The sequence below is a fragment of the Erythrolamprus reginae genome, chromosome 5 (assembly GCF_031021105.1).
Source record: "Erythrolamprus reginae isolate rEryReg1 chromosome 5, rEryReg1.hap1, whole genome shotgun sequence".
Lineage (NCBI taxonomy): Eukaryota > Metazoa > Chordata > Lepidosauria > Squamata > Dipsadidae > Erythrolamprus > Erythrolamprus reginae.
Window position 1 is genome coordinate 53,166,859 of NC_091954.1, and position 72,089 is coordinate 53,238,947.

General features: G+C 37.3%; 1 protein-coding gene across 6 annotated transcripts; it reads left to right on the top strand.

Annotated features, from left to right (window-relative positions):
* Nucleotides 1–9,448: 9,448 nt before the first annotated feature.
* FAM204A (family with sequence similarity 204 member A) lies at nt 9,449–57,000 on the top strand. 6 transcript variants are annotated; one of them, XM_070752624.1, is made up of 9 exons: nt 9,449–9,525; nt 16,384–16,629; nt 17,688–17,781; nt 18,959–18,992; nt 19,402–19,501; nt 20,631–20,720; nt 34,914–35,020; nt 35,317–35,414; nt 56,490–57,000. In XM_070752624.1, the coding sequence occupies exons 2-8, from the start codon at nt 16,384–16,386 to the stop codon at nt 35,366–35,368; spliced, it is 723 nt and encodes a 240-aa protein (XP_070608725.1). In that variant the 5' UTR covers nt 9,449–9,525; the 3' UTR covers nt 35,369–35,414; nt 56,490–57,000. The 6 variants fall into 6 exon arrangements, with proteins under 6 accessions (XP_070608725.1, XP_070608724.1, XP_070608726.1 ...); XM_070752623.1 differs by lacking the exon at nt 56,490–57,000 and adding an exon at nt 37,225–37,951; XM_070752625.1 differs by lacking the exon at nt 56,490–57,000 and adding an exon at nt 36,749–37,208 and having other exon boundaries at nt 9,472–9,525.
* Nucleotides 57,001–72,089: the final 15,089 nt, after the last annotated feature.

The following is a 72,089-nucleotide window of genomic DNA, read 5'->3' on the forward strand; positions in this document are numbered from 1 at the left end:
TGAAATGTCTGAAAATTCTGAAGGTAAACAGTCCCTCCCAAGAGATTCTTCAGAGGCGACCCATGCTTCTGCAACTATGTGCATCTCTAGTCAATTGGTTTGTTTTCAGAAAGTTCTAATGTTTGGCTTTTTAATATTTTAATAATATATATTTTAAATATCATATATCTTAAAGTAACCTAAAGTTGTTTAGGAAGAAAAATATGTTAAATTACTAATATTCTAAGCATGGTTTCATGCTACAAGCAATTTGATTATGATAAGGCAAGTTGACGTTTAGTATCGGTCCTTATCCAATCCCTGCATGCTTATCAAACTAATTTCCAGCCCCCTTTTTTAGGATTACAGGAAATAATAAGCAAAATGTTTCTATTTTGATAATAGTCTCCCTTTTCCTAAAATGGGTGGACAACGCATGTAACTTGGGGAGTAGTCAATCTAATATAATTATTATACCCTCTTAAAAATGAGATAAGCTTTAAACAGTTAGCTAACCCATTTTGTTCTAATATTCAGCAAACTCCAAGAAAATCTCTTCTTACACAATCTTTTGGATATGTCATTTGCCATTTATATTTCATGGCCCTAAGGGGAAAAAAGTTATAAAAAGGTATTAATGCAAGTAGATAATAAAGCTGCATTCTATAAATCTATAGCAGCTTAGAGTAATCATTACAGCATGCAAAACTCTTTCATCTATTCAAAAAATATGCAGAGCTCAGAAAGCCTACTAAGGTGCATGACAAGTCAGAGTTAAATATATATTAATAAATGAATTAGCTTCATAAATAATAGTCATAATGACATTTTAGGAGACAATAAGTCTGAGGATTGTCAGAAAATGGTTGATGCATGGGCTTCACGTCTCAGTGATTCTTCAAAATGAATAGGCTTTGTGGAGATAGTTCAGACCCACAACCAGCCTATTTCTTTGAATAATTTACTTGTTGTCAATTTGTACAGCCACATTACACATGCAAATTGTGTTGCCTATGCAAACACCACTTTGAGATGATAAAAACAAATTTACGAAGGCTATAGAGGAAGGATTTATTTCACTTTCTCGCCCAGGTCAAGCAATACATGTATCTGACGATTGTGTGTACCCAATTTTGTTGTAATTATATCAGCAAATTATTCTTTATAATCTTATTATTTTTAGCAGTCTCCTTGTGCTTGGGATAATTAGCTTTCTTCACTCAGTGTAAAAACAATTCAACTTGCCAGTGAGGCAGGGCACAGCTCCATTATCTGTTTGGGGTTTAAATTTATTCCCTATATTCTTGGACACTTTGTGTAAATTAAAAATTTCATAGTCCCTAATACTGTACACGCTGTTCATTCAGTGATGAATTAAGGTCCCTAAACCTTACGTTTGCTATTCGATATCTCACCCACTTTATATGTTAATCTGTGCTAATGAATTCCACAACCCCTAGCTACAGTGAGATGACTAAAATTATTACCACTTACAGAGATATGCCTTTTTCATTTAAAGTTCAATTCAAATTGCTCCCATAAACAGCCTGCCTCACAAAGATACCTTCTTTAAAGAAGAGTTACTTACCTGTAAGTAGAGTCTTCTAAAGGTAGTATTATCTTCGGATACACATTCCAAAATCATGTGACCTCCAGTTTTAGTGCATAGGAAAAGTGAGCTTGGTAAAAACACTGCCAACTTATGAAAATCCCCAAAGACATTTCCGCTTCTGTCTAACCTTATGCTTTCCTTTCCCTGATCTTAATACTTGACTCTTAATGAAGGATCATCTATTTTAATATTTGTATTAATTTTGATAACACTGAAATAGCTATGCTTGAAAATAGAAAAGTAGATTTAATAAGATGTTTTAGTTCCCCCCCCCCCCCCTTCCACATTCTGAGTTGGGCAACTCTTGTCAGTGGTTTTATTTCTAAGTCATTAATCACTATCAGAATTACAGTGTTTATTTTTTTAAAAAAAACTTTCGGCTATATTCAGTACTAAGTCTGTAAAGAAAAACACCTTGCTTAAATGATGTTTTGAAAAATAAATTAGAATTGGGTTGAATTTTTTAAATTATTTTTTGTTTAGCAGAGTCTTGATTTGCTTTACAGATTGTAGCCAAAATATCATTGATTTCTGGCACATGATGGGAATGCTCCATATAGCTCTGCATGCACTTTTAATGGCTGGAATATTTTCCCACTGGGATATATATCCAGTTAAAATTCAGAGCAAAGGAGGTCATCCTTTTTCCAGGCCCATCCAAATTAATTTGAAAGATGAAGATAAATACAAAACTTGATAAATAAGGATGCAAAATAGATGTATATTCATTATAAAACAAATAATAAATCTAAAAGAAAATGTGGTAAGAATGCATTTTTGATAAGGTAATTGGAGGTAATAACAGCAATTGTGAACATTAGCCCCAGAGATTACAAATGGGAACATTTTACTGCCATTTTGTACTTTAAAAAACTAGAATTTTTATTTTGTTGAAAGATAATGGTTTAACACTGTACTTATGCCAGAGTCATTTTATCCTCTAAAATATAAGCTTCTTTGCCTATTGTTCTACTGGAATTCAGGCCATTTTCTGCTAAAGGCCTAGTACTATACTTGTCTTATCCTGGTACTTGGGCCATGATCTGCGTCAAATGCCAAATTATGGACTAGATTCCAGATATTAAATAAATGGAAGTAAAAACCTTTAGTTATTTATTTTTGCAAAATTAGATGAGTAAAAAAAACATTTAGTAGTTTGATATAATAGCTGATGCAACACTCTGACCCTTTCCCTGATGGCACCACTGCTGTACAAAGCAATGATACATTTAGTACATTTATATATCAATTTTCCTTAAATATTTCCAAGCAGTTTATTTATTTATTTGACTTTAATGCCGCCCAATCCCACAACAGCAAAAACAGTACAGTAGAAAGTCAAATTTGAGCACTAATAATCATTTAAAACTTCTTAAAATAACTCCTTTATAAACATTAACCGTTAATAATAAACAATAAAAACCACCAATCCAATCAATACTATCATACCATCACACTCTCATCACACATATACTCTCCAACACAACAGTTGATCTCAAACCTTGAATGAATCCTAGTCTGCCTACTCCAATTTAGTTAATGCTACAAAATTTTATTATTTGGTTGCAATTTGCCTTAAGATTCCACCTACATGATTAAAAGATGTTAGAATCCTATTAAAATGTATCTCAAAATACAGAGCCCCAAACAGCATTAAACCTTTTTAAAACTATCTTGAACATTATTATTTCAAAAGATTAATACAAAATAAAACCTGAAAATTTAGATGCTATTTTGGTCTTTGTACATCTCTTTCTAAAATCATTAGCATTCCTTTTCAGCAGGGGGTGTTTTATTAAAACACAATCATTCTGTAGAATTTCCCATTATGTTCACAAAAATGAATATGGCATAGATACTATCGTAACACAATGACTGTAATCTACTAATACAATAAATTCTTCAAAGTATGTTTAAACAAGAACTTCCATTCTTGATTATTTCAGCTTATTTCCAAAACACTATCCAAAATGAAGAAAATTAATATTTTCCTTATATTTGCGAAAGAAAATAACTTCAGATTCATTTCTTGTCAGCCACTGTCAAGAACATACAGTGATATGTGATTGTTTAGTTTATCTTAAATATACATTTTAGCATTAGGATTATATAATTTGCTTTCTTTTGTGCAAACATATGCAATGTAAATTTTAAAGAACCATTATTTCTAATAGTAATGTTTCCAAGCCAATATCCAACCAAATGTTTAAATAAGACTTCAGTTATTCAGTGTGAACCAAAGTTTCAAAAATCCAGAATAAATCTAAGATTCAGTTCATTCATTTTATCAGTTTCTAGAATCTTTTACACTGAAATTTTTAAAAAAATCCTGTCAGCTAAAGGGATTTACTTTAGATGTTGCTTGATATTCTGTTTATCTAAATCAAGAACATTTGCAAAGTATTTTATGTTTTTGTACCAGTTTAACTTCTGCTATGGCCAGTATAACTTGCAGTAGCGATCTCAGGGTGGAGATGTTGTAATTAAAAAAAAAGAGTGTTTGTCAAAATTCAAATATATTTTATATATTTGAATATATAGAATATGTTCTATTCTATATGCAATAGAATGATATGGATCAATACTGATGTTCCAAATACACACTGATTGATCTGGCACTATACTAGACAATATAGCCTTTGTATATGAAAACCAGAATTTGTGCATTTATTTAATTTATTTTTATTTATTCATTTGTCCAATACATTTGTCCAATACACAATACATATGGAAGAGAATAGACATGAAGTAATATATATAAAGATAATATGTAAAAATAGAGGAGAAGATATATGAAAGGAAGAAAATATATATGATATATGAGATAAAGGAAAGACAATTGGACAGGGGACGAAAGGCCCCTTACTGACCTCTTAGGAACCTGGAGAGGTCAATTGTGGATAGTCTAAGGGAGAAATGTTGGGGGTTAGGGGTTGACACTATTGAGTCCGGTAATGAGTTCCACGCTTCGACAACTCGGTTGCTAAAGTCATATTTTTTACAGTCAAGTTTGGAGCGGTTAATATTAAATTTGAATCTGTTGCGTGCTCTTGTGTATTTGCGGTTGAAGCTGAAGTAATCATTGACCGGTAGGACGTTGCAGCATATGATATGATTGTGCATGTCAAACTCATGATGCAGTGGTATATAACCTGAGAGTAAACCTCAGGAAATGTAATGTGTCTTAGTTGTGATATGTATCTGAATTATGAAATAGAAGAATAAACATAAAATAATAATCCTGGGCTACATATTTGCCAGCCACCACTAACTAATTTTATTATTTAATAACATTGCTTTATATGTTAAAATATGAACTAATCTCCTAAACCTAAATTAAACAAAACTAAATCATGGCTTAATCAGTATGTTAGCCCTGTCCTTCTTAGTTTTGCCTGGGGAAATCAAGAGTTGAATCTGTGATATTTTGCAATCAATGCATCAGCAACAGGACTATACTATAGCTATGTTATGAAGCACAAAAGTGATGTATCTCCATTCAATATATTACATGTCTTTTTATCACTGGATATTTACTGGGGAAAAACTATGTGATCTTGAAACAATATCTGACATATAGATGCTTTATTTCAAATTCTGCTTGTTTCTTATGATTTTTCTGCAGGGAATTTGGGTAAGACAGGTTTACAAGACGTATAGCTCACAAGCCACCTCTAGCCCATCCTCTTGTAGCCCAGAATGTCTCCACAAGGAACTAGGCAAAAATTAGTCTATTTTCATTTGGATGAGAGTGCAAACGAGAAATATCCTCATTCAGTATTTTAACTCTTTAGACCAGTGAACATTACTTAATACCTGCTGTAGCTCTTTGTATGCTTATGTGGTCTTTCAGATTTCAGAACCCTGAAATAATATAAGCCCTTATTGATTTGTCCTGGGTACACTGTGGCATAGCAATGAGTGATAGCTCAGTGGTTCAAGATGCTGAGCTTGTCAGCAGGAAAACCTGAGTTCAAGACCCAAGCACTGTGCGAAGGCGTGAACCCGCTTTCTTGTCCCAGTTCTTGCCAATTTAGTTGTTCAAAAGCATACAAATGCAAGTAGATAAATAGGTGTCACTTTGGTGGAAAAGTAACAGTGTTCTATGCTCCTTGGGGTAAAGTCATGCTGGCCACATGACCAATATTAATTTAAATTGGAACTGGATGGGTGGGCATTGGATTTGGTATTGTGTACTGTACTGTTTTTTATTATTGTTGTGAGCCGCCCCGAGTTTGCGGAGAGGGGCGGCATATAAATCCAATAAACCTAACCTAACCTAACCTAACCCAACCTAACCTAACCCAAGAAGCGTCTTTGGACAATGCTGGCTCTACGGAGGTGAGCACTACCCCACTAGAGTTGGACACAACTGAATAGGACAGATATTGACTTTTCCTTATGGCCTTACAGGTGACATAATACTGAAATAAAATATATATCCACTTACTGTGTGCAATGTGAAAAAGCATACGCTTTTTGGTGTTTGCAGTAGCAAATCCTGTCATATTTAGAGATATTTGACTATAACCACTATAACTAACACCGACACAGATACATGATATACAGAACACCTTTATTTCATTATTTATTACCTTAATTTTTCAAGCAATAGCAACAATGATTCTATAGCCTACAGTGTAGGCTGATCCTTTTAGTTATTTTACATTCTGACACATCTCATTTATATGAATAACTGTTTGGAAAAATTCCAAAATAGTAATTTGAGTAAAAAAAAGTTACTTCCACTAACTTGAAAAAATAAATCAAATGTTTGACAAAGAAGAACTAGATTGCTGATATGAGAAACACATACACATACCGAAAGTGAGACAGATTAATCGCAATGTAAAACTGGCCAACATTTGATAAAAACTTCATTAAAGCATTAGCAATAGCATTTATACTTATATACCACTTCATAGTGCTTTTACAGTCTTCTCTAAGCAGCTTACAGAATCAGCATATTGCCCCCACAATCTGGGTCCTCATTTTATCCACCTTGGAAGGATGGAAGGCTGAGTCAACCTTGAGACGGTGTTGAGATTTGAACTTCTGAACTACAGCTACGAGTTAGCTGAAGTAGCCTGAGCCACCACGACTCATAAGACATTACCTTAAGTACAAGGAAGTTCACTGAGCAAACATTCATTTTAGTTCCTAAGGCACTTGTGGGCAGTCAATAAGATAGGAATTGCTTGTAAAATCAAAGACATGATAAAAATATTTTTTCCAAAAAAGGAAAAATTATACATTGTGTAATATAGACTCACACATTTTATTTTAGAATGTTTATCTCCAGGCACCTACAGAAAGTTAGGAAGGTGTAAGCCAACCTCACCTCAGGGAGAAATAAGTTCCAAAATTTCAAGGTCATGGCAGAGGTTTTTCTCCTGGATCCTGCTGCCAAAATTCTTTGACTGACAGCATCTGCAGCATGCCTCCTTTGTTGGCATGAATAGGGTAGACCTATGGGGTGTTCCATATGATAGTTTGTCAGGTAATCTGGATACATGCCATGCAGGGCTTTTAAAGGAAATAAGTGATATCTTGAATTGCACCGGAAGCAAACCAGTGCAGTTCCCAGAACAGTGGTGTAAGGACTGCCCATACTGCTGCACTCTGCACCAGCTGAAGCTTCCAAATTCTCTTTAAGGGTAGTCTCATGAAGAGTGCATTGCAATTAGTCCAAACATGGGATAAAATAATATAAAAAATAATAATTTATATAGATACTCCAGCTATTCATTTATTTCGACAGCTAAAGGAATTTTCTAATCAGAAAACAAGGAAGTGAAAACTTTTCTATTAGTTTAGGCCTAGAAAAAGCCCCAAACTTTTCTTTTCTTCCTAACATTTTTTTCTGTGATAGTAAGGTCTACCTTTCTTTTTGTGAATCAACTAATTGTTGATTCATTGGTTGCATTAGGATTTGACTGACTAACTTGTTGTCTGTCATGTGCTGAGAATGACTGGTACAAAGTCACCCAGCGAGCTTTCATACCCACTGGAACTCACCCTCCCCTGCTTTCTAGCCTGATGCCATAACCACTAGTCCAAGCTGACTTACAAGGAAAAATTCCAAACCAATATACATTTAATGCTTATAGTATTATTCAATTTAATAGTTAAGTACAAAATTTCTCCCTTGGGAGTTAGTTCTTGGCAGAAATAACTTCCTGTCTGTTTGTTTTTGTCTTAGCTAATGATTTAAATCAAATGAAATCAGTAGACAGCCATTTTTTCTCTCAGAATGTTTTATTCTACCACATGCCTATATATTCCCTTTACATTTGTGAAAGGGTTACCTTTTAAGTATCTGACATAGCTCTCTTAGTTACGCAAACTTAAATATTTTTAAGGTTATGTTTAATACAAGGGAATAGAGTCCATAGATGGTGATTGCTAGGTAGAGCTGCCATGAAGGCAGTGAAGGGCTGCAAAAAATGTTATTACCACACTGTGGGTATGGCTTATTTTGTGGGTGTGGCTTGCTGGCCACATGGTCAGGTGGGAGTGGCTTGACAATCATGTGACGGGGGGTGGCTTAAAGGTTATGTGACTGGCTTAAAGGTGGCCAACTTGATGTCACTCATGTCAAGGGTTTGGGTTAGGGCTCCTGGCCTCTCCTCTCCTCATCTCCTGTATATATGCCATATGTGTTCATACACATTACACACAGGCACACAAAAATATACATTATCTACTATATAAAATGTATGTACATAAACACACATGCGCAACTCTTCTAAAATTATACACATTTAACCTCATTTATTGTGATAGGAAAAACATACTCAGAGCCCAGAAGGGGGGGGGGGGATCAATCTTTTTTCTATCGGTTCTGCGTACCTGACCAAAATTTTTCTACCGATTCTGCATACATCACCATACCTGTAGGAGCCCATCACTGCATGAAAGGCAGCATAGGTTTTTTTTCCTTTTTTTTAATGCTGGGATGTGTCTATGTCTATAAAGATCAGAATCATGCAAGCTTTGGTATTCCATGTGATACTCGACAAAAGTAAAAGTTGAACTTTGAAGAAACAGGCTAAGAACAGTATTGACATCTTTGAAGTTTGGTGTTGAAGATGACTTCTAAAAATACCTTAGACATCCAAAAAAACAAACCAAAGGATCATTCAACAAATAAACACAGAATTCTCACTCAAGGCACAAACAACCAAGCTCAAATTATCCTACTTTGGACACATTATGCAAAGACCCAGCTCTTTGGAAAGACCCTAAGAGTTGGAAGAACACAAGAAAAGCGAAGAGAATTGTGGGTAGACCCAAATAGAGCGGCAATGGATGCAATGTTGGAAGACCAGGTTATAGACAAATCTAAGTTACCTCCAGCAGGACAAAACAATTTGATGGCACATAATTAAAAGAAATTCAGAATTTCTTTAATTAAGGCAACGCCTAAATTTGTGGGCATTCTCAAAATGCTATTTTAATGTAATGTATGGTGTGTGAGTGTGTGTGTTAATGATACCGAGACCATTTTTAAAATTTATTTATTTAGTCAGTCAGTCAGTCAGTCAGTCAAGTACGAATTGGTTGTATACAAAGATATAACAATGTTTATATGCATGATACTAGTAAGAGAGAAACATTAGGACAGGGGACCGAAGGCACGCTGGTGCACTTATGCACGTTTTCATTATATTTTCAAAACAATTCAGCCAAAAAAGGTTTCAACCTTCTTAGCCTCTCCGAATTTCCCTCTCAACTTTGTTACCGCGAAACTCGGAAATTTTCAATAGGAGCCTTTCGCCTGGGAAAAAAATCCCGAAGAACGCCCCGTTGCTATAGAGACGCCCGCGCCTAAAGGCTGGCCAATACGGGTCGACAGAGAGGCGGAGCTTGTGCCGTCAAGGCTGGCTGTGGGGGAAGTTCCAAGATGGCGGCAATGTAAACAAGAGCCGGCGGTAAGTCAGGCTGAGAATTTGAGCGGTTTGGGGGAGGGGGGGGGGAGACAACTCTATGGTTTTAGGGAGCCCGGAGAATAAACTGTCTGGACGGTTTGGTTAAGGCAAGCGGCGGCTTTGCACAGATTTTTTGGATCCAAGCCGTTAGGGTGGCAGATGCGGGTGTGTAGTAAGGGAAAACAGGAGCCTGGGCGACGCCGACTTGTTCTGAAAGAAGCTTCTTAGAGGTTGATAGGCGTTCCTTTCCCAAGCCTGAAACGTGCTTTGTGACGAGATTCCTCGAGTTACGTCCTCCCCGCTTTACTTTCACCCTGGTTTTCCGTTGCTTTTATTGATTGGTCGGTGTATTAGGGGCCATTCAAAGGCCATCGGTGAGGATGCGAGCAAAAGCCGCCAACGTTAGTCTGGGGGCGGGGGCGAGAGAAGGGGAATTGCGTTTAGTTGCGGCTACGGTTCTGTTGCTGCTTTTGTGTAAAAGTAAACTACATAGGATGGGTGAGGCATCATCTCCCACTCCCTCTGATTACAGAACATTTTGCGTAGTTAACTTTATTTATTTGTCAAGTACATGTTGGTGGTATACAAAGATATAATAATATTCATATACATCATACTACGGTAGTAAAAAAGAAACAGCGCACGGAAGGCACGCTGGTGCACTTACCTACGCCCCTTAACTGACCTCTTAAGAATCGGAAGAGGTCAACAGTGGAGTAAAGATTTGGGGGTGAGGTGATAATACTACAAAGTCAGGTAGTTAATTCTAGGCATCAACTACTCGGTTACTAAGGTCTTATTTCCTGAAGTCGAGTTTAAAGTGGTTTACATTATGTTTATATCTATTGTGTGCTCATGTGTTGTGGTTGAAGCTGAAGTAGTCGTTTACAGGAAGGACGTTGTAACATGATTTTAGGGGCTATGCTTAGGTAAGTCTCACTGCATTGGATATTCTGTTGAGAGTAGAGGAGTGGAGGGCTCTTCTGGTGAAATTGGTGAGGGATTTTAAAAAGTGGGATAACCATAAACTGCATTGGTTAAATCTAAAAGGAGGTGTAATCCAGGTAGCTGAATCATTTCACACCATAAGGCTTGCTGCAATATACCAAATGAGTCTGTGTGTGTTGTGTAATTTATTTTATTTTATTTATTTATTTGTTAAACAATTATAGGGTGATAATTTGTACATATAAAACATTAGATAAGTAATGATAAAATGTAGACAATAGGACAGGGACGGTAGGCACAAAGGTGCGCTTATGCACGCCCCCTACAGACCTCTTAGAAAGGAGGATAGATCAATTGTACCGTAGATAGTCTAAGGTTAAAGGTTTTGGGGTTAGGAGTAGAAACCACAGAATCAGGTAGTGCATTCCAGGCGTGGATTACTCTGTTGCTGAAGTCGTATTTTTTGCAGTCAAGTTTGGAGCGGTTGACATTTAGTTTAAATCGATTTAGTGCTCGTGTGTTGTTGCGGTTGAAGGTGAAGTAGTCGTTAACAGGTAGGACATTTTGCTATATGATTTTATGAACTATAATTAAGTCAGAACGGAGACGACGGAGTTGTAAGTTGTCTAAACCAGGAATTTCAAGTCTGGTGGAGTAAGGTATTTTGTTGCGGGAAGAGGAGTGAAGGACTCTTCTTGTGAAATATTTCTGGACTCTCTCAATTGTGTTGATGTCAGATATGCAATGTGTGTTCCATACAGGTGAGCTGTATTCTAGGATTGGTCTGACAAATGTTTTCTAAGCTCTTGTTAGCAGTTCAAAATTACCAGAGAAGAAGCTGCGAAGGATTAGGTTAAAAACTCTTAAAGCCTTTTTGGCAATGTTGTTGCAGTGGGCTCTGGGACTTAGGTCATTGGATATGAGTACAGTACTCCAATCATATATATGTGTGTGTGCGTGCATGTGTATCTTTCTCTGTGCCTATTATATATGTGTGTATGTGTATGTAAGAATGGTCACTAGTAGAAATAACTTATAAACAAAATGTGTAATGGAAGAATGGATAATAGCTATTGTATAATTTTGGCTCAAGACCTGTTGCAGTGAATGACAGAGTGGTCTAGGAATAAAAGAGGCATGCTGATAAACATGTTTACTTTTCTGCTTTGAAAACATTAAGGTGTTTTCCTCCCTCTCTTGCTGATTACTTCCCTCAGATGGGCTTATAATATTGTAATACCATGAAATTAATGCTGCAGATTGATTGATTAATGGGGGAAAAGAGGTTTTAGCTATACTTACCCCATATGAGCATGTTTGCTCCAAAGACAGGATCCTACACATGCTCTGTACCTAAGTGTAATAATGCTGGATTTATACCTCTGGGTAGGTTCGCCCTTATAATGAGATTTGAGAAAAAAAGATAACCCTGAGTGAAGGATGATAGGCATCTTTATATTCAGGTGTTGCTTTGCTGCTGAAATCTTCATAGAATAATGTCTTGTATCACCTATTGTAATCCGTAGATATCCTTTTTCATTCTGTGTATTTATAGGATTAGAAAACATCTTGAAATTGTGTACCTATCAGAGTTGTATACTCTTAACAATAATACAAATAAGTGGTGGATAGTAAAACAAAAAGGACAAATTTGTATATTAAAAAATTGTTTTGTATTGTTTCATTTTTCTAAGTATACTCAGAGATAGGGACTATCAAGGTTCAACGATGCATAATTTTATTTACATTTATCAAGTTTAATAGAAATCAGTTGTGTTTAAGTTTATTCTTAGTAATGCTACACATGTGAGAAACGCTAACATTCAGAAGTAGTAAACATCAAGAATAAAATTAATATGTTGTTTCATATTCTGGAAAAAATAGGAAATGATTTTAGAGCTCATCTAGTACTACAGCCTGTTCAATTCAGGATCCACTAAAATATTCCTGACAGGTGACTATCAAGCCTCTTATCTGGAGATTTCTAGTCTACCTACCAGCTATCTAAACTGTACAATAATCTTGTGTTATTAAATATTACCAGAATTTGAGTTTTCTAAAATAAAATATGTAACAAATGGAGATAAATGTTTATAATGTTGCTGTTTGATCCTGTTATAAGTAACAAATATTGAGTTGAACTTCTCTTTTTGAAAGAGTAATAAGAAAACCAAAATGTAAAAATAAGAGAACAGAAAAACACTGTAAAAATAAGTTGTAGATTCAAAGGAAAAGGAGAATGGGATATGGTATTTGTTTATTTGTTGAATTTACATTGCACCAATTTGAACAGCTCATTTAACAAAATAGGGCAATAAAAATATAACTTATAATTCACCTACAAAAAATCATTTAAAACAATATAATGCCCCATCTCTAAGCACCATCAACATAGGGTAATCTTAAATATTCAATTCCATATAGAAAGAATTAGTCTTTGTTAATTTTACAATTTGGGTTAAAATCTGTGCCAGTGTAGTCTGAAAAAGAGATGCTATTTTATAAGTGAGTTCCATAACTGAAAAGTACTCCCTTCAATTTCAACAGATAACAGATGAATAGTGGATAGCATGGTTTTTCCTGGAGAAAATGGTCCTGATGGAACTCAGGTACCAAGCCAAGTTGAGCTTTAATGGCCTCAATCCTGGCCAGAATTTATTGAATCCTGCAAACCAGCAGTAACCAATGCAATTTCTGCAGTATTGGTATAACACGAGCGAGGTGGTCATCTTTTATCAGTATTTTGCACCAGTTTTTAAGTAGTTTTCAAAGGTTTTGCTATATTGTGCCCTTTGAAATAGTCTAACTTGGTGGTGGTGAGGCATGGCTACTGTCACTGGGCTCTCAATCAAGATACGGAAACTGCTTTGGTCGCGTTGATGGATGATCTCTGGCGGGCCCGGGACAGGGGTTTATCCTCTGTCCTGGTGCTTCTTGACCTCTCAGCGGCTTTCGATACCATCGACCATGGTATCCTTCTGCACCGGCTGGAGGGGTTGGGGGTAGGAGGCACTGTTCTCCAGTGGTTCTCCTCCTACCTCTCCGGTCGGTCGCAGTCGGTGTTAGTGGGGGGCCAGAGGTCGACTCCGAGGTCTCCCTTGTGGGGTGCCTCAGGGGTCGGTCCTCTCCCCCCTGCTATTTAATATCTACATGAAACCGCTGGGTGAGATCATCCAAGGGCATGGGGTGAGGTATCACCAGTATGCTGATGATACCCAGCTTTACATCTCCACCCCATGTCCAGTCAACAAAGCAGTGGAAGTGATGTGCCGGTGTCTGGAGGCTGTTGGGGCCTGGATGGGTGTCAACAGACTCAAACTCAACCCGGATAAGACGGAGTGGCTGTGGGTTTTGCCTCCCAAGGACAATTCCATCTGTCCTTCCATTACCCTGGGGGGGGAATTATTGACCCCCTCGGAGAGGGTCCGCAACTTGGGCATCCTCCTCGATCCACAGCTCACATTAGAGAACCATCTTTCAGCTGTGGCGAGGGGGGTGTTTGCCCAGGTTTGCCTGGTGCACCAGTTGCGACCCTATTTGGGCCGGGACTCACTACTCACAGTCACTCATGCCCTCATCACCTCGAGGTTCGACTACTGTAATGCTCTCTACATGGGGCTACCTTTGAAAAGTGTTCGGAAACTCCAGATCGTGCAGAATGCAGCTGCGAGAGCAGTCATGGGCTTACCTAGGTATGCCCATGTTTCACCAACACTCCGCAGTCTGCATTGGTTGCCGATCAATTTCCGGTCACAATTCAAATTGTTGGTTATGACCTTTAAAGCCCTTCATGGCATTGGACCAGAATATCTCCGAGACCGCCTTCTGCCGCACGAATCCCAGCGACCGATTAGGTCCCACAGAGTGGGCCTTCTCCAGGTCCCGTCAACTAAACAATGTCGGTTGGCGGGCCCCAGGGGAAGAGCCTTCTCTGTGGCGGCCCCGGCCCTCTGGAACCAACTCCCCCCGGAGATTAGAACTGCCCCTACTCTCCTTGCCTTCCGAAAGCTCCTTAAAACCCACCTTTGTCGTCAGGCATGGGGGAACTGAGACATCTCCCCCAGGCATATACAATTTATGAATGGTATGTTTGTATGTATGCTTGTTTAGCAAATGGGGTTTTTAAATATTTTAAACTACAATTTAGATTTGTGATGAATTGTTTTATTTTGCTGTGAGCCGCCCCGAGCCTGCGGAGAGGGGCGGCATACAAATCTAAATAATAATAATAATAATAATAATAATAACAACAACAACAACAACAACTGGAACATCTGCTGAAGCTTGATAGAGGCCTACCTGGCTATATTCTGTGCATGTGAATTAGAGCTTTGGACAAGGATAGACATAGATATTTTTCAGGCTGCAATACCATTCAGAATTATAACTGAAACAGACTGAGTCTTAAATAGCTTTCTATGTTCATGGAACAGTACAAGGTATTGAGATGACATTTTCCGTTCTGTATTTTTTGTCATCTTCCATATTTTTTGTACCGCACATGTACACATAAATTGAAGAGGAACATCTAGAGCAGCTACAGTATATGTTTTGTTTGAAAAATTGGTCAATCATAAATCCATTTAGGGAAAATATGCAATTTCCAACTTTATAAATGTAAAGACAATAGCTAAACTTAAAACTTATTTATGTATACAACATTTCTGTAGTATGCCAAGTGTTTTACAGTACATTTTGGAAACAAAATAACATTTCATTTTTCATAACTTAAGAATTTTCTCCTTTTGGAAATAGGTGATAGGCTTCATGAATTCTACTTTATTAATAGTACAGTAGTCCCTAGCTATACCGCGCTTCACCTACTGCGGCTTCACTTCATCGCGGGTTTCTGAGGAAGTCGATCGGCAGATTTAAACAGCCCGCCGAACTCGATTGGCAGGTTTTAAAAAAAAAAAAATCTAAAATTGTAAATACTGTATTTAAATACTGTATCTAAAATAAATACTGTGTGGGAAGGATTTATAAACACTTAAAACAATGAAAACTTACCAAACAATTACAATATAAATACTTAAATAAGTACTATCAGTCGATAAATTCCCCATCGCGGATTTCACCTATCGCGGCCAAGTCTGAAACGTAACACCAGCGATAGGTGAGGGACTACTGTAGTGCTATTGAATTGGATATTAGTCATCTTCCATGGAACTGTTAAAGACTTCTGAAAATATCAGCCAATATTTAGCATTTAATTAATTTCTCTTCTCAGTTACTTTTTATTTTAAATATATAAGCCATGTTGCCTTTTCTTATTTCTTACTTTTATTATATATATATATATATATATATATATATATATATATATATATATATATATATATATATATATTAATTGTAGTGTAATAATTAATTCATAAGGTTGAGCTTGGATAAATTTTGTATTGCACTGTATGATTATTTAACAAGATTATTTAATAGACAATATGCTGTACATAAATGATTTAAAATGCATATGAGTTTGCACTTTCTTCTACCTCTTTTAAAAAAAATGTATAATATGATTTAAAATATCTGTTGTTCTAGCTAGCTGCTAAAACAAAAGTACAAACAAATACTTATGTAATATTATCACATAATTTATTTGATAGTTTTAAAAATAAATTATATGGACTGTTATTGGATATTAATTTTAATGTCTGTTTCAGCTATTTAAATGAAGCACTGTTATTTTTATAATTCTGTATTTTTCTCAATCCTTATATAGATAATTTATTCTCATATTCAATTTCCAATAAGGAACAAAATACTATTTTCCAATAATGACTCAAAAATGAGGACTACAGTGCAAATTTTCTTGCTCTCATTTTAAAGATGCCCTAAAGATATTTTTAATAATTTTGCTGCAGATTCCTTCATGATGGTAGTGAGTATTTGATCTTTTCATTTGTATAGATGTGGAGTGGTCTATTACCTCCTGGTGTGAATGAAACTGATGTTGCCACAAGTTCAGATGATGAAGAAACTGTGTATCTTCCTGAGAGTACCGGTATCTTAAATGAAAAACAAGAAGAAAAGAAATTCGTAGACAAACAGACTTGCGATCATGAGGAAAAAAATATGGCTGAAAACCAACTTCCTTCTGCAGAAGAACAAGAATGTCCAGCATGCCTGCCTGGAATTCCATTAGATATGTGGAATGTAGGTTTGTTTATAACTCTATATTTAATTGAAACTGAAATATTATGTTATTTATTCCTGTTGTGATATCTGTGGAGATAATCCTTGTAGCAAGAATAAATAAATATATTTTGAATGAAATATAATCTTTTTAAGCTTTTCAATTATAGAGAAGAAATATTTTAATAACATTGTTTGACAAAACTGTCTTAAAGTAAGATTGGAATAAGTTGTGATGAATCCCCTTTGACCAAACATGTAGGCACTTTACTGCTTATATACTGGAGTATTTTTTAAATCTTTTTTTAAAAGGTTTTCAAAATAGAGTTTGTTTTTTATTGCTGTGTGAGTATCTCTAGTAATGTTATGGAATTCTTAACTTGCACATGCATGATTACTAGTTTCATTTAATTTATTTCACACTTGTTTGTTGTGGCTTGTATATTTTAAGAACGATTTTGAAGAAATGCTTCAGATATCATCAGGGTAGCATCTCTCCTATTCATTAAAACATTCCATTTTTTTGCTTCCACATGAATTTGAAAGAGATGTAGCTGTTTTAGAGCTATGTTAACTTCAGAAGCTCAGCTTCTTAGGATAGTGTGAAAGACACTAATTACACATAGAAAAAAGTTCAAAAGTGGCAGGTTTTATGGTGTATTCAATAAGGTTCATAACTATCAAAGCAGATGTAGCTGTCTTAATTATACATATTGCTGCATTCACATTCCCATGTGTGGGAATCACACTGAAAAATCATACTGCTCAGTGATGTTATGCTTTTTAAAGGAGAAAATAGAATTCCATTGGCTATACTTGCTTATACTGTATTAAACTTTATGGATCTTAGCTTTTATTCAGAATTCCAAAGTCAATGTCTAAAGAATGTTCCTTCATAAAAAAGTATCATCAAGATAATCCTTGAATATATGAGAGCTATATATTGTAGTCATCTTCATTGATTGTTTTGTTATGAATATTGTACTTTTGGTATTGTGGATCAGTTAAAATAATTTTATGCTATCCAATTTATAGTAATGAAACAAAAGAAAAAAACAACCAATTTTCTCTTTCAACAGAAATTTCAGACTCTGAAAAAGAAAAACCTTGACATGAAAAATCAAGAAAAATGTCAAAGAGATAAGCGACGAAAGAGAAAACGTTCTCAAAAAGGTGGTTTGTTTCCAGTTGCTAATACCGTATGTAGGAAACACTACAATAAAGTTCCAAATAATTTGGTGTTAGAATTGAGTAATTTTATAATCATCTTACAGATTGAATGTTATTTGGTTGTTTTCTAGTAGGAAAAAAAACATTTAATGTAGTCTAGTCCATATAAATGTTTACCTAATTCCAGGTACTCAGAGAAACTTTAGCATTTTTTCTAAATCACAACCTACTTGCAGTAGAACAAATCATGACAGAATGTATGAAAACTTTTTCTAAAGTCTTTTTGATAAGACTAGAGAAGTCAGTCATCACAGAAAATATTCACAGCATGAATTAGGTTTATTTATTTTTTGTTCATTTTTGTAATAATTTTTGCATATGGTATTATTGGTGAATATCTTATGAATATCACAGTACACTTCTATTGTGGAAGTATGCTGAAAGAACAAGTGTCAATGTCTACACTGCAATTTTCTAAATTTTGACCTTTTTGACTTTTACTACCTTTGGTAATATCCACATCATGCTTATAACAGAAACGAAGCAAGTGATTGTGACTGAAAATATATATTGTTAGCAGTTAATGACATGTTCCATGATAAAGCACTTTAAAGCATTTATCTCATGCTTTACTCACCTTTCTCCAGTTGTGAAGTATTTTTTTTGACTGGGTCTTTTACAAGGCAAAGGCTTGGTTAAGTAAAGCGCCAGAAATAACTTTTCTACAAAATATTTGGCTGTAGGTACAAAGGCAGTGTATAATGAAATGGATTCTGTCATTCAGTACCAACATTCAAAATGGGAAAAACTTACCTCTGTATCATTCCATCACTGCCTTGAAATCTTTAGCCATGCGAGGAATACTGTAAAGCGTATTTCTCAGATTTCTATTATAGCTAAATGTGGTCCTTCCACCATTAGCTTAATATCTACATACAGTATAAGCATTAATTCCCTCTAAATTTAGGTATCAGTACATATTTGTGTTTAGTGCTGTGGAAGTAGACTGTGTCTAAGCTAGGATTTCATTTTAAATTTTGGTTTTTCATTGTTAATTATATTTCAAACATCACTGATTTCATCATGTTCATTACTGAATCAGAATTAACTCCTAAAACACTTGTATTAGTTTATGAGGAATTTTTCATACTAAATTTTAGAGTTTGATTTTTTTTTTTAGGTAAAATGAAAAGCGGTGAAGATATAACGGAAAGGTATTTGAAACTATGACATGATTATTTAAAATTTATTTTTACATGGTTTAAATGTTCAGCTCCTCTATTTGAGTGATTTGGCAATGGATTTTTGTACAAAAGTGATCCTTTCACGATCACTTGATTACTTGAAAAAAATATTTTTAACTGTTAAATAATAGATATGAAAGGTTTTATTTTCATAAACTAGGTATATTTTTTTATATTAAATATACAAATGTAAATAAAATTGTATTAGTCCCAAAATAGAAGAAAATAGTTTATATAAAATACATTTTCTTCACATAAGCCAGCAATAAAATTATTAATTTTAATGTTTCATATTATAAATGTTTCATATTTATATATGTGACTATTTTCTTGCGATAGGATCTTGTCCAACTATTATTCTTTTTGCCTTTCTTTGTAGCCAAGAGTCTGTAAAAGATAAACACTTCAAAGAGCTCACTCAATATTTTGGAATCAATGATAGGTTTAAACCACTGGAAAGCAAGGAAACTACTCAAAAGGTGATTGCTAGATTTTTTTTAAAAAAAATTGATTTTAAGCTTGCATTCCATTTGCAATTCATTTCTCTGCACTTACATATGAGTGCAGTGAATATATTATTTATTAAATGTATACGTTGCCCACAACTTACAATATCAGAATTAAAAAATAGAAGATTCAATGTATAGTAAAAACTTAGGCATTAAGAATTAAAACATTAAAATGAACAGCAAACTATATAAAAAGGACCAATGTATAAAGAAAGTAATGTAGAACATTATACCTATGCATGCCTACACACAGATAGGCAGAATCCATTACTCATGTGCTGATTTGTGTGGCCAAAGTAAAGCAAGAATGGGGGATATAAGGTCCTTATCTTTGACCAGATTGATCTTGTGCTCTTGTTTTGGACTAAGAATGAGTGTACAATCTTCTGCTGTTCCATGGACAGTGATAGACGTCGATATATTCATTTAAAGCTTTCATTTTCACAGATCAATTGGAAAAACATTGAAATATTGTTGAGAGAAGCTTAAACTTGTTGACATTTTTAAATGCTGAATTTATTCAAAAGGTAAAGTGAAAATAATACAAAAGTTTGTTTTTATACAACAGTTTTGTAACTATCAACAGGGCAGGCTATTCAAGTTAGAAATTAAAACCCATCTGCTTCCATCATGGATGGAAGACATTCCAGGACTACTCAGTAAGCTCTAAAGTTGGCAACAATATCACAAAAACAATATCACAATTGCAAGCTACTTCAGGGTTGTTATTTTTTTTAACAAGAAAACTAATAGATTTCTCTTGGAAGTTAGCAGAGTTTGAGACCAGTTCAATCATTTCTTTCTTTCTTTCTTTCTTTCTTTCTTTCTTTCTTTCTTTCTTTCTTTCTTTCTTTCTTTCTTTCCTTCCTTCCTTCCTTCCTTCCTTCCTTCCTTCCTTCCTTCCTTCCTTCTTTTTTATTTTTCTTTCTTAATCTTTCACATGTGATTTGCTGTATGAAAGTTACAGGTGCGAATTTCATATTATTTTGGAATTGATAGAATGGAATTGAATTGATGTTTTTAGTACATTTTTATAATGTTCAGTTAGTATTCTTAGAAGGACCATTCATTTTTCTCTCTCTCTTTGTATGTTTTCTAGTCTGGTCTTGAAATCAATATAGACAAATGTGTAGCTGAAGGTAATATTGCCCAAGCTGAGGAATTAAGTGATAAATTAGCTACTCGAGAGGTAAGTTACAATTTTGTTATGCTTTCAATATGGTAATAAATATTAGATATAATTTGCATTGTTTTATGAAACAGTTTTTACATTAATATTGTTTGGGAATTGTGGGATTTATTTGGGAAATCCTGTAGCTATATTCTATTTCTTAATTGCTTCTATTGCAATTTGTGGTGCATTAGCCTGGAATAAATAAATTGTGCCAGAGACAACTTTTAAATGGATACTTGGATCCAATAGATCTAAAAGCCAAATGGCCAAGTTGCTCTTCTGATCTTCCTGTAGACAACTACTTCATACAAGATTTGAATATGCTTCAATATTAACATTTAAGACACATTTATTATTTTCTTTTATGAATGGGATCAATAGACAGCAAGTACAGTTATTGTTCTCTACTGAGAACTCTAAAACAAGGTTGTCAATCTCCTATTTGAGATGCAGTCATTTAACAAGAATGTTTCCTTACTATCTTTGAAATTCCGAATTTCCAGAAATGTAATCTATGGCTAGAATATTTGGTAAGATTGTTTGCAGATTTCTATTCTATTTTAATTTCATAATTTTAGGTGATAAAGATGACTACAAGAAACTATATCACTAATGCTTTTATGTATTTTCAACTTAAAATAAACATATACATTTCTTGATATAGTTTTCTTTTGAATTTGATGAATGAATGTTTAGTGGGTAAGTATTCTGTAGAGATCAGGTACAATTTTGATCACTGATATTTTCCTTTCTCAAAAAGCAGTAACAGCAACCTGCTGATAAAGCCTTTGCTTTGAGGCATGGATTCCAGAATGCTTTAAAATGTTTCCTTCCATAATAAAGTGAAACTAATTTTGATGTATAACATTTATAAGCCTATGAAACAGATAGAGCAGCATGAGTATTTAAAGGGGAAATGAGGCCAAAAATAAAGAAATGGCTAAGAGAAGCTATGAAACATGCCCTGAAGAACTAAGCAATGCCAAAATACAGCTGTCAGTATACTATCATTATGTCACAGTGAGAACCAATTTTTATGGAATCAGATTGCCTGGGAATTGAAGAAATTGTAAATAATATACATAATCCGAATAGAAACAGCAGATTGAAACATGAGTAACTTTATTTTATTTATGCTATACTCAATGCATTTACATTTTAATACACCTGACAATCCTCTTTGGACTATTATTATTATTATTATTATTATTATTATTATTATTATTATTATTATTTTGATATAATAGTGTTGGAATATAGAAATGAATATTCAGAAGAGTTTGGAGTACATTTCTTTAACGTGTGCACTTTTTTCTGGGCTGTCAGGAATTATGAGAAATATTTTATTTTAATTCTTCCTAAGAAGAATAGTGATAAACTAGTTTAGGATATTCTGTGTAAAAACATGTGTTTTACTAAATTACTGTTATATGTGTGGTACATTTTGGATATCTTTGTAAGATTTTGAGATATTGTAATGGTCAACTATTTGATGAATACTTTCTTCAAAGGCTTTTGGGGAACCTACTGTATAACAATCTTTGCTAGTTTACCTGTCTTCATGGTCAGTAGTACTTTTAATATATATTTTTCAAATAATTTTATCATGTACTATAAAAAGCTAATACAAACTACAAAAAATAAAGTAGAAAGAAAAAGTAAAAAGTGTAAAAAAATGAAAGAGAAAAGAAAAAAGGACTATAACAAAAAAGAAATGAAAAGTAACTTCCCTCATCTCAATTAGCACAAACAATTTAAACAACATTTAAAATATAGAAACAATTACTTTATTCAATATTCAATTGGTTATCAATAGGCATATTCTTAAAACCTTGTCATTCAATCTGGTCAATAAAAGTCTATTAAGAAATAATAATGTCTGGTTTAACTTTGATCAAATAGACAAACCTTATATTTCTTCCCTTTTAACAATGTTAATATATAATCCCTTCAAGTAATGTCATAATAGAATAGAATAGAATAGAATAGAATAGAATTCTTTATTGGCCAAGTGTAATTGGACACACAAGGAATTTGTCTTGGTGCATATGCTCTCAGTGTACATAAAAGAAAAAGATACATTTGTCAAGAATCATGTGGTATAACACTTAATGATTGTCATAGGGGTAACATACCAAATATAGATATGGTTCAAAATTGTGTTGACAATTCCAGGGGATAATAGAATAGAAGACAAAAGATTTGGGAAAACATCTAAAAATTGGTTTCAAGATATCAAGATCTGAAATTAAATGACTATAATGCTAAATTGGCCATGTTTATCAGTACAGTGGGTGCCATACTCATAAATCTTAGAAAATCTACCCATTGACAAAATTTCCATCTATCAATTTCAAGATGCTTGGATCTGCTCATATCCTGTTCCAATACATTATGGCATCCTAGGTTTTTGGAAAGAACGTGAAACGTCTGAAAGCCAACAGTAGCTATTACTTCACACTATTGTGAATATTAACCTTCAATAGGCAATACCTTGAGGTGGTTGTGGGGCATTTGTATTCTGAAGAAGATGAGAGATAGAGATTCAGTTATATTGGACAGGTCTCATTAGAGGAGCCAAACAAAGAATGTCTCTTCCATAAGCAATATGGTGAGAAACAATTTATACCAGATCAGTTGTCAGTTGAGTCAATAAAGACTCTGCTGGATGTTCCTGGATATCTGGGGACAAATGAACTACAGGTTGTCGAACAAGGCCAGCAGCTATGGATGACTTGGAGAAAAGTTGTGTACCTGTCACAACAATACAAAGAATGAACACAAAAAAATAGTGATCTGTTATTAATATTTTTAAAAAGTACCATCTGCCCACAATTCAGAACTTGTGGGAGTGACAGAAGTAATAGAAAATGAATAAGCACAAGCATTCTGGGACTTTAGAATTCAAACAGACTTGCCACATAATATCCCAAACTTTACAATTTTCAATAAGAAAAATAAAAAAGTCCATAAAGTGGACATCTTATAGCAAGAATAGAAGACAAAAATTAAAATTATGGCAAAAGAAAACAAAGGTAACAGTAATAGGCACTTTGGGTACAATTACAAAAACTCTGGAGCACCACTGAAACATCATTGGTATCCAGCAGAGTCCTTATTGACAAAATCACCATTAGTCTGTTGCTCATTGGAAAAGGTAGCTTTATATGAAACAACCTAGATATTATGACAGTATTTTTAACACCATCAAACAATGTCTGCTTGTCACAGAGAAGGACTTAAAATGACTCCATGGGTAGATAAAATGCCATATTCACTGTGCTGCTAACCAAAATGATGATAATATTATGGCATTTGGTGTGTTGTTAAAGTGGTGTCCTAGAAAACTACTCATGAATTAACTATGAGAGGGTTGTTGTTGTAGGTAAAATAGAAGTAGGAAGGAGTATTACAAATATATGCAACCTTGAATTACTTATAATAACTAGAGTAATAAAGTAATAATTATTTGTGTTTGAATTTGTTTTTATACTTTGTACCTTTATATGTTGTAAGCTGCCCGAGTCTTCGGAGAGAGGCAGCATAGAAGTCCGAATGAACGACCAACCAAGCAACAATAATAACAATATAACAAATCTTAATATTTAAAAACAACTAAAACCCATCATTAAAACCACACAACACAATCATACCATACATAAACTATATAAACCTTGGGGATATCTCAATTCCCCCATGCCTGGCGAATGAATGAATACAAGATAAAAATTAAATAAATCTGTGGCGATCCCAGTGATTATCAGGAGACTGGGTACCACACTAAAAGATCTTTCACAACACTCAGAAGATCAGCACATTGACAAAATATCCATCTGCCAATTACAAAATACCACATTGCAGAGATCTACACATATATCCAGTACTACATTACACAACTTGAGTTGTTGGGAGGAACTTGATGTATCTGAAAATCAATACCAGTTAAAGAACTGGCAGCAGTAATGTCACATTGTTATAAATAGCAGCAACAACAGCAACTTCATTTTTATAAAGTTTGTTATTTCCTGCTTGGGATCAAGTAGTGTTTCTTGGTGATATTCCAATGCACCACTATTATTAATTTGTTATGCTGATTGTAATTAGTCTGTGCAGTTGTCTTGCAGCAGTAATCAGCTGGTCCACTTTTTCTTCAGCTTCTTTGCAGAAATAACATTTACTGACTGTTGATGTCTTCTCCATTCTAGCTTTGTATGCATTTGTTCTTGAGGCTTGTTCTTGTGCAGCCAGAATTATTAGCCTCACTGTTCTTTGCTTCAGCTGCTCTTAGCCATTGCCAGATCTTGTTATCTGATTTGCATGAAGGATTTTTTTTTTTTTATCCAGTGGTGGTGTAATATTTTCCTTTGTCATGTCTCTTCTCTATTCTTCTTCTGGTCTTCCTTTTAGGCCATTTTCATCTCTTTGGTATTCAGTAAGCCTTCACGATGTATTAACTTCAGTGCATCTTCTTCAAATATTCTTACAATTCCCTTTTTTTCTTCTTCAACTATCTGCTGTATTTGCTACATTCCACACCCATTTTCATTACTAACCTTCTTGAATTCAGTATACAGTGGAACCCCGACATAAGAGCTGCTCTACTTACGAGCAACTCGAGATAAGAGCTGGGAGGGGAGAGATATTTTTGTTCTACTTACAAGCCCAAATTCGAGATACGAGCGCCAAGGAGCTGTCTCCTGAAGCCGAACGCTAACTTCCGCGTTCGGCTTCAGGAGACAGCTGCGAAGCGGCGCGCGTGTTTTAAAAGGTTGCAGCCGGCCTGGGGGGCTCGGGGGGTGCTTGCAGCCGGCCTGGGGGGCTTGCCAGCACCCCCCCGAGCCCCCCAGGCCGGCTGCAACCTTTTAAAACACGCGCGCGGCTTCGCAGCTGTCTCCTGAAGCTGAACGCGGAAGTTAGCTCTTTTTCTTTCTCTCTTTTACCTTCCCTTCCTCTATTTCTTCTTTTCTTTCTCCTTCCCACCTTCTTCCCTCCCTCCCTCCCTTCACTCATTCCTCTCTTACTCTCCCCTTTCATAAGTTTCCTTGCTTCCTTCCTCTGTTCCTGTCCCTTCCCTCTTTCCTTCCTTCCTTCCCACCCTCCGTCCATTCATTCACCCATTCCTCTCTTGATCGCTTAAAGCCGGTCCCTGGTGCAAAAAGGGTTGGGGACCTCTGTCCTACAGGATTGGGTGGCAGAGAAGTTGAACATATGTAAATTTAAAAGTTTAAGAAAGTTTACAAGTTAAGTGAAAGAAACTTCATTATTCATTTATATGTACATGTACATTTCTTCATTAAAAACTTGTCTTTCTGCATAATTTAGACTAACTTTGTGAGTTTTTTGAGGGCTGGAACCAATTAAAATTATTTACATTAATTCCTATGGGGAAAAGTCGTTCGAGATAAGAGCTGCTCGACTTAAGAGCCCAGGTCCGGAACGAATTAAACTCGTATCTCGAGGTACCACTGTATTTGATGATCTCAACCTGAAGGTACTGTATATGTAGCGATTTCCTCTATCCAAACTCTTGATATTATTTCCATCTTGATTACTTCACTATTTTCCCATCTGCTGTTGGTAAGGGTGGCACATTTATCCAGTTGAACAATTTGATCTTAAATCAGTGGGGATTTTGTTTTGTAACAACCTTTTTATTAATAGGTTTTTTTTTACCATTTCTATTGATGGTGATTACTTGCTCTTATTAATCTCAGTTCAGTTATGACACATATTTTATTTGCTTTTTTTAATGACATAGAATTCATCTGATTACAGGTTTTTCTGAAATAGTGGAAAACACAGCACAGATGAATGGCAAACTCTGCCAGAAGTGTTGGCTTAGCTGGTTGAAGAGATCGTCCCTCCTGGGAATGATCTACTTTCACTGGCCTTGGTCTTGTTCCAAGTTGGGCAGGGCATGTTGGCAAAGCTGGGCCTCTTCCAGGAAGGAAGATTTGTAGGGGACGTGGAGGTGATCACTGATTTCTTGGAGAGTCAGGAAGGTTTGTGTATCTAGTTAGCAAGTTTGGCTTTCGTAGAAATGACCTTATCACCATCTGTGCCAGAGTTGTGGCTCCCTGGCAAGTATTTATATTGATAGAAGCAACAGACGTAGGATGAGACAATGTAACAAAGAAAGAGACTCAAACAGGGAAAGTATATCCGTAGTTTTTTTGCCTCATTTCTATTTTTAAAGCAGTAAATTAGAACCATGTTAATCTGCTCCCCATACATTTGTTATCAAAACTTGTATCTGCCCCATCATGTAGAATTTAAAAGTAAGATCAGCCTTCAGCCAATATTTAGAATGTTGAAACCTGAATTAAGGCCCTAATTGTTTTTGCAGGAATAGCATGGAAATATAACATTCCATTAGCAAAAGAGAGCAAAGTTAGAGCTCTAATAACCCTAGAGTTTCATGCAGTTGTAAATCGTATTTACTGGTATCTCATAATAATATAGCCTATCACAGCACTCAACCATCCTCAACTTATGGAACTGAGGTTGTTTGCAAAAATTCTAAAACCAGCAGAAAAAGCTGTAAAATCTCTGAAAAGCTTAGAGCCAGTCAATTCAGCTTGTTGCTACCCACTTTAGTTTGTCAATGTGCTTCAGAATAGATATTTAAACCAGATGACCGTTCAAGCCTTGTACACTCCAGTTATTAATTGCTGCTATATGGATGCCTTAAAAAGTCAATGAAACCATTTGCAGATTGCAGATTTCTAAGATGAATTTTTTTTCATGTGTGATGACATAAAATATAAGTAATATTTGCTATATTTTTGCATTTTGTGTTTTGATTAAATATAAATAGTATAACTTGAAAAGAGAAAGTATAACTTGAAAAGAGAAAAAAACGAGTCTACAGAGAGGGGCGGCATACAACTTTAATGAAATAAATAAATGAATAAATAAATAAATATTTGATTGCCTATCAAGAAACTTGATAGGTTAATTCTTCACTTGCCTATTCAGAAGTAAGTTATATTGAGTATATATATATTGAGGTTTGCTCTTAAGCAAATTAGTATAGAATTGAATCCCAAATTACTTTAGTTGTTCTCTAAATACAAATAATACTGTCAAAACTGTTCTAAATGTCAGCTTAGTGATATTTGGTATGAATGATTTCACAATTATGATTATTTTTGAATATGCTCTTTATTTTTGTTTGAAATAATTCTAATTGATTTGTGTATTCTATCACAATTCCTAATTTTTACATTCTGTTGACTTTTACTCATCTTGTTGATATATAAGTGTATACTTGATAACCATTTATGTTAAGTATCCTATCAAAATTTAAACTACCACTTTAAAAGAATCAATCAGATTCTATTGCAGTATTTAATATTGCAGTGTTTAATTACAAAGTGGTAATTCACAGCTAGAAGCTCCCAGAAAGCTAATGAGTTCTACTCCTATACATTATACCCTATCTGAAATGTGTATGTAGAAGAATTTTGTACCACATAATTTAATATAGAAAAAAATATTTAAACTTGTATACCACAATTTCAGCAAAAACAATGCTTGAAAGAAACATTTTTTATAATATAGAGAAATATAGAGTTTATTATTTTTAAAGCGTCATTGTTAAAAAACATGAAAATATATATTAATATTTTAACTGTTCAAATATTTTAAAAATGAAAGGCAAAGAACTATATATAACTTTCAAATTATTATACTGCGGAAAGAGTTATGGACAAATACTGCACTGTATTGTTAATTATTCTGTCTTCTTAATCAAATCCTTTTCTCTTTATCAGGGTGTTTTGCCTTAAACTTTACTATATGACAGGGGTTATCACCTATGATTGTATGCATGTGCCCTCTTAATTATGTATATCTTTTTTAACAAACCTTTAAAAAATTCAAATGTTACAAGTCTAATTAAAGAGACAAAGCACAGTTTATACTGTAGATTTTTTCTGCAGTTCAATTAATCAGCATGTTTTCTCTTTTAATTAAAACCATTTTAGTAAATTAAAGCCCACAGCAAAACACATATATAATTTGTTTGTAATTAGCTCTTAATTGGTGGTAGTTGAAGCTTAGCACCCTTGGTTTCTTTCTTCATGATTGCCATTTTATTAGCAGCCAGTCATTAATTAATCTTTTTTTCTAATTAGCTTATAAAACTGTTGATGGCACATTATTGTAAATGTGATTTTAAGTTCAAAGCTTGTTAATAAGCTTTCTTACTTAGAAGAACATAGATAAAGAAATTGCTGAAAACAGTACTACAGTTCTTTTTTTAAAAAGCAGCCTTTCTTACAAGGGAACTGTAAAACATCTAACAGCTTATGGTTAATTTTTTTTATTTTTTTATGAATGGAAGAATGTACTTGCATTAAAATATTTTAATAAAAAGAAATGCTAAAATATGTGAAAAATATTGTGTTTTTATATTTTAATATAAATATCCAGCAGTAGAATGTATTTTAATGCAATAAATAACAGTAGCACACAACAAAGAGATTGGAGCATTTTGAAGTTGAACAAACAATTGGGAGATTATCATTTTCTCTTCCAAATCAACTGAGATTCTTGTTTGCTTTATATATTTAATATACATCAGTAGTGGATAACATTCCATAACATAAAAGGGGAAAATCATTGCCAAAGGCTGAATCTGAAATAACTAGATTCATATTTGATGAGAAACTGTAATACAGTATTAAAAGGCTGTTTGGTTTCTCTGATAGACCACAGGATGCTTCAGGACCTGTTAGAATTGAGATGTTCTGCTAAAACCCCTTTGGGTTTAGCCTTTTATAGAACAGATCTTATATGACATTTTTGAATTTAGCTTTGAATGTTCCATCGAATTATTCTTATCCTAGAGTGTGTATATTACAATGGGTTTTTGAAATAAATCTTTATCTCTAACTGCCTGGCTGTTTCACTGTTTGTCTGTTGCTTTTTTTGAATTTGATACCACTAAGGCCCAAGGAGGTAACCAAAAGGTAAAATACAAATATTTATAAGGAAATATTTATGAGGCCAGCCACAATTTTAAAAAAATATGAGTCAACTAAAGACCAGCCTAAGCAAAATAGCAGTGTATTATCCCTGGAAAAAAGCCAGGATTATTATTTTTTTGCCATTATTTATTAAATAAGAAATATAAATTATTTATTAAATTTATATACCACCCATCTTTTTGATAAGGCAACTCTTTGTACACAAATTTCCAAAGGGAATTCGCTTCATTGCTTTTACTTTATTGTAATAGTTAGCTTCCATACGTCTAGTGACCTAATTTGGTTGGCACATAAATGATAATGCTAGAAGAGGATTTCTAGGGATATCATAGCCCATAAAGCTCATGAATGTTTCACCTTTAAATATTTTCACCAAACCTATCAATAATTTTGTTTTCTGGAAATTTCAGTTAAGTATCTTTGCAGCTGAATTGAGATCATGTATTTTCTCTCTGCCTTAACTTTATTTACCATTTGAACTTCATCTGTTTTATAGCTTTTTTTAAAAAAGGAAGGGGCTTTATGATGCTGCTCAAGGAACACTAGAGAGGGATAGCTGACAAGGAAAAAATTAAAAATTGGATAAAAAGTAAATGAATAATGTCATATTACTAAAAAGATGAGAGGCTAATTTGTGCCGACTTTTTGCTAATTTTGTTCAAGCCTTAAAATGAGGAGCTGTCACCCGTTCTGTGTAGCACTGATGACAGTGCCAATGATCCATGAAATAAGCTGCCGCTGGCTTTGTTCTGATAAGAATGAACAAATCTGCACAATGTACGGCTCCCTGAATCTCATTTTCATACTTGCATGCAGGCTAAAAGAAATAAGCTGTTTGCAGGCTTGATTAATCAGACATTTGAGGGGGTTTTGTCTCTTTGATCTCTTTCGTCTCCTAGGTAACTTGCTTGACATTAATGTTGAGCTTGAGTAAAGACAATCAGGAATTGTAGACCAAACTGATATAAAAATTAAAGACTTTAGCACTTTAAGTACTTCAGTAATGGTTCCGCTTTACTTTAGAAAACATCTGTTTTCATTTAATTAAAGAACAAAAGTGAATAGTATGAATATTTTATATCGAAACCTGTTATTCCACACATAGACACAAAACAACTTTAATATGATAATTGTCTCTTTAAAAAAAATACCTTCAAACTGTTTGGCAGAAAATGAAGATTTTAAAAATTGTCACCAGGTATTTTTGATAGCTAGGTTTTTTGTGAAAAATAATGGATACGAAATTTGTGCTATGCTCTTTAAGCTGCTAGGGCAAGATTTCTGAAATGATTATCTTTGAACTTCAATATGAATGAATGCTTTTTGCCTCATAGAAAACTTACTTGATTAAAAAAGTTTGCCTCTTAAAAATGGTAATGAAGATGAATCACTATATCAACATTACTCCCAATACAACTTTCACATATTAAACCTATAAAATTGACATGATTTTTTTTTCAAAAAAATGTCGCAGTGCGTTTGCTTGAGGTTATGCAAACGCTTTTACAAATCTTCCAAGTGGCTGTAAAGATGAATGCCTCAAGGGTCTAGCCAGGGCCCTGCTTTTCCAACCAGCTAAAGCCCTTATCTTAAATCCAAGCAAAGTACCATTAATCTTTTTGAAAGACCTTTTATGGCTTTTAATATATCCCAAATTAGAACATTTTACACCCTTGGTTCCTGAAATGTGGTGATAAAAAGCCTTTAGAGCTTAATTTTCTTTACTGCATGCTCTGACCAATTTGCAGTTCTTTGTGATAATGTTTAGACACCTTAATTAAAATGCAGCAAAATATTGGATGTTCTATATGGAAAATGCTGATACTTTGACTACATAAGAAAGTGTTGTATGTATTTTTATTCATGTTTTATTGCTTTTATAGCATTGCAGCTTGCTACATTATTTGATGACCTTTTAAAAAAATATAAAACCTATTGACCTAGATTTGGCGGGCCCTGTTAAAATGGGAAGTGAAACTACATGTATGAGTGTATATGGAAGCAGAAAATGTTCATTTTACTAAGGCATAGTTATAGTGATATATTTTATGCACTTTCTCTGCAATTAATTTACATTTGTCTTTTAAAAGTTATTTTCGATATTTTGTAATTACAGTATCTTTTAACTGCAATAGGAATATCACTTTTATTTATTAATCAAATGCTGAGGACATAGTTTTCCTTCTCTAACAGTATGTACCATTTTAAACCCTTTTGAACCTATGCTTTGATAATTACACTGAGTTGTTTTATTCCTAAGAAACAAAAAAAGATATAAATGCAAAGAATTTATATAGGCCCTATTAGTGATATTGAAAGACAGAAGAGCTGCATCTGTAGGGCATCAATGTAGATGCTTGGGTATATATCACAATTAGTCTCTATTAGATATTGTTAAATCTTTTCAGACAGTCTAATGGCAGAACTATGGAAATATGGATATGAAATTTCAAACTATAACATATGCCATGTGTAATAGGTGCTGTATATTTGGGTTAATAGTTGATTCCATTAGTATATGTGTAATTTATGTTAGTATATTGAACTTTTATTTAAGAATGTCTCAAAAAACTCAATGGACATAATTCTTGTTAGAGTGAACATTTGACTTTATGATGGACCAATCAATTTTAACTTTAGCTTTAACTCACTTAACAACTGTAGCAAGAAAAGTAAAATAGGGCAAAATTCACTTCACAAATGTTTCACTTAGCAACAGAAATTTTGGACTCAATTGTAGTCATAAGTCAAGGACTACATGCATTCATAAAACTGCAAGTCTATAGTATAGGAGCTGTAGAATCTACAATATTAATTATGAACATTTGAGATAATAAGATGTATCAGTTAGTGAATTTTCCAGAAAGAAATCACTGTTTTTATGTAGTGTTAAGAAATACATAGGAAGACAGTATGGCATTTTCATAGGGAGACTGGCAACATAAGCAAAGTGATTATATGGTCACATCCTCCCAAACGTTGACATGGTTGTTTCTGGGGTTCTCTGTGTAGAGCGCTAATGAAATAAAACTCCACCAGGATTTGCTGTTCAGTGAAAGATACATTGGATAGGTGAGGAAATCCCTCAGGGCGGTTGCACAAATCTTTGGGAGGATGGGATTATTTTGATTGGATAATACAGTACATTTTTACATACACATCCTCGAAACAGACAGACAGAGTTGTCTTCTAATTGTAAAATAAATGATAGATGGGATTATTCTTGAGGAATATAAGATTGCTTTTCTGCATCTGCTGTATATGCATATCAGTGAATATTGGTATAAAACATGTATGTATATTTATGCTAGCATGCACTAAATGTTTCTCCCTTTTTGCCTAACCCAGGGATAGGCAAAGTTAGCTCTTCTATGACTTGTGGACCTCAACTCCCAGAATTCCTGAGCCAATCATGCTAGCTCAGGAAGTCTGGGAGTTGAAGTCCACATTGTCATAGAAGAGCTGCCTACCTACCCCTGGCCTAACCCATCATATAGGGCTGTAAAGCACTATGAATCGGTATATAAGTCTAAGTGGTATTGCTGTTGTTATATCTGATCCATCATGTATGTAGCTCTTCTCTAACGGCTTTGTATATCTTTCTTCAAATTCTCCATTGAACTGCTTGTTTCTATGAAAAATATGAACCAAGAATAACATATTTACTGTTTACATTAAGACAGATTAAAAACATAATGATAACATGATGATAACTTTGTTGTTTTTTTCTTGCTTATTTATTCATTCATTCATTTATTTATTGGATTTATTGGATTTATTGGATTTATATGCCGCCCCTCTCCGAAAACTCGGGGCGGCTAATAGCAATCGTAAACAGTGTACAATAATAATCCAATACTAAAAGCAAATGAAAAACCCCTTAATATAAAAAACCAAACATACATACAAACATACCATGCATACAATTGTAAAGGCCTAGGGGGGAAAGGAATCTTAATTCTCCCATGCCTGGCGGCAGAGGTGGGTTTTAAGTAGCTTACGAAAGGCAAGGAGGGTGGGGGCAATTCTAATCTCTGGGGGGAGTTGGTTTCAGAGGGCCGGGGCCGCCACAGAGAAGGCTCTTCCCCTGGGTCCCGCCAAGCGGCATTGTTTAGTTCAGTGATTTTCAACCTTTTTTGAGCCGCGGCACATTTTTTACAGTTACAAAATCCTGGGGCACATTGAGCGGGGGGGGGGGCTTAAAAAAAGGTTGCACAAAAAAATTCTCTCTCTCTCTCTTCCTCCCCTTCACTCTATTTCTTTCTCCCTCCCTCTTTCTCTCCCTTCTTTCCTCTTTCTTTCTCTCTCTCTCCATCCTTCTTTCTTTCTCTTCCTTCCTTCCTCTCTTTTTTGCTCTTTCTCTCTCCCTCCCTACCTCCCTCTATGTCTTTCTCTCTCTCTCCTTCCCTCCCTCTCTTTCTCTCTCTCTCTTGCTTTCTTTCTCTCTCTTGCTCTCTCTCTCTTTCTTTCTCTTGTTTTCTCTCTCTCTTGTTCTCTCTCTCTCTTTCTCTCTCTTGCTTTCTTCCTCTCTCTCTCTTTCTTTCTTTCTCTCTTGCTTTCTCTCTCTCTTGCTTTCTTTCTCTCTTGCTTTCTCTCTCTTGCTTTCTTTCTCTCTGAGCTTCGCGGCACACCTCACCATGTCTCGCGGCACACTAGTGTGCCACGGCACACTGGTTGAAAAACACTGGTTTAGTTGATGGGACCCGGAGAAGACCCAATCTGCCTATATTCATACATTTTTATATTCCAACCTTTTGGTATCTTCCAGAACTCCTCCTTTAGTATATCCAATAAGAAAGTCAGAAAATTCCAATTATGGCATACCCAGTTCCCAAGCATATTATATATATAAGAAAAACTCAAGGGCCACTTTGATTTTAACAGATAAATTTGTATTATAAGGTCCCATTTGCCTTATTTTCAGCTAGAAGAAAACAAAGTAGCTTAATATGTGTAATTTCAGTATTAGCTCACCATGAGTATTGCTAGCTTCAATTGTGTGCTTTTATGTTGTCTTTTAATACACATTTACTTCACGTAATCAGAACTGACACCACTATCCACTGAATATAAATACTGTAGTCAGTTTCTATGGTGGATACAGGACAAGTTTGCAAACATTGCCCAAGTATCATTTTTTAAAAAAAACCCCATTTTTTCTTTGTTTAATTTAGCTTGCCTAACTTCTGTGGACTTTATATTCTTTTTTACTTAGCTTGGTGTGAAAATTGCAAAAGCTGTTGCTTGCCGAAATTTTGTGAAAGCCAAGCAAGATGTAGAGGTTACTCAAGAAGCCCGAAAAAAGAAAAAACTTGCCTGGGGGTAAGAAAGTGGACGTCTCTTTTTGCAGCTAGTTTATTATTTGATTTAAATGTTTTTCTTCTTCAGATTGATCCACGTTTATTCAATTTTAAACTTTTTCTTTGAACAGATTATCTGTTTTGTGTAGGATTTTTAGTGCAACTGACATATTATTCAGATGTTTATATTTTTACTTTTTCATTGCTGGAGGATTAAAAACTTAATTACAATTTAGACATTGCTGCTAAATGAAATTTTACTGAAAATTCCCGAAGTGTACTTCAGTGGAAACTGACATGTACTGTATTTCTTCACAGTTTTGAAGCAAAGAAAAGATGGGAAACAAAAAGCAACATGGGATACATGTAATTAATGCTGTCTAGGAAAGCTGAAAAATTGTAAAGCAAGGGAAAAGGTTTGTTCATACGTATAATGCATAAATTATAAAGTATTTGTTTTCTTTTGTAATGTTTCTACCGCTGATTGAGTAATAGAACGATTACTTTCCCTTCCATATGTTACTATATTGCAGGCATTCTACCTTCAACCTTTTAAACATTTCTGTTTTTTCATTACAAAAACATTCAAGCTATAAAATGTTTTATCAAAAATTATTAAGATTTAAAATTACCAGCTTTATTCAATTATTTTTCATACCAATAAATTGTCTTAATTAAAATTACAATGTGTTAAAATTCCTGGTAGAGTGGGGATAATGAGGCAGTTGGTTCCAAAGCGCCAGAGTCACCACAGAGAAGACCCTTCCTCATGGCCATGCGAACCAAAATTATTTGGCAAACAGGACCTGGAAAAGGCTGACTCTGTGGGCCTTTATTGGCCGCTGGGAAGTAGGAAGTAGCAGGTGGGCCCATAAGTAGTCTGGTCCTAAGCAGTGTTCCCTCTAATTTTTTTGGGGGGTGGGCGGAAAAGTATAGTGTCTGAGCGGCAGTCCCTTCGGGACTGGGCGGCACAGAAATAATAAATAAATAAATAAACAAACAAACAAAAAACCCACCCTGTTTTGCCTCAGAGAATTTCAAAATAAAATACTGTACTGTGTGTCTATAAAAGTGAGCTCATAATAGGGCAACTCTATCAATATCAAAATGCCACTTAAATAGTTGAGCTAGTTTCAAACTAGATTTTGATTTTCTTTCTCTCTTCCTTACTCCCATTCTTTTTCTTTTTCTTTTCCTTTCTCTCTTTTTTCTATCTGTTTCTCTCTCTTCCTCTCTCTCTCCTTCCCTCTCACTCTTTCCCTCTCGGCTTCTGGGCAGGTTTGGAAAACTCTGAGTTGATGATGATTTTTAAGTGAGCGATTGCTCACTGCTCAGCTTAGAGGGAACTAGGGTCCTAAGCCATGTAGGGCTTTAAAGGTAATAATCAACACCTTGAATTGTGTCTGGAGACTGGTAGCCAATGCAGCTCACGGATAATTGGAGTAATGGCTGGTGTACCTTGGTACACCCATTATAACTCATGCAGCTGCTTTTTGAATTGTAGTCTGAACGCTTTTCAAGGTTAACCCCAAGGTTAGAGTGCATTGCAATAGTCAAGGTGTGAGGTGATGAGGGCAAGTGTGCTAAGAGCCTCCTGGTCTAGGTAGGGTTTCAAATGGTGCACAAAGCGAACCTCTGCAAAAGTTCCCCTAGCCACAGCTGAGAAATACAGATCTAGTCTCAGCTGCAGATCTAGGAGGACACCCAAGTTGCAAGCCCTGTCTGAGGGGGTTATTTCTTCTCCTCCCAGCACCAAAGACGGACGGATGGTATGGTCCTTGAGAGGCAGAACCCACAGCCACTCAGTCTTGTCGGGGTTGAGCTTGAGTCTTGACACCCATCCAGATTACTACAGCTTCCAGGCACCGGCAAATCACATCTACCGCTTCACTGAATTGACACGGGGAAGAAATGTATAGCTGAGTATCATCAGCGCACTGCTGGTATCTCACCCGGGTGATATTCAAGATTGACATTCTTCAAGAGCCAAGAAAACAGAGTTGCCATTGTGTATTTTTCTTGCCATCAGTTTGGAATAGGAACTGGCCACTTAGATTCATTGCTTATGTTTATTTTATGACAAGCTTTTCTATCCTACTGCTACAAGTAGTGCTCAACTTATAACAATTTATTTATTAAATATTCAGATTTCTTTATTAAACATTCAAACTTAAAACACCACTGAATAAAGGATTTATAATTGATCTTCACTCTTATGACTTGTAGCATCCTTCCCCATGGTTAATGTGATCAAAATCTGAACACTTCAGTAAAGTTTTATGATGAATGCCAATGGAAATAAGAATATACTTAACCTAAAGCAGTGCTTCTCTTTGAGTAAAGACACTTCAGAAACATCAACATTGCCGAAGAACAAGATGACTACATAAATGGTATTGCTACTTTAGAACTAAGTTTTTTGTCCCAATTTGTTTTATTCAGCTGAGCATCACAGTAAGTGCAGGAAGCATTCCTGTAATTCTGAATTGTTTACAGGATGAATAATGTTAGAAGCTAAATCAACATGAGGACAATGCTTTTTTGTTCGCCTTCAAACGTTATATATACCAATAACAGCTTTGTGTTGATTTGGCATTGCTAGTAGGACAATGAAATGGATGGCAGAATAAACAAAACAACAACAAAAAAAAGCATGCATTCAGTGGGGCAATTTCAGTTTTCTCGAAACATTAACAGGTACATTTTTATTAGTTCATAGCTGACAATACAATATAGCCTAAGGAAAATGTACGTCTAGAGAAAATAATGATTTATTTTTCCTTGCTTTTGCAAATGAGTTGCCTTATTTTCTTGTTTGAAAGGAAAGATACGACAGAGAAATTGTAGATAAATCTTATTCAATTTAATGATGGAATTTATTTAGTCACTTTATACCTCATCCTGTAAATTTTCAAGATTTTTAAAAGAATAAAAACTAAAGATATAAGCTAAAGAGTTGAAAACAAAATTAGTATTAATATAAATTAACAAACATCTTGCAAGAAAAATGAATCCATTAACGATGATAACATTGGGGCTAAATGCCATCATCATCTAGGGAAAATTAGGGAGATGGTCATCTCCTACATATATATTGAAAAAACAGTCCGGACAAAGTATCCCTTTCACAGCACTTAGTTGGAGCTGGTAGAATCAAAAATACAAACAGCAGTTAAAAAAGATGTTAATAATACAATAGATTCAAAGTAAGATTGTTTCCTACCCTACCACTACCACTTGCTGATATTATGAACACTAAATTATCCAGGAAAAAGCTGAAGTTCACCTTTTAGGCTCAAAGCACCTTGAGTAAGAAATCAAAAGTCAACATGTCGTCAGGTTACCTAGAGCCACGCTGGAAATGGGTATGTTAATATTGGGAAAAACAATAATATTTCATAAGTATTAATATGTAACAGTGAAGACGAGTATGAACAGAATGTTGAGACTTAGAAAGCCAATTTTAATTTGATATCTGAATTGCATCAAACATGGTAGGAATGGTGTATATTCTGTAAGGGATATACCAATTCTTTTCTTATAAAACAATTTAGAAGGACAAAAGGAAAAAAAAGCTGTGGTTCTTTGGGAATTTAGTGTAGAAATCTTAGTTTGGGAGTGGTGGTGTAAGGCTAGTTGCAGTAGTATCTTTTAATATCACTTTTATTTCAATTATTTCTCATCCTTTTGATATGGACAGTGAGTTGATTTCATGTTTATAAAGTAGGTCATACAGTAGTACCTCTAGATACGAGCTGCTCCACATGCGAGTATTCCAAGTTACGAGCCACGACACGAGCGAAATTTCTGTTCGACACCCGAGCTCAAATTCGGGATACGAGCCGAGCTTCTGCTAGGTGGTGCAAGAATCCTTGCTTCTGGTTATCTCGGCGAGAAAAACAAAGTCTAAAGGCATTCGTTCGAGATGCGAGTTGATTGACTTACGAGCTCGGGTCTGGAACGAATTAAACTCGTATGTCGAGGTACCACTGTATTTGTATTTTTATAGTAAACCAACTATTTTAATTTTACTCACCATCCTGATGTACAACTATTTCACTAGCGTGCTTTAATTCTGTCTCCTTATTTAGACAGATAATAGGCAACCTGGAACACTCCTGATATTTTGAACCTATTCTCATAGCCCTAGACATTGTCATGATTGAAGAAATAGGTACTGATTGAAGTAATAGATACTCCTGATTAAGATAATTATAACGCAATGAATGGAATATTCAGACCATTTAGTTTTGCAGAAAATAAGAGCATTTCAAGAACATTTTTGACAATTTTTTAATATAGTCATTTTGGTGAAATAAACATTTTATTTCATAGTAGGCATGATGTAGTCACTTTAAACCAAGTTTGATTTATTATATCTACTTATCTAAATGACCTTTATTTTTATCATCCACCCACCCCAGAAACTAACAGCTGGAGGATAATAATCTTTTCAACCAAAAGTGATAAAAAAACAATTATATTTATAGAACGAAGTGAGGAACGTGACACATAACAATGTTTTATATTTTTCACACATGATATTCATGATATTCTGGGCAGATATAGCTTGTCAAGTATCACAACTACCCAAATTATTTTGAAGAACATTCCTCAATTTTGTTTCAATTGATTTATAGTATATGTCCAGATGATATATCTGAAATAATCGTTCATAGATAATTTTACATTCCTTGTATAGGAGAATTATCCACTCTAGGCTTTAAATGTCTAAATCAGGGGTGTCAAACTCATTGCATCATGTTGTCACATGATGTATTATGATTTCCCTGCTTCACTAAACCGGAGATGGGTGTGGCCAATGCATTATGCATCCAGCAGGCGGGTCGCGAGTTTGACACCCCTGGTGTTCTAAGTTAGTGCTCATCTCAGTTTCCCAGCTGAGGGACCCAGCATTATCTGAAAACATTTCTATGATCATGTGACCAGTACGACTGTATGCTACGGTACACAGAACACTGTTACCTTCCCACCAAAGTGGTACCTAATTATCTACTTCTATTTTCATGCTTTTGAATTGCTAGTTGGTCAAGAGCTGGAGCAAGTAATGGGAGCTCACCCCATCCCACAGCACTCAGATCTCAAATCTGGGCAATTAGTTTTCCATCTGGCAAGCTCAGCGTCTAACTGCTGAACAATTGCACCCCACTAACGTTCTGTTAATGTAGTCTTATAATAAAGTAGAAAGTTCATCTTGTCATATTTCCTGTCTAATTTGCCCTGAAAGGCTTACATCCATATTGCAAGTCTCAATGCACAATATTTTTGCTTCCAGTTTTAATTACTTTATCCTTTAGGGTAGGTATTTCTTAAGTTTATTTTTCCGATCATTAAAAGATTTGAGGCTCATGTCTCTGGTCTGGTTGTTTTCTAAACATTTATTTCCCCAGAGTAATTCATAAATTCAATTACAGATTATCACCTTTAAAGCCCTACATTCATGAAACAAGGTTATTTGAGGGATTGCCTCTTCCCAATTTTATCTGTCTATCTTACCAGGTCCAACAGAATAGATACATTATGCATTTCATCATCTAGAAAGCTACATTTTGTGGGACCTAGGTGGTGATCCTTTTCTTTTGTGGTGTCCATATTGTCGAATCTTCTCTCCCAAGAGTTGAGGTTGGCCTCATCATTCCTGAACTTTCAAAGGTTCTTCAAGACCTGGTAATGCCAGCAAGCCTGAGGACTTAGGGAAACCTGTGAGCTGGCTTTGTTGTTGTTGTTATTATCATCCCTCTCTATTTTCTTTTAATATTTTAGCTCTGCTTTTATAGTTTTTAATGCCTTTTAATAAATATTTTCTAATGGTAATGCTTTAGTTTCCTGTTTTATTGGATTGTTGTATACAGTGTTTCCTCGATTTTCGTGGGTTCGAACTTCGCGAATAACCTTTACCACGGTTTTTTTAAAATATTAATTAAAAAATACTTCGCGTTTTTTTCTATACCACAGTTTTTCCCACCCGATGACATCACCTCTCCGCAGACTCGGGACGGCTCACAACAAAGTGAAAACAATTTACAACAAATCTAAATTACTGCTAAAAACATTTTAAAAACCCCATTTTCTAAACACACATACATACAAAGATACCATTCATAAATTGTATATGCCCAGGGGAGATGTCTCAGTTCCCCCATGCCTGATGACACAAGTGGGTCTTAAGGAGCTTACGAAAGGCAAGGAGAGTAGGGGCAGTTCTAATCTCCGGGGGGAGTTGGTTCCAGAGGGCTGGGGCCGCCACAGAGAAGGCTCTTCCCCTGGGGCCCGCCAACCGACATTGTTTAGTTGACGGGACCCGGAGAAGGCCCACTCTGTGGGACCTAATCGGTCGCTGAGATTCGTGCGGCAGCAGGCGGTCTCGGAGATATTCTGGTCTGGTGCCATGAAGGGCTTTAAAGGTCATAACCACCACTTTGAATTGTGACCGGAAGTTGATCGGCAACCAATGCAGACTGCGGAGTGTTGGTGAAACATGGGCATACCTAGGTACGCCCATGACTGCTCTCGCAGCTGCATTCTGCACGATCTAAAGTTTCCGAACACTTTTCAAAGGTAGCCCCACGTAGAGAGCATTACAGTAGTTGAACCTCGAGGCGATGAGGGCATGAGTGACTGTGAGCAGTGAGTCCCGGTCCAGATAGGGCCGCAACTAGTGCACCAGGCGAACCTGGGCAAACGCCCCCCTCGCCACAGCTGAAAGATGGTTCTCTAATGTGAGCTGTGGATCGAGGAGGACGCCCAAGTTGCGGACCCTCTCGAGGGGGTCAATAATTCCCCCCCCCAGGGTAATGGAAGGACAGATGGAATTATCCTTGGGAGGCAAAACCCACAGCCACTCCGTCTTATCCGGGTTGAGTTTGAGTCTGTTGACACCCATCCAGGCCCCAGCAGCCTCCAGACACCGGCACATCACTTCCACTGCTTCGTTGACTGGACATGGGGTGGAGATGTAGAGCTGGGTATCATCAGCGTACTGATGATACCTCACCCCATGCCCTTGGATGATCTCACCCAGCGGTTTCATGTAGATATTAAATAGCAGGGGGGAGAGGCAGTTTCCGTGCTGTAACCGGGCCTGAAACCCGACTGCTGGGGACCTAGATAATCGGCTTCTTCCAAGGATCGCTGGAGCTGGAGTGCCACCACCTTCTCGACAACCTTCCCCATAAAGGGAAGGTTGGAGACTGGCCGGTAGTTATTAAGTACGGCTGGGTCCAGGGAAGGCTTTCTTGAGGAGGGGGTGCATGAGCACCTTTTTATATCCACTGCTATCTCTCTTGGGATCTTCCCAGGATATTCCAGTCTCTGATGGGGCCTCCTTATGAACCTCAGGTATTTCTCTTACAAGGTTGCCTTCTTGGTGGTGATCACTTCAGCTCACAGGATCTCTGAGCTCTCTTTACTTTCTATCCGAAAGGACCTGTGTATTTTTCATTTGGACCGGGTTGTCCTCCGATTGGATCCTTCTTTGATTTCTTAGGTTAATTCCACCTTTCACATAGCTGAAGAACTAGTCCTACACAATTTCTGTTCAAATCCTTCTCATCCTTCGCAGAGACTTTGGCATACAGTGGATGTCTGTGGGGCTCTACACATATACATTGACAGGACACATCAGTTCCGCAGAGGTATTCCTGGTGGCATTTTTGCCTCATTCATTGGGTCGAAGGTGTCCGCCATGATCATTGGCCATTGGATTTGCAGAACGATTGCTAAGGCATTACAAACTCTCAGCTCTGCCACAGCCACTGGGTATCATGTCCTATTCCACACGTAGTGCAGCGATGTTGGTGGCCTGGGCTTTGTCAAGGTTTGTCAAGTGGCGACTTGGACTTCTCAGTTCATCTGCCACTACAAAATCGACAAGTTCACGTTAGTGGATGCAGTCTTTGGCGTCGGGTCCTACTGAGGGTCCTCCAGGTTTTTCGCTGAATTGGACTTGGACTTGGCCCACCCAGGGGACTTTGGGGTTTTGGTGCATCCCATCCTGAATGATGGATCCACCTACGATGGAGAAGGGGTGTTGGTCTTACCTGATATGCCTCATCTCATCAGGTGGAGCTATCATTCAGTCCCGCCCCTGAGATGTCCATTCTTACATACCCCTCGTTCATCGGCTTGAGCTGTTGTCGTTATTACTATTTGGGTTTTGTATTTTTCATGAACCGACTTTTTGCATTTGCCAACTTTTTGGCGGCTTCAGGAAAGGAAGTATTCATATTTGGACTGTTTTCTATTCGTAGCCACGTCAAGTCTGCTTCTTCCATTTAGTCGAAGCTGGATCCTAGAATGGCTAGGTAACAGACTCTGACCTCATTCTGAGTGAATGAAGACAACCCATCCTGAATGATTGCTCTACCTGATGAGAAGAGGTAAATCAGGTGATACCAACCCCACTTTTCTGTACAAATTTGATTAATATCAGTAAATTTTATATATATACATACATGCACATAGTATTTGATATATACACTATATGTATATACCACTGGGACTGCCTTCTGCCGCATGAGTTCCAGCGACCGGTTAGGTCCCACAGGGTCGGCCTTCTCCAGGTCCCATCAATTAGACAATGGTTTGGTGGGACCTAGGGGTAAAGCCTTCTCTGTGGGGGCCCTGGCCCTCTGAAATCAGATCCCTCCAGAGATTCACACCGCCCCCACCCTCCTCACCTTCCAGATAGGTCTTTAAAAGTTTAAAGACCTATCTGTGCAGCTAGGCTTGGGGCCATTAGACCCTAGCCCCTGGCCGATGAGTGTAAATATGTCTTGCTGTGTGAATGGGAATGTATGATTTTAAATGTTATTAGGGCTTTTAAATATTTTTTTAGCTATATTAATTGGATTGTATATTAATTTTATATTGTATGTTGTTTTTGATATGTTGTGAGCCGCCCCGAGTCCTCTGAGAGGGGCAGCATATGTGTGTGTGTGTGTGTGTGTGTGTGTAGATTGTTCAGAGTTTGGTTTTTAATATTTAATATTTTGAGTGTCTATGCGACGTTTCGGTGAAATCACATTCACCATCATCAGGCTGAAGTTGTTAGCTTCATGCTGCTTTGAAAATTATCTATCTATCTATCTATCTATCTATCTATCTATATATATATATATACACAGTGTTCTCTCGATTTTCGCGGGTTCAAACTTCACGAATAGCCTATACCACAGTTTTCAAAAAAATATTAATTAAAAAATACTTTGCGGTTTTTTTTCTATGCCACAGTTTTTCCCGCCTGATGACATCATACGTCATCGCCAAACTAATAATTTTTGCAAATAAATAACAAAAAAATAATTATTATTGTGAATAAATAATTATGTTTATAAATATCAGGATCACTAAGTGTCTTATTCAATGGTGAGTACCAACAATAATGATGAGTAAATTATTGTTAAGGGAATGGGAAATGGTAATTTAGGGGTTTAAAGTGTTAAGGGATGGCTTGTGATACTGTCCATAGCCAAAAATGGTGTATTTACTTCTGCATCTCTACTTCGCGGAAATTCTACTTTTGCGGGCGGTCTCGGAACGCATCCCCCATGAAAATCGAGGGAACACTGTGTGTATATATATATATATATATATATATATATATATATACACATACATACATACATACATACATACATACATATATACACAGTAATAACTCATAATACGAACTTAATTGGTGCAAGGAGGAGGTTCGTAAGACGAAAGGTTCGTAAGACGAAACATTGTTTCCCATAGGAAACAATGTAAAGTCAATTAATCCATGCAACCAAAAAACCCCCGCAAAAAAACGGCTTTCGGCGACTGCTGGGAAGCCGCGCGGCTGTTTTAAAAGGTGACAGCCGGCCTGGGGGGCTTCCCAGCACCCCCCCGAACCCAGGTTCGGGGTTCGGAGGGGTGCTGGGAAGCCCCCCAGGCCGGCTGCGACCTTTTAAAAGAACCGCGCCGCTTCCCAGCTGTCTCCTGAAGCCGAACGCGGAAGTTCGGCTTTGCCGTTCGGCTTCAGGAGACAGATGGAGTAAGAAGAGGCAAAATTTTTCTGAACCCCGGGTTCGTATCACGAGTTGTTCGTAAGACGAGGGGTTCGTATCTTGAGGTACCACTGTACTCTTAAAAGTGCCATTTTCCTTCACATATACATCAAAATAAATAAATTTGATGAATGTGTGAAGGAAAATGGCACTTTTAAGAGTCCATAGGATGTCTGAATATTTTATACCTAATATTTTAATAGATTTAGTTATAAAAATTCACAAGATTTGACTTGATGTTGGCTTCCTTAATAATAATAATAATAATAATAATAATAATAATAATAATAATAATAATAATAATAATAATTTATTAGATTTGTATGCCGCCCTTCTCCGAAGACTCGGGGCGGCTCACACCAATAATAAAGACAATAAAACAGTGAAACAAATCTAATATAAAAAGAAAAAGATATATAAAACCCCAACAATTAAAACCATACAACACATACATACCAAACATAAAATATAAAAACCTGGGGGAAATGTCTCAGTTCCCCCATGCCTGGCGATATAGGTGGGCCTTGAGTAATTTGCGAAAGACAAGGAGGATGGGGGCCGTTCTAATCTCCAGGGGGAGTTGATTCCAGAGGGCCGGGGCCGCCACAGAGAAGGCTCTTCCCCTGGGGCCCGCCAAACAACATTGTTTGGTCAACGGGACCCGGAGAAGGCCAACTCTGTGGGACATTATCGGCCACTGGATTCGTGCGGTAGAAGGCAGTTCCAGAGGTATTCTGGTCCAATGCCATGTAGGGCTTTAAAGGTCATTACCAACACTTTGAATTGTGACCGGAAACTGATCGGCAGCCAATGCAGGCCACGAGTGTTATAGAAACGTGGGCGAATCTGGGAAGCCCCACAATGGCTCTCGCAGCCACATTCTGCACGATCTGAAGTTTCCAAACACTTTTCAAAGGTAGCCCCATGTAGAGGGCGTTGTAGTAATCGAGTCTCGAGGTGATGAGGGCATGATCAACTGTGTCCAAGTAGGGCCGCAACTGGTGCACCAGGCGAACCTGGGCAAACACCCTCCTCGCCACAGCCGAAAGATGGTGTTCCAATGTTAGCTGTGGATCGAGGAGGACGCCCAAGTTGCGAACCCTCTCTAAGGGGGTCAGTAATTCCCCCCCCCCAGGGTAATGGACGGACAGGTGGAATTGTCCTTGGGAGGCAAAACCCACAGCTACTCCGTCTTGGGAACCTTTCATTGATAAATAATAAATTATTGGTGTGAATTTTAGGTTTCCAACATTCCAAGCAATTTTTTTCCCACTGATGTGGTTAAAGTGGCATTCAAAGTTTCAGGTTTTCTCTTCTTAGTGACACTTTCTAACATTTTTTTGCGATGATAGGAAGTAATTTCTGAAGCCTTAATTCAGCTCTAACCAGGATCTCAACAATAAAAGGGGCATTTGTAGCCAACACTTTGAATTTTAGCCAACACTTTGAACAATATGATTCTCCTAAGCTGTGCTTTGAATTTGGATGCCAAAATCATGTGGATAGAGTTGTATGCATCTTTTCACAATTACTGATTTTCAGCAGGGGAATAATCAAATGGGAAAGATGGCCTACATGATTAATCCTGACTAGTTGTGTTACACTGTGATGTAGCCTTTATCACCACTAGAAATCCATGTAAGTGGATATTAGATCTTTAATTTTACTAGATACCAGGTCTTTTACTGTAATCTTAAATTTGAGTTTAAAAATGTTGCATCTGATCAGTAGGGAAGTTGTATGCAGAATGTATACAGCAGTAACATTCTTTATCATATTTCAGTCAATGAATGACATGATTTGGGATGTCAACTGCAGTTGAATGTTGAAGCTGAGATAAGAAAACTCGAAATCTATGGCAGGTATTAAAACTGCTTTTAAACTCTATGCTAATAAGATTTTTAAAACAATAGAACATCAGCACATCAAGAAATTATACACACACATGGATAAGGGCAACACTTAGTTCTGCACAAAAATTAAAATGGAAATCCTTGCTGTATTTTAGATGAGAGATAAGAGCCTCCATTGAATGAGTAATAAGAGAAGAAACATTTATATATGACTGACCACGAAAGATACAAAAATGTCACATAAGTGAAAGATTGGCATTGAAATAACTAGTTCAAAGAGTATTTACACCATCATTTCTTGATTAATGGATCAGAGTTAGCCACATATCATGAAGTTCTTACTTTAAGAAAAGATGGGTGCACTTTCAAGTAGTCATTGGTGTCCTGTTCAGTACCAAAGGCTCCATTAGAGCTTTCATGAATAGAACAACATAAAACCTAATAAGCAAAAGTCTTACTTATCTATGAGAGACTTCTTCATTTGGAAATAAATCATAAAAATATCCTTAAGATAGTCGATATTGTTTGAGGGATATATGTACTTCCCTTGCAACTTGTCGACATAATTCATGAATAAATGCAACTAATATATGATTTCATGAAATCTAAATCCATGTACCTTAATAATGTCATACCTATTTACGGACAAGTTTTTAAGAGTTAGCACGGGGTGGGTTTTTGGGATTGTTGGGGGTTTTTTGGTTTTTTTTTTGCTCATTTCAAAACATTGAATAAAAAGAATGTTTCTGTCCTTTCATCTCAGTGATAGTACATTATCTTCTTCAATTGAATTAGCTAAATTCCAGTGTAGTGGAACTCTGCATATTTTCTCCAGCAGAAACACCTGCGCCAAGAACAAATCATCTGCTATTAGTTGGGAAGGAAGACAGAGTTTTAGATTCTTAGTACTGGTGTCTCACAGGTTGCAGCATCTGTATACAACTCAGACATAGAACACCGTTCATCATAATTCATGTCTATTTGTTAGGCAATCTCATATAATATGAAAAGACAATTGCTTTCATACTCTTGTGGAGCTTGCAGAGAATCTAATTAAACATTATGTCAAGCTGGATACAGATCCTTTGGTTTTATCTAAAAAAAATCTGACTTTTCTTATCTACAGTGTTTTTGGTTGTAGTAGAAAAAGTAATTCAGCTGCCTAGTTGTGTATTATTTTGTTCAATAAATTTAACGATATGCGATTTTAAAAATCCTTAATATAAAGATACTTGGTTCACATATAGTTATAGTATATTAGGGTTGGTTCATGTTGGAGTCTTTAATATTCACCTCCATGTGAAGTTCAGTCATTTAAAACATAACAAAATAATAGGTTATGAATGTTTAAATATTTCTGCAATTGTTCTTTTTTTTTTCATTGGAGATGTATGTATTTCAAAAAAATGTCCATTCATCCATCCATTGTTTGAAGAAAGCAGTTTCAAGATACTGATAATACATTTTTCAAAATGACATCTTTTTAGATTATAAAAAACATTTCACTTGGTTTATTGATGCCTGATCGAATAGTTATGTTATACAAGGTGTTTTTAATAAACAATTTGTAACATTAAAATCAAAAGGAAATTTGAAAGAAGCACAGAAAACAAGAGAATTGTATTAGCAGTTCATTAACAGACACAGTATAGCCACAAAAATAAATTTGTCTTAAAAATAACAAGGATTTAAAAATGTTTTACATCCAGAAATCTCAAGATTTTTCTAGCAAAAAGTAGATTTAGTAAAACCCACCTACAAAGATGATAAATATTACTATGCACTATTGTGAGGATTACACAATAGAGTATACTAAGGGTTATAAATATGCTTGAAGGAATCTGTGTCCATCTATGTATTTAGATACATGCACAAACATACATATACACATCTCCAATTCTTGCAGTATTAGTATTGTATAGGTAATACTACTACAAACTTATTTCTAAATTTCATATTAACACATATTAACATCCTAAAGAACCTATCTGATGAAGATTTAAGAAGCTTAGCAGTGTTCACACCTTCATGAAAAATGATACAGCTTAATATCTATTTAAATAAACTTTATAAGCAAATCAATTAACAGTTATTATCTGCCACAGGGGAAAACAGGTAGACAATTCTGAAGTGTCTTCTAAATCTTTGACTGCCCAGTATTAAATGTACCTATATTAAAATACAGGTACTTCCATTGGATGTTCCTATTTATTTTACCACATGGGTATGTTTTAGTTGAGTCTAGGGGAAATTATTTTCAACCCTTAGAACACTAACTATGGCAAGCCAAATCTGCTGTGCATATTATGTGGATAATGTTTTCATGCCCTAGATCACGAGTGTCAAATGTGATATGTCAAGTGATGTATCACAGTGTTTTTTGCTTTGCGGAACTGAGGTGGGTGTGGCCTGCACTTGACACATCTGGCCCATGGGCCGCCAGTTTGATAGGCCTGCCTTAGAATCATTGAAGTAGTTCAAAGAGCAAGGCCCCTCTATGCAAAAGTTGAGTACTAGAACTACAATAGGTACAATTACACACATAAAATATGAAACTATTGCGAAATGAACTACTGAGAAGTATTTTAAATAATGAAAGGCAATGGTGCGCTCCTACCGGTATGGCTAATTGTGTGTAGCTCCACGCTGTGGCGGTGTGAGTGTGGGACCGAGCACAATTTTGCTTCCCACACCTGTGCTGGACGCAAAATCTTGCATGGGTATGTGTGTTTCGGAGAGGGTTTTTTGCTTCTCCGCATGAGGGGAAGTAAAAAACCTCACCGAAATGTGCACGCATATAGAAACATAGAAGACTGACGGCAGAAAAAGATCTCATGGTCCATCTAGTCTGCCCTTATACTATTTCCTGTATTTTATCTTACAATGGATATATGTTTATCCCAGGCATGTGTAAATTCAGTTACTGTGGATTTACCAACCACATCTGCTGGAAGTTTGTTCCAAGGATCTACTACTCTTTCAGTAACATAATATTTTCTCATGTTGCCTTTGATCTTTCCCCCCACTAACTTCAGATTGTGTCCCCTTGTTCTTGTGTTCACTTTCCTATTAAAAACACTTCCCTCCTGAACCTTATTTAACCCTTTGAAATATTTAAATGTTTCGATCATGTTCCCCCTTTTCCTTCTGTCCTCCAGACTATACAGATTGAGTTCATTAAGTCTTTCCTGATACGTTTTATACTTAAGACCTTCCACCATTCTTGTAGCCCGTCTTTGGACCCGTTCAATTTTGTCAATATCTTTTTGTAGGTGAGGTCTCCAGAACTGAACACAGTACTCCACATGTGGTCTCACCAGCGCTCTATATAAGGGGATCACAATCTCCCTCTTCCTGCTTGTTATACCTCTAGCTATGCAGCCAAGCATCCTACTTGCTTTTCCTACCGCCCGACCACACTGCTCACCCATTTTGAGACTGTCAGAAATCACTACCCCTAAATCCTTCTCTTCTGAAGTTTTTGCTAACACAGAACTGCCAATGCAATACATATACACATGCGTCCCCGTGTGAGATTTTGCTACCTGCACAGGTGAGGAAAGCAAAATTGTGCTCGAGCCCACACTCGCACTCCAGAGCTGTGGAGGTCCACGCAATTAGCCATACCGGCAGGAGCCTACCTCTGGTGAAAAGTCTTATTGCTTGAACAAATGTGTTGGTCCAAATAATAAAGTACTAAGACTGTAATGAGGCATGAAGAGATGTTTCATTCCAAACTTGTTTCAAGAGAAGTTTATTTTCAACGGGAGATAACTTCTTGTTTATTATGCACTTCCAAGAAGTAGAATAGAATATAGAATAAAATATTCTTTAGAATAGACTGGAATATTCTAGTATACATTATAAAATAATGTACATTAAATAAATCATAAATCATAAGAGACAAACAACAAAGTGATGTCATAAAATATCAATAGGAGAAGGTAATAGGAAAGATGAAGATAAAAGCAATACAGCCCTACTACATGGGCTACATCCTTAGGCATAAGTCAGTGCTGTAGGAATTAAGTGTTTAGCAGAGTGATGGCATGAGGGAGGAAAACTGTCTAGTTTTGGCATGCAATGCTCTGTAGCAGCATCATGAGGGAAAGGAGTTGAAACAGTATGTCCAGAATGTGAGCGGTCTGATATTTAGATAGGGGTCGGATAGATATTTGCTCAGCCCTCTTTAGGCTCCTGCAATATAGAGGTCCTCAATAGAAAACAATCTAGTTGCATTTTTTCCCCTCAAGTGATTTGAGCAACAATGCAAAAGAGTTTACAAGGAGACTTGCCTAACACTGCACATTTTCAAGATGAATCATCATTGTATACCAATGCACAATTAACATTCCATATCCAAAAATTGTCATTACCTTCAATGTCTATTTTGTTTTCTGGCCTCAGATTGAAAATAAACATAATTGATTGTGTCTATTATTTATTGTTATAATTACTTTCAGAAAAATATGCTTTATTATTTTGCTGAAAATGTTTTGGAATGTGACCTTTGATCTGTGCAAAACCTGATCTTACCTTCAAGCTGGCAGAGATTGTGCATTCCTGGTCTAACTCATATCTAAAACCTTGACGAAAATGAAGGTGGTACAGTTTTCCATGACTTGACTTGGTTGATCCCTCACTAAATTCTTGGTGATGCTATCAACAAGATGCTACTCCATTGAGATTTATTGTTGCCAATGGGTTCAGTTCATAGTTGAAGAGCCCAAAAGAAAAACACAAATGCAGCATAAGCCAAAAAAAAAGTTGGATGAAAACAAGCACATTAGGGAGAACCCTGCAAATGTTTTTTTTAAAACCCAGTCTTCTGCATCTAGTTTACCCAACTAAGTCTAAATTCACTTAACACCCAGAATTTTGAATAGAATTCAGAAATTGTAGGAATTTTTAAAGAATAATCTGTTGGTGAAAAGCACACAATTTTCATTTCAAGCCAACCGGTATTTTTAGAAGGAAGTAGAGTTTTAACTTTGGGGTTATCTGCATTTTTCATTTGCCCCATTAATTGCTTCTGGAGGTCGAAATAAATATAATCAGCATCTATTAACTTATCAAAGCAGCCCTGCCACATGTTTCTCTTTTCATTTTACAAATTACAGTGATACCTCATCTTACAAACGCCTCGTCATACAAACTTTTCGAGATACAAACCTGGGGTTTAAGATTTTTTTTGCCTCTTCTTGCAAACTATTTTCACCTTACAAACCCACCACCGCCACTGGGATGCCCCGCCTCTGGACTTCTATTGCCAGCAAAGCGCCCGTTTTTGTGCTGCTGGGATTCCCCTGAGGCTCCCCTCCATGGGAAACCCCACCTCCGGACTTCCATTGCCAGTGAAGCGCTTGTTTTTGTGATGCTGGGATTCCCCTGCAGCATCGCAGAAACACAGAAGTCCGGAGGTGGGGTTTCCCATGGAGGGGAACCTCAGGGGTATCCCAGCAGCGCAAAAACGGGTGCTTAGGCTGGCAAATGGGGTGAATTTTGGGCTTGCATGCATTAATTGCTTTTCCATTGATTCCTATGGGAAACATTGTTTCGTCTTACAAACTTTTCACCTTAAGAACCTCGTCCCGGAACCAATTAAGTTTGTAAGACAAGGTATCACTGTATACTTTTAGAAACATAGAAACATAGAAGTCTGACGGCAGAAAAAGACCTCCTGGTCCATCTAGTCTGCCCTTATACTATTTTCTGTATTTTATCTTAGGATGGATATATGTTTATCCCAGGCATGTTTAAATTCAGTTACTGTGGATTTATCTACCACGTCTGCTGGAAGTTTGTTCCAAGGATCTACTACTCTTTCAGTAAAATAATATTTTCTCATGTTGCTTTTGATCTTTCCCCCAACTAACTTCAGATTGTGTCTGAAGCTAGTTGGGGGAAAGATCAAAAGCAACATGAGAAAATATTATTTTACTGAAAGAGTAGTATTATAATCAAAGCAATAGACAAGGAACAAGAAAAAGTATAATGTCCATGTCCATTTGGGTTAGACGTTTCAGTTGGTTGCAAACTAACTTCATTAGTTCAACGGCTGCTTTGTGAAGAAGGCATGCTTCTTTAGCTGAGTTACTGTGCTACTGCCTGGATAGAGGAGGGGTGGATCAGTTGGCTAGCAAAAAAATGGAGCTCCACCCCAGAGGACCCAATTTGCACTGAAAGATGTTGAAAGAAAATGCAGGGCATCCTGCATAAGCCACACCCACAGTGTGGTAGTAAAAATTTTGGTAGCCCTTCACTGATTAGTTCTATTAGATTTTAGACTTCCACTTTGTACTGCTATTGCAGTTAGTATAATTCTTGAAACTCAAATATTACTGATATCAAATTCGGTAAAAATTTATTTATTTACCGTACATGCTTTGCTTTATTTTACATTTATTTTAACTGATTTTCCCACTGATTTTTCTAGTTAGCTGAAATAGAAGGGCATTTACAGTAGTAAATATTTTTTTTAAAAATTATTTCAAGACTATTCAGAGGGGAGGCTTGTGGGATGTTACTAGTCCGTCCTCTATTCAGTACTGAGAATTACCGTAATACACTACTATTAAACGCTCATCTATATGACACAGAAAAAAATCTGGAAATATTGTTAAGAGCAATTAAGAATGTACGTATGTAGGATCTGTTCATAATAGTATTCTGTTTTCTAATATCTAATGTGGCTTTCTCTGGTCCAAGAATTAATATGAATTTGAGAGGCCATAGGGGTGCAAATTCAAGCTACAATTTAATTATAGCTTTAGCTTTATACAAATGTATACCTGTATAAATGTATGCATCTTTATATAGATGTATAAAGCTGTATAGTGTCCCAACAATGCCAGATGTATTCTAATGGAGATAGAAGGTATCCTTTCCTGTATCCACATACAATATATGAGTTATAAAGTTACCTTGAAGTATTTTAATTGCATGAACTATCATTTGTCCTTTAGAATGGTGAAATTTCAGAATAATGCTCACTATATCCTCAGCAGTTGCTAAAACACTACTTAAATGGGCTTTCCATAAACAGAACTTATAAAAGACGATTGCCAGGTGTTTAAACATTGCTGTATTTATTAGACATTAATTGCCCATTTTTGTTTAATATTACTTCTGCCAAAACTACTACCTTTGTTTTCTTATAACTTATCCTCAATTTTTCTCTTTCACACTCAGCAACTAGTTTGGTCAACAATTTCTAAGGCTAATCTTGGTACAGGAAATAAAACTTAAGCCATCGACATACATTAGTATTGAAATTCATTCATTCATTCACTCATTCACTCATTCATTCATTATAATTTCTAGGCCGCCCTTCTCCAGAGGACTCAGAGTGGCTTACAAGATAAAATCAATACAAAATACTGGTATAAATTATAAACTCCAGCCACAAACTCCAAATCTTAAAAACCCAAACATTTAAACCCATTCATCCAATCTCATCCCAATCACAATCATGCTATCAGCTGGAGCAGAATGTAAATGCTCAACACTTTCCATTACATAACAGGGAGAAGAACTTTGTGGCTTCAAATAGTGTCTGACAAAGGACCTTTGTGAGACCATTCTTATTTAGCTATAAGGTTACTACATAGTTCAATTATTAGTTGAGAAGTCAATGTTGGCTGGGAAATTCTGGGAGCTGGGGTACACATATCTTAAAATCCCCAAGGTTGAGAAACACTGTAATAGACATTTCAATATATATGATAGATTGTTTGATCACATTGGTTGATGACATTCAACCTTCCCAGACATTAGTCTAATACAGTGTTTCCCAACCTTTTTTGAGCCGCGGCACATTATTCACATTTTCAAAATCCTGGGGAACACTGAACCGGGGGGGGGGGGGGGGGGGGGCTAAAGAAAAGTTTTGACAAAAAAAAAATCTTCCTCCATTTCGCTCTATTTCTCCCTCACTCTTTCTCTTCCTTCCTTTCTCTTACTCCATCCCTCTTTCTTTCTTCCTCTCTCTTTTGCTCTCTTTCTCTCTCCCTCCTTCCCTCCCTATATGTCTTTCTCTCTCCCTTGCTCTCTCTGCCTCTCTTGCTATCTCTCTTTCATTCTCTCTCTTTCTCTCTCTCTCTTGCTATCTCTCTCTCTCTCTGTCTCTCTTTCTCTGTCTCTCTTTCTCTCTCTTGCTAGCTCTCTTTCTTTCTCTCTCTTTCTCTTTCTCTGTCTCTCTCTCTCTGCCTCTCTTGCTATGTCTCTCTTTCTCTCTCTTCCTTTCTTCTCTGCGGAGGCCGGCGAAGGTTTTTCTTATTTTAAATGTTCCGGGTGGCAGGGGGATGCGGAGCCCGCACGCACCCCCCCCCTGACATTCCAAATCCTGCCTCAGCTGTGAGAAGAAAAAAGCACTCGGTGAAGGGACTGCATGCAAGAGGGGCCGGGCGGGCTTTAGCAGCCCGATGAGGAGGACGAGAAGCCGCTGCAGCCACCCCCAATCCCCCCCCTTCCCTGGGTACCTTCCAAAGGCCCCTGGAAAAAGGCAGGAGGTAGCAACGAGGCGCGAGGACAAGCAGGCAGCTTGGCAGAGGGGAAGCGCTGACGGGCTCTCCTCCTTTCCCACCCCCGCGCTTCTCTCCCGCCCTGGCTTTTGCTTCGCCCGCAGATTTCCCCGCAGTTCAAAAGGAGGCAAGAGGTGGCCTGGATGAAATTGCGGGGAAATCATGGGGCGAAGCAAAAGCCAGGGCGGGAGAGAAGCGCGGGGGTGGGGAAGGAGGAGAGCCCGTCAGCGCTTCCCCTCCAAGAGGTTTTTGCCGCCGCCTCTGCCTCCACTCAGGGAGCCATCGTGGCTGAGCTGAGCGAGAGGAAAAGGCGCGGTGACCACGGTGGCTCCCTGAGTGGAGGCAGAAGCGGTGGCAATAACCTCTGTGCTTTCTACGGCAGCGTGGCTAAGCTGAACGGAGGGAAGCGGCAGCTCCCACTCGAGGAACCCATGGCAACGGGCGACGGCTTGGTGGGAGGCGACGGCGGGAGACACAGGCGGTGGGAGGAGAGGGAACTAGGAAGCGACTGTGAAGCCCAAGACCATCCACAGGACGACACTCAGGCAGGGGCGCCGGCAGCGCCCCGCCCAGCTGGAGCTTCTCGCGGCACACCTGGCCATGTCTCGCGGCACACTACTGTGCCGCGGCACACCGGTTGGGAAACGCTGGTCTAATAGGGTCAGCTTATTGAATGCTAGCTTTGTTATGTTTTCTTGCTGCCCCCTTTTTCTTTTCTTTTTCTTTTTTTTCACTTTTACTTTTTTAATTTGATTTTTTAAAAAAAACATTTTTAATCTTCACCTTGCCCAGGGTTGCTTTGAATGGTTGGCTTCCAAATGTGATTTATACATAAATAAGTACTTTTGAGTCAACCCCATTTTGCTTGCATTTAGACTCATTCAGATAAAATTCCTTCAACTTTTATCTTATAAATTGTGTTTTTAATTTCAAAAATAAACAAATGAAGTTCACATTCCAACACTAAGGAAGAATAGCACATGTATATTAATTCCACCATGTTATTTTTAATAAAAAATGAAATGCAAAATTGTAGTGCACCTTAATGTCTTTTTCTCTCACAGGCAAATATCAACAATGTATATGGATACAGTTTTTAAAGAAACAACTTAAGTCTAAGGACTAACTATCAATTATCATGGACAAAACAAAAGCCTTTGCTAAAGTGGAGTTGCCATAACAACTTGATGCAAAAAATCTTTGGTGGTAACTTTGTATTGAATCCCATTGAAAGTAAATAACTCCACTTTTATGTTAATACATATCCAGCCTAGTAGATACCATTGGTAGAAGAGAATTAAAACTTTTTAAACAGGGAAATTCCTTTTCTGAAGTAAAAGAAACCTCTTAAATGTAAGTGTTTTCCTTCTCCCTCTTTCTGTTTTTCTCTCTTTTTTTAAAAGTATAATTTGTCAGACATTAAAATAACAAAAGGTCTTTGAAAAAGGATTATGTCTTCTGATGTTTCACCACTAGAATGGTTTTATATTATGCCCCACTGAAGTAGTAATCTTGAATTCTGAGGTAATGTTTTAGCCCTTTCTTTCCAGATAAATAAAGATTTCAGTGATAGCACTTCATTTTTCTTTGGAAAGTTCTTTTATTTTTCGAACTTCTCATTTTCTCCTGTTTAAACTGTTACATCAGAGTAACATACAAATTAGATGCAGTTCTTTATTAGGGGAGGAAGGAAAAAAACAGAAAGTCAACTATTTTAATCAGATCCGGTAGTCATCAAATGAGGAATTTCAGTATTCATTTCTAGCTAGTGAATAGATAATAGATAGAAAAGTTCTTCTCAATTTGAATCATGAATAATAGCTGTTTTTCTCCCTCTTCCCATATAAAAGCTGTATGTTTCTACGTTAAGTAGTTTATTAATCAGATCAACTCCATTTCCCTTTGAAACTCAGTGACACAGTTTTTGATATCTCTTTTAGCAATACAAATTTAACATTAACTCTCATTTTAGATTTTAAATCACTAATTCTTCATTACGTACTAAATAAATGAAAGTTTATTTTATTTTAATTGTTTTTCAGAAAAGCCAGACATAATTTCAAATAAAGAACTTATCAATAAAGAAATCTTTCTAACTCAAATCACTCAAATGTGATTTTCTCTTCAACCAATTGCGAAATTGGCAAATGTGTTGCCACTGGGTGTCACAATACCATCTGCCCTTAAAAAATAGGGAGGGGAAAATATTCAAAATACTATTCTTTTTTTCCATTTACATTCTGAAGAGTAAAATTAAATGATGGTTCTTTGGATGTGTCCAAAAAATCAAACAAACCCCAACACCAAGCCACAAGCATGGAAATTATCTTTGCAATTATTTTTAGCAAGCAGGATGTAAAAGAAATATTCGGTGGCAATCAATTTTTTTCACATATAAAAAGAAAATCTATGGCAGTGAAGGCGAACCTGTGGCACGCGGAGCCATATCTGCTGCCACGTGAGTCGTTGCCCTAGTTCAGTTTCAACGTGCGTGTGTGTGCCGGCCAGCTGATTTTTGGCTCGCATGAAGGTTCTGGGAGGGCGTTTTTAGCTTCCAGAGAGCCTCTGGGGCAGACCTGGGCAAGGGGCGGCCCGCAGGCCACATCCGGCCCGCCCGCTGTCTGTGACCGGCCTGCCTGCTATCTGGCCATGCAGGCAAAGCGCGGGGTTTTCCACCCCCGGGCAGTGGAGCCGGCACGGGGGCAGGGGGGAGGAAGCTAAGCACTCCGCCATGAGCTTTAAAGAAAGGCGGGGGAGGGCGAGGCAAGAGTTCCGGTTTGGAACCCTACACCGCAGGAGTGTGTGTGTGTGTAGGAAAAGGGGCAGTCGCTCTGCGCTGCCCAAACCGGAGATTTTGCCTCAGCCTCCCTCAGTCTTTCTTTTTAAAGCTTGAGCTCAGCCTCCCCCCCCCCAGGCAAGAAAATGGCTCTTTGCCTGCCACCGTAGCCGCACCCCCCACCCAAAATTAAGGTGAGAGAAATGAGAGAAAAAAGAGAGGAGAAACAAATGAGAGAAGGGGGGGGGGAGAGGGAGAAATACACAGAAATGAGAGAGACCTGGATGGAAAGAATGAGAGAGAGGGAAAAGAGAGAGAAAGAAAGAAAAGGGAAAGGGAGGGAAAGAAACGGAGAGAAAGGAGGAGGGGAGGAAGGAGGGAACAAGGGAGGAAGGAGGGAACAAGGAAAGAAGGATGAAATGAATGGAGGGTCAGAGGAAGGAAGGACTTTTTGGGGGGGGTTGATTTTTTTATTTTTCTCTCATACTTTCAAACAATACAGCGTGCCACCTAATTTTCCATGAATAAAATGCAGTATTTTGTTAGTAACTAATATCAATCATCAAAAGAGTTGCAAAAGGTTTTTTTTTCTAATTTTGTCATCCAGTTACATTTTCTTTTAATTAAATTCCTTCCTTAATGTTCCTTCAAAAAGTACAACCCCAATTATATTTCTAACATATTAACCATTATGCCAAAGTGCTTCCTTCTTTCTTTATACATTTTTTCTATAAACCAATGAAACCTTGTATAGCCAATCAGATGTTAACAAAAGAAAATTAAAAATAAAACATATACGAATTTTTAAACTTCTTCCCCCCTCTAAATAGCACATTTACCTAATCCCAAATTTAAAATTATTTCAACCCATATAATATTTAGCCAATTAATACTTATCTACATTTCTTACTTAAATTTCAATCAATTTAAGAAAAGAAAAGGAAACATTCTAAATATTCTCTATTTTCAATCAATTAAAAATCATTAATATCATTAATCTCCCCAACAAATCTAAATGCAATTCCATTTATGCATTAATCCAAATCAGTATCACCTACTACATATCTTATTATAATCAATGCTTCTAACTTTATTAAAACAGATCAGCAATTCCTAAATTCATATATCTAAATATAAAAAATAATTAAAGTCCGGCACTCTAAAACCACCCCTATTTCTCATGCAGCCACATGGCAAAATTAATTGCCCACCCCTGCTCTAGGGGATAGGGGAGGGCGTTTTTACTCTCCCTTGGCTCCAGGGAAGCCTTTGGAGCCTGGGAACGGAGAAACACGAGCCTACTGGGCCCATCAGAAGTTGGGAAACAGGCCGTTTCCAGCCTCCAGAGGACCTCCGTGAGGTGGGGGAACCTGTTTTCACCCTTCCCAGGCATTAAATTATAGGTGGGCACTCATGTATACGCGATAGCACACGCACACGCTCTTTTGGCACCTAAGAGAAAAAAGGTTCCCCCTCACTGATCTATGATAATATTTTCACTCACTGTTGGTTTTGACCTACAAAGCCTTTCATGGCATGGGATTGTGAGTTATCTGAGGAACCATCTCTCCTACTTACATCTATCTGTCCCATCAGATTTGACAGAAAATGTCAAGAATTGCAATTGCTGGTCCAGATTCAGCTCATCCCTCTGAGCCAATAGTGGATTCTAAATCCCATTGCTACTGGTTTGCACGTGTACACGCGTGATAATTCTGTGCATGTCCAAAACTCCTGCATGTGCCCAAAAGTATCCTGGGTGGGAGGGAGGAGCCTCCCAACGCCATCATTACCGGTTCATAGAACCGGGCCGAACTGGGAACACATTGCTACTCTGAACATTTTGCAAGTCCCTAGATCTTGTGAAGGTTCCTTTGTTATGGTTAATGTCCTCCATTGTTTGTGAGCCTTTCAAAATAGTTTTTTTTAATATTTTTGACAATGATAGTTTGTTGTTATATGTATTTATTGTTTTTCTTTTCTAATTAAGTGTTCTATGCCTCCCAGAGTCATTCTCTTGGGGGTTAGTAGCTGTGTAGCTGTTAGTAGATAAATAAATCAGTAGGCAAAAGATTGTGAGATTAATTTTAAAAAAGCAAGTAAACCTTAAGCGAGAGTAAACTTCTAAACTGTATTTTACTAAAATTCAATCAGGCATTTTAAAAACAACATGGCAGTCAATGTTCCCTCTAAGGCGTGCGGCCGCATGGCCGCATGCCCCCAAACTACCCCCCCCGCAGCCTTTTCCAAGGCCGTGCAAAGTTGGAGTTGGGGGCAGGGAGCGACGAAAGTGCGGAGGCCAATGAAGGTTTTTTCTTATTTTGAGCGCTCCCCAACCCCCTGCCAGCCCGCCGGGGGTGGGGAGGCCACAACTGAGAGGCTCAGCACCGGCCCATCCGTGGCGGGTGGGGGTGGCTCCCTTTCCTTCTCCCACCGCCTATGTCTACCGCTGGCGGCCATTGCCAGCGGTAGACATAGGCGGTGGGAGAATGAAAGGGAGTTGCTGCCGCCGCCACCCCCCCAGGCACCTCCAGCCCCCTCACACCCTTGGCCTCTCGCCACTGCCCCCGCCTGCCCGATCCGCCCCTCTTTCCGGCTTTCTTCTCCGCCTCCCGCCTTGGAGCATGGCTCCTCCCGCAATGGTGGCTGCAGCGGCAGTGGCGGCTGCGGCTTCTCATCTGGTCGCTAGCAAAGGGGCTGCGAGAGGGGCAGGATAGGCGCTCAGCGAAAGCGCTCCCAACGAGAGGGTTTTCTCCGAGTGCTTCAGGAACGCCCCCCCCATCCCCCCGCAGCCTCTTCACTGGGATCGCTTTCGTCACGGGCTGTCAGCGAAGGGGCTGCAGGAGAGGCAGGGCAGGAATTCTGGAGAAAGGAGAGGGAAAGAACGAGAGAGAGAGAGAGCAACAGACAGAGCAAGATAGAAAGAAAAAAGGAGAGAAAGAGAGAAAGAAAACGAGAGAGAAAGAGGGACAGAGAGAGCAAGAGGGGAAGAGAGAAAGAGAGAAAGAAAGCAAGAGAGAGAAGAAAGGAAGGGAGAGAGAGTGAGAGAGGAAGAAAGCGAAAGAGAGAGAAATGATATAAAAAGGGGAGAAAAAAGAGAAATGAGAAAATGATTGAGGCAGAGAATGAGAGGAAAGAGAGAGAAACAAAAGAGAGAGAAGTGATTCTTGATTTAAAACATGGTAAAAAGCACCCAAATAATAAGAAAAAACCCCATCTCTTTCCCCCCTATTTGTTTGCTTGTTTGTTTGTTCATTTATTTATTTATTTATTTATTTATACATTTATACTTCTATGCCGCCCAGTCCCGAAAGGACTGCTGCTCAGACACTATACTTTTACGCCCACAACGAAAAAAAATTAGAGGGAACATTGATGGCAGTAAAACGGTAGCCAATATTTAAGGTGAGTTTGGATATTTCTTTAATCTAGTTAAACATCTACCTTCAACAAAATCTGGGATTCTTTATCATGGACAAAAGTTGTTCACAATGCTGCCCTGATTACAGGATATAATTATGGAGTGTAGCTAGGAGTTTCTATTAGCACTGTTTTATTTTCAAACACAAGGGGGAGCTCTCATCATGCCGATATCATGTCTTCCTCAACCGGAATGATCCAAGATGGGTATTCCATAATCTGTTTCCTGTTGTGATATCTTGAATGCTCTAACAATTCTGGGATGATCAAGATCTGAAACGGAAGAAAGTGCAAGAGACAGAAAACTATGCATTTTGCATGGAAAGTTCCTGATAAGTATTACAAGCAGTTGAAGACCCAGGAAATAATCAAGATATCCAAGGTGATCAATTTCAGGATCAAAGACTATTGAAAATAAAGGCATGTGGACTATCAGGTTCTGGAAATTCCATGAATCTAATTTTTAAGAATATAATGTCTACGATGGTTCTGAAGGCTTAAGGAAAGAAAAAACAATTGCTGCCAACCTGCCTTCCATTGAGGACCTGTATACTGCACGAGTCAAAAAGAGGGCGGGGAAAATATTTACTGACCCCTCACATCCTGGACACAAATTGTTTCAACTCCTACCCTCAAAACGTCGCTACAGAGCACTGCACACCAAGACAACTAGACACAAGAACAGTTTTTTTCCGAACGCCATCACTCTACTAAACAAATAATTCCCTCAACACTGTCAGACTTTCTACTAAATCTGCACTTCTATTCTACTAGTTTTTCTCATCATTCCTATCACCCATTTCCTCCCATGTTGACTGTATGACTGTAACTTGTTGCTTATATCCTAAGATTTTAATTAATATTGCTTCTTCATTGCTTATTTGACCCCTATGACAATCATTAAGTGTTGTACCATATGATTCTTGACAAATGTATATTTTATTTTATGTACGCTGAGAGCATATGCACCAAGACAAATTCCTTGTGTGTCCAATCACACTTGGCCAATAAAAATTCTGTTCTATTCTAAAGCCTCCTTGGCTTCGTTCTACTACCTAATTCAGCTTTGATAAGCTGAAAACTTCTAACAAGGTGGCACCATTGAAAGAAGTATCTCAGACCAGCCATTTCTTTTGTTTATAAATTGATCTGGGAGCATAGAATAATACCTGAGATATGCTTTCAGATCATTTAGATTTTACCCAGCAGTTCTCTCTTGACTGTAGTATAACATCATAATCTCAAAACTGGATGAAACCCTATTATTTATGGTGTATGTCAGGGGTGGGTTCCAACTTACCTTGCTGCCAGTTTGCTTCCTCTCACATCACATGGCCGTACCTCATGGGCATGCGCTCAATTTGCGCATGTGTGACCATTTTGCTTTCATCTTTCAAAATATATTTTTTGGGGGGTTTTACACAGTGCAACCCCCCCCCAAAATATATTTTGAAAGACGAAAGCAAAATGGTCACACATGTGCAGTGCCAGAAACACGGCTTCTGTGCACAGGCAGAATAAAAAATAAAAATATAAACATTTTTTTAAAATTGTGGCCAGCACCGACCAGTTTGGTGACATCCTTGTGGGTTGCTAAGTGTGAGCGAATTGGTCTGAACTGGGAGGAACCCACCTCTATTTTATGCCATGTGCTGCTTTAAAATCACATTTTCGTATTTAGACTAGCTCTCTATTTCCAAGGACATAGTATAGAACCAGGATGGTGAACCTATGGCATGCATGCCACAGATGGCATGGGGAACCATATCTGAGGGCATGCGAGGCATTGCCCTATTCATCTGCATGCTGGCCAGCTGATTTTCAGCTTTCTGGAGGGGGAGAGAAGGCCATTTTTGCCTCCCCACACTTCAGGAAAGCCTCGGGAGTCTGTGGATGACAAAAATGGATCTAACAGGCCCACTGGTAGGCTTGTTGGGCCATTTTTGTCTCCCCACGCTGCAGGAAAGCTTCCGGAGCCTGTGGATGACAAAAATGGATTTAACAGGCCTAGTGGTAGGCTTGTTGGGCCATTTTTCGCCCTCCCCAGGCTTCAGGAAAGCCTTTGGAGCCTGTGGATGGTGAAAAATGGCTGGGGAATTCTGGGAGTTGAAGTCCATACATCTTCAAACCGCCATGGTTGAGAAACACTGTATTAGAACTTTTAAAATTAGTAATGGTCAGATGTCATAGACATAACTGCATACATTTTTGCGCTCAGACACGCGTACCCATGTGCACACCCACATAAACACACATATCAACTATTAACAATTATTACATAATCATTAATAAATGAATTAGTGTTATCATTTATTAATATTAAAATTAATAAAGAATGAGCAGAACAATATGCCTGCAGAAGTTGTGGATGCTCGACTGTTCAAGGTTTTCAACCATCTGTCCAGAATGATACAGGATCTTTTGCTTCAGCAGAGGGTTGAACTAGAAGACCTCCAAACTTCCTTTCAACCCTGTTATTATTACTACTCTCTCTCTCTCTCTCTCTCACACACACACACACAGATGTATACGCACATATATATGTGGCTGCATGTACATAGGCATGCTTGTGTATGCAAATAAATATATACACGTACCTTTCATTTATATCTTTGTTGTTTTCTTTCCCCTTGAGATTATTTTAGATTTATTGCTCTTAATTTTTAAAAGCCAAGTGTATCTAGTGTTCTTATTACTCCTAATTAATGTGAGAATAAAGAATCAGAGGGTATTCCTCCAATGAGTTGTTTTTGAAGAGTGACAAATTAATCCCTTTGGATATGGCTAAAGCCAGGAAAGATCTCCTCTGTTTTGTTTCCTTAATAAATTGCAGCAATTAGTTGTGCACAACTCAAGGTCTTACTGTTCTAATACCTGTCCTCGTTTTCTTTATTCTTTTTGCATGCTCCTTGAAAGCCACAAGATTTCCGATAAATCTATGAATAAATAGATATTTACCATAGCTCAAATAATAACGTTAGGTGTTAAATCAATTTCAATACAGGTAGTCAGTTTATTCAAAAGTATATTTACAGATTAGGAATTTTTTAAATTTAATTATTTTTCTTCTTCATAACATTTTTGGAGAGGGGACCACATCTATTATATTCCATTATAAATACATTACAATTTTCCCACTTTTTTTATCCCCATTGTACAATAAGGCCAGAATAATCATAATGAGATGATAAAGTCAGTAATGTCTATGAGTGTCTATACACACAGGCATTCATGCACACAGGTGTATGGGTGTGCGCATGTACACACATACACACAGTAAATTCTTAATTCCCCCCCCCAAAAAAAACCCTAGTTCAGATAGTTGGTTAATGGCAGTTCTGTGTTAGCAAAAACTTCAGAAGAGAAGGATTTAGTGGTAGTGATTTCTGACAGTCTCAAAAGGGTGAACAATGCAGTCAGGCGGTAGGGAAAGCAAGTAGGATGCTTGGCTGCATAGCTAGAGGTATAACAAGCAGGAAGAGGGAGATTATGATCCCGCTATATAGAATGCTGGTGAGACCACATTTGGAATACTGTGTTCAGTTCTGGAGACCTCACCTACAAAAAGATATTGACAAAATTGAACGGGTCCAAAGACGGGCTACAAGAATGGTGGAAGGTCTTAAGCATAAAACGTATCAGGAAAGACTTAATGAACTCAATCTGTATACTCTGGAGGACAGAAGGAAAAGGGGGGACATGATAGAAACATTTAAATATGTTAAAGGGTTAAATAAGGTCCAGGAGGGAAGTGTTTTTAATAGGAAAGTGAACACAAGAACAAAGGGACACAATCCGAAGTTAGTTGGGGGAAAGATCAAAAGCAACGTGAGAAAATATTATTTTACTGAAAGAGTAGTAGATCCTTGGAACAAACTTTCAGCAGACGTGGTAGATAAATCCACAGTAACTGAATTTAAACATGCCTGGGATAAACATATATCCATCCTAAGATAAAATACAGAAAATAGTATAAGGGCAGACTAGATGGACCATGAGGTCTTTTTCTGCCGTCAGACTTCTATGTTTCTATGTTTCAATGATCCAATATTGCCTTCTTGGTGTACTGCAAAGAAATAATGAACACTTTCATTTGGCATGCCTAGGAATATATTTTGAATTTCTGATCACCTACAAATATCTTTTATCATTTATTGAAATAAATCATTAATACAAACAAGGCAGATAATACAGTGATCCATTTTGGCTTTCATGTGCCTTTCTCGTCTTGAATCCATCACTTGTATTTGTATGCTGTCTATAGATCCCTTATCATGAGAATGGATAGGGTTTGGTGATTTCTGACTTAAGAAAACAACCTGCAAAGCCAGTGGTGCTAAAGAGGTGACTGACAGATATGCAGGCAAACACCTCCCCCATCTTGACTGAAGGAGAAGAAGAAGAAGAAGAAGCAAGGTAGATTGAAGTGCCAAACAGTTATCGCTTTATTTCCTCCTGGGTGCAAAAAAAGTGAGGGGGAGAGCTTCTTGTGGAAGAGATGAACTCAGTTCAAAGTGTTAACCTGTTTGCTGTTTTCAATCTGTCTGGCAGGGCGCTCCAAGCCAAAGTGCTGATTTGCTGCCTGCTGGCTCATGTTTGCCTTCAACTTTCAAATGCTTGCCACTGCCCGGCACCTGAAATGCTAGAATTTTAATTATCTTCGAAAAGGCGATGGTTCTGCAACCACTTCAGACAGTTTTCTATTAACATTTGACAAGATCTCAAAGCAATTGAAACATATTTAATGAGATTACAACATTAGATTGGGGTCTGAGAATTTCTGATCAAATTCCAGTTTGCCTAATTAATGCATTCCAGCACCTACTTAACTAGATTCATAACAACAAATCATTTCGAGCTATCTCCAGTGAGATGCACCCTGCCTAGACAGTAGGGTAATGGATAAATGCATATATGTTTATGTTATTTCAGTGGAAATCCATGCGCCTGTTGGTAATGAATTGAAGGTTAAGTGACAATTTCTCTTCACAGCCACTCATGTCTTACACCCTGTGAACAGAAAACTGGATTAACCTTTAATTACCCTCAGTGACCTCTCAACCCTAAAACAACATTACCACTCCTATCCAGAGTATTTGCATATACTATTTTAATGAGAGAAACATCTGTTTGCATATTTGGTTTTTCTTATATTATGCAGATGAGCTGGCATTGGGCATAGCATAGACAATTGTGGGAAGATCTGTTTCTGACTCCCTCCCTCTCAGAATTGGGTGGGGATATTTTTTTTTTCAAGTGGGGGTAGAAAATTGGTGCCCTTCCCCATCGTGCTGATGAAGTCTGACTTGTATTAATTAGAACAAGAACACTGCCAACAGCATTACATACAATGCATAATGCACAGCTGCTATGTGATCCCCATGGCAAGCAAAACACTATTCTGAATTCCAACCCTGGCTGCACATATAAAGATTATGTCTTGTTGTGGCTGTAGTTCACTATTTTATTTCATTCATAAGCAAAATTTCCTTTTTTTGTGGGTTGTTTTTACATCTTCCACCAAAACGTCCGAAGGAGTTAGGGGGATTGTTTCTAAACTCTGCATCTACACTGGTACCTCTACCTATGAACGCCTCTACTTATGAACTTTGCTAGACAAGAACCGGGTGTTCAAGATTTTTTTGCCTCTTCTCAAGAACCATTTTCTACTTACAAACCTGAGCCTCCGAAGCTGTAACCGGAAAAGGCAGGGAGAAGTCTCTGTGGGGCCTCTCTAGGAATCTCCTGGGAGGAAACAGGGCCGGAAAAGACGGGGAGAAGCCTCTGTGAGGCCTCTCTAGGAATCTCCTGGGAGGAAATTGGGCCTCCTCCCTCCCTGTGGTTTCCCCAGTCGCACACATTATTTGCTTTTACATTGATTCCTATGCGAAAAATTGCTTCTTCTTACAAACTTTGCTCCTTAAGAACCTGATCATGGAACGAATTAAGTTCGTAAGTAGAGGTACTACTGTATGCCCCAAGGCTTATAGCTTAATTTGAGACATAGTTCCGTACCATAAATGTGAGGTTGTGGTGTGTTGGCCTTCCTGGGTTAACCAGACAGGAAACATGGCTAGATGAAATGAATCTACTTTAGGCTACATTATTATCAGAATCTTGCTAAGTGTGAAAGTATAAACTTCCCATCTCCACTTTTAACTTCGACTAAACAATGTCATTTGGCGGGACCCAGGAGAAGAGCCTTCTCTGTGGCGGCCCCGACCCTCTGGAACCAGCTCCCCCCAGATATCAGAGTTGCCCCCACCCTCCTTGCCTTTTGCAAGCTCCTTAAAACCCACCTCTGTCGTCAGGCATGGGGGAATTGAAATTTTTTCCCCTTCCCCCTAGGCTTATAGAATTTATACATGGTATGCTTGTTTGTATGATTGGTCTCTTAAATTGGGGTTTTTTAGATTGCTTTTTAATATTAGATTTGTTACATTGTTTTCTTTATTGTTGTTAGCCGCCCCGAGTCTTCGGAGAGGGGCGGCATACAAATCTAATAAATAATAATAATAATAATAACTTCTTGCTCTGTTAAGATGGTATTTCCTTAGGGGTTTTTTTTTCTCTGACCATTAAGCAACTGGGAGCTATTGCCTCCCATGTCTGATTTCTGCTTCCTAGGCAGTAACTCTTCTCCCCTTTCCTCAAAGTCATCCATGCATTCTATTACATTGTGTTCAGTGTAAATGCATGCTTTCCATTACATTGTGTTCTACTTCCAGGAACCGCTATCTAGTTCTAATGCAGTCATAGAAAATAAATTCTCATGAGTACTTCCTTTTTCTTATCCTTATCTGCTTTGAGATACCAACCTAAGATTTGGGATGCTGTCATTTTGCATTTGGTGAAGTGATTGCCATCCATTTGTTAGTTGTCTTTTATATTTCAAAAGATTATCTTATCTGCTTTTTAAAAATTATACTGTGTTTCCCCGAAAATAAGACCCTGTCTTATATATTTTTTGAACCCTAAAATAAGCACTTCGCCTTATTGCCATCCACTCAAAAGCCCAATTGGGCTTATTATGAGGGGAGGTCTTATTTTGGAGAAAACGGTATTACAGAGGCTTATACACAATGTTATTTTATTCTTCATTAGAAAAATATTCTCTGCTCCCTCTAAAACAGTGTTTTCCAACCTTGGCAACTTGAAGAAATTTGGACTTCAACTCCCAGAATTCCCCAGCCAGCATTTGCTGGCTGGGGAATTCTGGGAGTTGAAGTCCAAATTTCTTCAATTTGCCACGGTTGGGAAACACTGCTCTAAAACACTCCCTATTATAACCAGAGCACAAGATGTGGCAGGATGCTTAGGGACTGCATGCTGAAGTTTAGTAGATCTTCATTGTTTGAAATAATAATGGGACCAACCCAGTGTAGTGTGAAGATCCAATCAGGTGAATCTTGATCAGCCAACTGTAATAGAGCTGAAAAATCTACTGGGTGTACAGGTAATCCTTGACCTTGACCTATGACTACAATTGAGCCCCAAAATTTTGTTGCTAAGGTGAGACAGTTCTTAAGTAAATTTTGCCACATTTTATGAACTCTTTTGCCCCTGTTAAACAAATCAGTGTAGCTGCTAAGTTAGCAACGCAGCTTTTAAATGAATCTGGCCCATTGACTTTGTTAGGAGGTCACAAAAGGTGAACCTGGGACACTGCAACCATCATAAATATGAACCAGTTGCCAAGCAATTGCATTCTGATCATGTACTTTTTTATTTTATTTTTTTAAATGAATTTTTATAATATCAGAACATACACACAACACACAACACATATGCTTATTGTTTAAGTGCCCGCCACCAGACAACATTCATACCTGTTGTGGTTGGATCTGGCCCAGCTCCTGCTCCAAGGAATCTGGAGGTGGATGCAGGGGAAACATCAACATGTCATAGGCCTGTTTTATTGCCGACAGAGTCAGGGAGTGAAGTTTCTTTGGAAGAAGAAGAAGGTGGGGGTGACTTAGAAGAAGGGAGTTTGGCAGACAGCCCAGGAGGAGATCAATCATCCTTATCATCCCTGGATTCTGAACAAGAATGTATGACACATCCACACATGCGTAGAGTGATGCATAGGAGACAACAACTGAAGGATTATTACAGGAGATAAATGGGGCTGCTGTAATTAGTGCTACTGATAAAAGAGCACCTGCTGTTTTAGTCTCATGGCAGTTTATCTGATTCATAGTTTCATCAAGATCGTGGTTTTTGCTGTTCAAGATTGTGTGTGTGGACTCTCTGGACTTTAGAATTGGACTCAATTTCCCAGTTATTGGGTGAGCATTTGGGTTGCATTTAACCTGTGCCTTGTGTGTACCAGAAAATCCCTTTGACATTTAAAAAGGGAGCTGTTTCTGTTTTTCTGTTGATAAAGACTTTTGGATTTTCCTTCTATCGTGTGGTGTGTCTTTCTAGACTAATTACCCTGTAATTACGGGCGGTTGAGACACGCCGGCAGAACACATACCCCTCCCCCAAAATGGGGGCATATCCCAAAATGGGAGTCTACGGAGAGGGGCGGCATACAAATCTAAATAATAATAATAATAATAATAATAATAATAATAATAATAATAATAATAATAATAATAATATTATACCGGTACCATTTTAACTCAAGAGCAATACATATTATAAAGTGATTCTAATTTATTCTTTATAGCTTGGTCTCTTCTACTGACCATATTTCCTCTTACCTTGTCTTAAGAGGTTGAATTCATCCTCTTATCCATAATCTCAAACTGAATGTGATCTAACATGTACCAATATCAATTTTGTATTGTCCATTTTGTTGTATCCTTCTAGCCCAGGACTATTACCTCTTAAGCGCTTTCTATCACTGCTTCTTTTATTTCTCTAAATTTTCCCATCTCGTTCCTTTTAGTTAATACCACCATTTCCTTTGTAATTGTCCATCGTATGTTTAACATCCTATTAGTGTCCTCCTGCACTTCTTTCCAAAAATTCTGCACTACGAGACATTCCCAAAACATGTGCATAAACACCCCGTTATCTCAACATCCATGCCAACAAGTATTCTTAACATTCTGCGGAAAGTATGCGAGTTGAGCGGGTGTGCGATACCACTTATGTAGCATTCTGATCATTTGACCATGGGGATTTTGTAACTGTTATAAGTGTAAAAAAAAAAGGTCACAGGTCACTTTTTTCAGTGCCGTTGTAACTCTGAAATGGTCACTAAATGAGCTGTTATAAATCGAGGACTACCTCTACAGCTAGACCAGTGGTGGCAAATTCAGTTTCATTGATAGCTGCATCAGGGTTGTGTTTGACCTCAGGGGGAGAGGGTAGGAGAGGTGGGCATGGCCAGGGTGGGAGTGGCTAGTTGGACATCACTCATGTTGGAGGCACCTCTGGTGGCTCGAGCGCTCTGCCAGTGAAAAACGAGCTCTCTTTTCATTGGCAGAGAATTGCAGGAGGCCATTGCAGCTGAAAATGGAGCTTGGGAGGGCCAGGCATGCCCTCCTGAGCTCCATTCTTGCTGTCAGAGGCACTGCGAACCAGCCCTTCCGTGGGCAAATCCTGCCTCCAGGCCTTGAGTTTCATACCCCTGAGCTAGATGATGATAATATTAATACCTTAAATAGTATTATTTGCTACAATGTTAATATTAAAAATTAGAGTAAGATGACAGTTTTTATTGCAGAGCATTAGTAAAGTAAATGAATATTGTGTCCCTAAACTTCCTAAATAGTTAGACTATACATCCACGCTTTCTGATAATTATTAGGATAGAAATTGCAGTCCAATCACAGAGACAAAAATGTGTATTCATTTTATTTTTAAACATCGTTCATCTTTTAAACTCAACTCCAACAGATCTTGAGTTGAAATAGGAATTGTGAGAAAAGAATCATACTTCTGTTGTTGATTGTAAACCCCTTACTCATTAATTTCTTTATGTCTGTTTCAATCAAGTGAAGATTTCTTAATTATAGAGTGTGTTTATGTGAATTTTCTAAAATGATTTAAGGAAAACAGCTAGAACACCAGGCAATTAATTAAGCTGCTTTTCAATTTATTTATTCAATTAATATTCTGATATTAGGTTTAGAAACATATGTGGAGCAGAATGACCTCAGTGCCATAGCCTTGCAACTATCATTACTTGAGTTTGCAACTTCTTGACAGGGGAGAATGTGAGGAGGAAGAAAGTAAAGAATGGGCTTAATTGAACGTAATTTAGTCTTGACTGAAGTCCCTTTGACATAAAATGTTTATTCTGCTCTAGAAGGTTTGCACTAGTGTTGTCATTTTGGCTCAGATAATTTATTCCTGGCTCAGCTGTGATATATGCTGGAAGTAGAATAACAAAAGAGGTAATCATTTCATTTTCAACACTGAAGCTCTGCAATGCTTGTGGATAATGCAGGAACTCTTGTTCTTCCCAATCTCTCTTCCCCCCCATGATCTTTCTTATCAAGTTCCATATTCC

Coding starts and splice junctions, on each gene's coding strand:
- FAM204A (XM_070752622.1), top strand. CDS start 13,156: ATGCAATTTCTGCAGTATTGGTATAACACGAGCGAG. Junction 13,192..16,383: donor ATTGGTATAACACGAGCGAG/GTGGTCATCTTT, acceptor TCATTTGTATAG/ATGTGGAGTGGTCTATTACC. Junction 18,993..19,401: donor GGTGAAGATATAACGGAAAG/GTATTTGAAACT, acceptor CTTTCTTTGTAG/CCAAGAGTCTGTAAAAGATA.